This window comes from Triticum urartu, chromosome 6A, assembly GCF_056163025.1.
Source record: "Triticum urartu cultivar PI428250 chromosome 6A, HENAU_Tu73, whole genome shotgun sequence".
NCBI classification, from domain to species: domain Eukaryota; kingdom Viridiplantae; phylum Streptophyta; class Magnoliopsida; order Poales; family Poaceae; genus Triticum; species Triticum urartu.
In genome coordinates this window covers 11,270,847-11,342,935 of record NC_141878.1, presented here as the reverse complement: position 1 = coordinate 11,342,935, position 72,089 = coordinate 11,270,847, and the positions used below count along the sequence as shown (strand labels likewise).

The following is a 72,089-nucleotide window of genomic DNA, read 5'->3' as shown; positions in this document are numbered from 1 at the left end:
CAGGTCTCGTACCTCGTGGTCCCGCACGCCCCGCGTGATAGTCACCGCGCGTCCCGCAGTTGCCATGGTTCAGACCCTCGTCCATGTTCATTTAACTGTAGTTGCCATGTCGCTGAACTTCGGTTGCCATGTCAGAAAAATACAGTTGCCATGGTTGCTCAACTGCAGTTGCCATGTATGGTCTGGTCTACTGCAGTTGCCATGATTTCCAAATTTTAGGAGTTGCCACCCACTAACACTAGGCAGTTGCCATGTAGCATTACAAAAAGGCATGACAAAAAAACATGTTCGGGTAAAAGAGAGAGTTGCCATGTGCTCACAAGCACGCTAGGGCAGTTGTCATGTAAAGAAGAAGAGTTCCCATCTGCTTACGTGCATGCTAGGCCAGTTGCCATGTACCATGCAAAAACACATGGCAACTCGGGTGAAAGAGAGTTGCCATCTGCTTACAAGCAAAGTTAGGGCAGTTGCCATGTACCCTGCAGGAACACATGGCAACTGCCAGCATTGGGTGTGGGCGAGGAGACGGGCATGTGGGCGAAGTGATCAACGCCCACACACTAGCCCCCTCTGCGTGCGTGAAAACTAATGTGTTGGCAAATTGCTAAACGCCCACACATCAACCCCGCGTGTGGTGAAAAAAATGTATGGGCGACTGGATGAATGCCCACACACCAGCTTAGTCCTACGTGACACATATAAACTGCTAGAACGTGTCAAGATTCGTACAGAATTGATTGGACGAACATCCATGCATATGGGCGAGTTGCCAGACGCCCACACATATGGGCGCTAGTGTTTATTACTTTATTTTATTTTGCCGGGGCAAACATCAAGCTAGCTAGCCAAGTTTATACTAGCAAGTCATCGACGATGGCATATACAGTATTCAGTAAAGATACGCATACGCAGAGATAAAGCGATGTACTTTCCCCGCAAAATAAAAAGATAAAGCGATGTTAAGGTCTGACGACCCAGAATTAAGAGAAACGATCTTTTTCAACCGGATGATAACAGCCAAACATAAACCGGGTCCAATGACTGCCACGCGTCCACGCGCTAAAAGCATGGGCCCGGTTCAAGAACAGCCGTACTGGATCCGGATCCGGCTTGCCTGCTTTCTCCCCATACTTCCATCCATACTCCCACTTCATCTTACGACAGTTTTTTTCTTTTTTTTCTTTCTAATCTAATCATCTCCGTCCCTGATTTTAAGAGGGTGGGGCCGGGTCTTATTTTGTTCCAATCAAGTGAAGCTACGTACACGGAAGCACGGATGGGTGCACACGTGGGGAGCAGGCAAGTCTCGTCCGCTGGATCCAGCATGCTATCGGAATCGCTTTCCCGCTCATCTCCCTCGTCTTTCTATGCCTTCAGTTTTCTTTGTCCTCGCTGCTACTGCCGCCCCTGCTTCAAACATCCTTGAGGATGGGGCGTCGGCCCGTTGGCTGGGTAGCTGGGTTGCTGTCAGCCCATCCGAGTTCGAGTCCCGACTCGGACGCGTGATGCTTACGGAGTTTTTCCTATAAGAAAATGCCAATAAGGGTTAGTCCTTAGGTTGATCTCATTTTTTCTCTACAAACATCAGGTTGGTCACTGTTGCTGCAAGGCCACACTGCCTCTCAGGTCTCTCGTCTCTCTCTCTCTTCGCCGTGTCCCTACTGCAAGTATCGATGTCACCATCGGAAAACTAGGATCCCCTACAGCTACGCATGCTACAAACGGCTCGCCGTTGCAAGGCCGCGCGGGGGTGACAACCAGCGTTTCAAGGGGGACGGCGTCGAAGGTGCTGCATGGCGCCATGGCCTCGCTGAAGCACAAACCACTTGCTGCGATGCAGAGCTTCGAGACTCATCGGCACAACAAAGGGGCGTCACCATGGTGTTGCAAAGGCAGCCAACCGATGTCCCACGCTGCTGCAAGGGTGTGAGAGTTGGGGACACCACCGCGAGTCGTCGATGCTGCTATGGAGCTTCACCAGGCCAGGCCGACTTGGTTAATTCCAGCCACACAAGAAACAACAGTCTCTTATTTCTCCCTTGTCCAAGTTCGCGAAAATAACACTACATGTCACTTGTACGAGAAGGCTAACGCCACGCCATCATAGACATCCGACTTTGCATGGTTCAAGTTGGAATAAGTAACCGAACTACTGATCGAGGGCATTAGGCCAACTCCAATGCAGGCACGCAAATGGAATTCTGTTTTATCTATTTTTGGTTTGTTTGAATCGGCCAGGTGGACATGATTGTACGCTTGCGTCCCTATGTCCATAGGTGAACGAACGGGCCAAACACATTTCACACAGTGCACATAAAAACTTAAATTAAAATTTAAAAATACATAAAAATAATTTAAACTTAAACTTAAATTTAAAATATATAACATTAAGTCCAGAAGTCCAAAAGTCCTCGTCGCCCTATATCAAACATAAACTTAAACTTAAGAAAACATAAATCAACCCTAGATCTTCTTCTACTCCCGGTCGTTGCCGCTCTCCTGGCCGACATTCTCATCCACAATGAAATCGACGAAGGGCGGTGGCTGCCACAGGTGAGCGGGCAGCGTGTGCGGCGGCTCTGGCAGTGCCTGATGTGGCGGTGACCACATCTCCGCACCCACCCACACGGCCAGGGCAGACACGTATTCCGCCGTGATGGGCATGCTCAACGTCCACGACCAGGGACTGCCCAACCAATGTCGGGTTTCAAACAGGTTCCGCATCGACCTCCTCCTGCTCGACAACCCCTTCCCCTGGCTCGGGGATGGCGCATCATCGGTGGCCGAAACCGCGAGTTGCACGTCGAGGCCATCCCACTCCTTAAACTCCTAGAGCCGCGAGTCCTCCAGCGCCTTCAGGTATGCCTCGTTCATCTCTTCATCTGCTTCTAGCGATGGTGGCAGGGATGGTGTGGGTTCACACGTGCGCACCCATGCACGCGCACACGAACGGGGAGGGCTGGGAGCACGTGTTTGTGGCAGGGTCGGAGCACGCACGTGGGTAGAGAAGAACGACTGCTGGCACATGTCGTGCTCGTCTTGGAACCAAGTATCCCAAAGGGGTGAATCCATGGCCTACCTTAGGTCTTGGAGGAGGTCTGGAGGCAAAAGGTAACGTCGGCGGTTGATCCCGAGTAGCCGAGCGCGCCCGCTGGCTAGGACTGAAGGCACTAGCATACCCTCCAGGTTGAGGATGCCACCCATCCGGTAGAGCTCGAGGAGACAAGTCTACCATGGGGATGTCGCCGCTGCCATGCCATCACTACTAGGGAAAAGCCTAGCAGCAGCGTGGGTTTTGGGCCTATTAGCAGCGCGGGGGCCGGTGCTACTAATAAGGCGCTACAGCTAATGTATAGCAGCAGCGCGGGTGCCACCCGCGCTACTACTACGTCCGTTAGTAGTAGCGTGGGTAAAAACCCGCGCTACTACTAACCCGCGGAATTTTTTTTTGAATTTTTTGCGCGAATTTTCAAATTTCTGAATTATTTTAACCTCTAATCTCTAATCACCCTCATCGCTGCTCAATTTAATCTCTAATCATCCTCATCATTCCAAATCATCTAATTTCCCAGATGGTCACCCATCCTCTCACTACTCTAGCCTGAGCACGCTTAACTTTCGGGTTCTATTCTCCCTCGATTCCAAGTCTGCACTTGTTGTTTTCCTGACAATAGTAAGATGTCAATCCTATTAACCCTCGGGAGTTTAGCTTGAGCATGAAGTCACACATTTCGCTGTTTGAGTTTAAAACTATTGTTCTAAAAAACAATAATTATTTAGTAACACTAATATTTCTTGAATAAGGAGTTTGACCAAAGTTTGACCACAGTTTGACCAGATTTGACCAAAATTCCAAAAAACTGAAATAATTATTTAGTAACACTAATATTCTTGAATAATTATTTAGTAACACTAATACTTCTTGAATAAGTAGTTTGACCACAGTTTGACCAGATTTGACCAAAATTAAAAAAACTAAAATTTAAGCATAACTTTTTTTCCTTTTAGAATTTGAGGATTCTAAAAATTTGCAAACAGGCCACAGGCGGTCTCCATTGTATGCGGATTTTCGTGCTGAACATTTTGATATATTATACATTTTTTTCTGACATCGTATGCAAAAGTTATAGCCGTTTTACATTTTCCCTATACTTTTTGCAAAACATGTCCAAATTTAAGTTTTTAAATTTTCCTAACTAGTAGATATAGTAACATAACTACATCTCGAAGGATTTTAATTTTTGAAACATTTTGATATATTATACGTTTTTTTCTAACATCGTATGCAAAAGTTATAGCCGTTTTACATTTTCCCTACACTTTTTGCAAAACATGTCCAAATTTAAGTTTTTAAATTTTCCTAACTAGTAGATGTAGTAACATAACTACATCTCGAAGGATTTTAATTTTTGAAATTTTTATCATTTTCTTTTGCTTTTTACAAAACCGAAAATGCGATCTACCGGGGGGGGGGGGGGGGAGGGGGTAGAGTTTCAAAATGGAACCTTTAGTACTAGCGAGGGATTTTACCCCTCGCTACTACTATGGCATGTCCCGGAGGGGCACGTTTGAGACCTCTTAGGGCATCTCCAGCCGCGCCCCCAGGAAGGCCTCCCCAGGCGATGTTTTCGCGCCGGCGCCGAAAAAACGGCCCAGTCGCGCCCCCAGGAGCCCGATTTTCGCCAGCTTGGGCCGAAAACAGCGCCGGCGGACCCAGGCCGAACCCGGCGCGCTGGGTGGCACCCGGGGGCGCCGGGGCTAGCTGTTTTGGCGCGAAAAAGACGCGGGCCAGCCGCGTCAGCGACTCGGCGCCTCGTCTTCCCCCAACGGCCTCGGTTCCCGCGGGGAATCAATGGCAAGGCTGCCGCCGGTCAGCCTTGCCATTGATTCCTCACGGGCGGCGCGTTCACAGGACGGCGCGCCGACGCCTCCACTCCCTCGCACGCGTACACACGGGCGTGGCCCGGCTATAAAAGCCAGCGGCCTCCGCTCACCTGCGCCCACACCAGCCCCGCCCCTCGCCGCCGTCCAGCCCTTCCTCTCCCTACCTCTCCCCGAGCGCCGCCGCCCAGCCCCTCCCTCTACCTCTTCCGAGCCCGCCCAGCCCCACCTTCGCCATGGCAGAGCGCTTCCCCGGAGATACGGCGGCGGCCAACGGCTTCGGCCGTTATTTGCTGCGCAAACAGGAGTCGTGGCTCCTGTTCCAGGCGAACATCCCGGCGCCGCCGGACATGCGCGCCGGGCCGATGGGATGGAGACTCAGCGCCGGGGGAGTGCCCATTCCCCCGTTGCCCGACGCCGCGGCGGACCCGAGGTACTTCGTCGAGGAGGTCGACATCGTGCGCGCGTCCCTCACCGACGCCGAGCTCTCCCTCCCCCAGTACGCCGCCGACAACCACGCGGCCTGGGCGGCGTATTTTGAGCGCCGCCAATAGCAGCGCCTGGCGTCCACCAATGGCGCGCCGGTGGTCGGCGGCCGGCAGAACAGCGAGGGACGCTACCTCTGGTGGGGCGTCCCCGGCCGCACACTCGAGGGCGTGCTCACGTACCTCGAGGGCGGCAACGACCCGCCGTTGGCGTACCCCCCGGCGAGGGTGGCAGCCCCGGCGCAGCACCGCCGCGCCGGGCCATGGGCTCCAAGAAGGTTCGACGCCTCCTCTTTTCCTCCTCATCATCCCGTTCTTCTTCACACTCCTCCGGCTCTCCGGCGCTGCTCGGCGTCAAGGCCGAGCCCGCGGCGGAGACGCCGCTCGGCCAGCGCACTCGCAGCGCCGGCATCGTCATCAACGAGGGCGGCCGGCGCGCCTCCTCGTCGGCTCCTCCGCGCTTCGTCAAGCCAAATACGGAGCCGGGGCTGGCGCCGGTGAAGACGGAGCCGCTGGCACCGGTGAAGGCCGAGTTCGCCGACGACGGCGACGCCGCCCTCGAATGGGCGCGCCAGGACTCCATTGCGATGGAGAAGGCGCGCCGCGAGAAGGAGAAGGAGCGCCAGCGCGCCGCCCTACGCCGCTTCGAGGAGCGCCGACGCGGCCGCGAGGAAGGCGGGGTCGTCGTCCTATGCGACAGCAGCGACGACGACGACGCGCCGTCGCCTGTTCGCCATGGCGACGCCGGGCAGGGGTCCAGCAGGGGCGCCCGCGTCAAGGAGGAGAAGGCCGACGACGACGACGATGGCGGCGACGGCGGCGACGACTTCCCCCTTTCTTTTTTTAGATTAGGTTAATGTAATGTTTGGACGAATTTCGCCGAAATTTGGCATGTTTGGCCGAAATTTAACTAGTTTTTATCATAACTTCGCCGAACGTTCTTTTTTTGTTTTTTAATACGCGCCTGGGGGCGGCCCTGGGGGCCGACGGCTGGGGACCGACTCGCCCCCAGGGCCCTTTTTTGCGCCAGCTCACCCCCAGGCGGCGCTTTTAGACGCCCCCTGGGGGGCCAACGTCTGGAGATGCCCTTAGTAGTAGCGAGGGGTAAAAACTTAGTAGTAGCGCAGGTTTGTAACCCTCGCTACTACTATGGCATGTCCCAGGGGCACGGTAGAGACCGCTTAGTAGTAGCGAGGGGTAAAACCAGCGCTACTGCTATCAACTTAGTAGTAGCGAGGGTAAAAAACCAGCGCTACTGCTATCAACTTAGTAGTAGCGAGGGTTAAAAACCCGCGCTACTGCTACTTAGCAGCAGCGCCTGATTCTAAAGTGCGCTGCTGGTAAGATTCTGTGTATAGGCTTTTCCCTAGTAGTGCATCCTTACTTGAACATACTGATTTTCAAATCCGCCCTCAACCATAGGATGGGTCACCTTGTTGGGGAACGATCCGAAGCTTCCTTATTCAGCACCGCCATCACCGCCGCCGAAGCCAAGACTATGAATTACCGAAAATCCTAAGCTTCTAGGGTCTAAAACTCAAAGTTACACGATCCGCACGCGTGGATCCATCGACCCCCTCACCACCGACGACCGAGATCGCCGATGGAGGGGAGCCGCCAGCTCCGATAGCGGAAGGGCCTCGTGGCGGGCCTTTTCATTTTTCTCCTGCAAGAAAGAAAAGGTGTGACAGCAGAAGGCACCCTTTTCATTCTTCTCCTAGAAGAAAGAAAAGCTAGATGTGTGAACACTCGCACGTTCGAAAAAGAACTTCTTTATGTTAAGGTCTATACTCCCTCTATTCCCTAATGTAAGATCTTTTAGCTATTTCAAAATAGTGACTACATACATACTAAAATGAGTGAACATACATGCTAAAATATGTCTAGATACATATGAATCAAGAAAAAGCTAAAAGTTCAACGAAGGGAGTATATACTAGTGAGCAAGCGCGCTCCGCCGCGCCGGGAAGTTACCCAGATGTTTGGTTGGTTGTTTTTAAAAGGGAATGATTGTTGCCTATATATTATTTCAGTTCCATGGAATATTTAGTTGTCCATCACTAAAATGACATGGTTTACTTAACAAATGCGGCATATTCTTAGATAGAAAAGATGGCACATTGATAGGTGAACAACACCACAATAATTCATTTTTAGAGAGCAAAATATACGTTATCTACTGCCGTTGTCTTAAAGAGAAGTTCTCATATGAAACTGAAATTATAATATTATATGCATAATTTGGCAAGTCATCAGCATGTTAGGCAGCTTTCAAACGGAATGCTTGCTCACAGGTAGTCAAGAAGTACCACAGTTTGTGGAATTCTGCCATTTCTGCATTAGTGTAGCCTTAAAACCAGATAAAAGAATAAATATTTCCAACATGAATGTGTACAAATCTTAACCAAAGAACAAAAAGAATCTTCACAATGTCCAGTGTGGCAAACCATGTCTACAGTTCTCAAATAAGACATCGCGATATCATCGCCGACTTATTTTTCCAGCCATACATTAGAAATTCCATCCATTAGCATTTAAAAACATGACTCAATGATTACCTTACCTCATCAAATCATCATAACACCTTGTAGCCTGCATGGTCAAGTAGTACACCTTTCGATGGCAATAACAAATTCTTGATAAGATTAAGGAAAAATTAATATGCTGATCTTTTCTAGAAATTAAATAAAATATGATTCCTTGGGTTTCAAAGAAAATAGAAATCCTTTTTCATAATTCCAATAAGAAACAACTTTATTTGTATAAAGTAAGCAAGGCAAGTAACTCAGCCAAATGGATGTGGTATATACATGATACATACGTAGCAAAAGGAATTCATATATGCATGGGACATGGGTACAACACAAAAAAATATTTATGCATATTTCACATACATAACTGAAGTTAATGATCATCTTATGCAAAAATAATCACTAAATAATTAAATCAATGCATCCAGCATTATACTGCTTGTCTGGTACAACTTGCTTCCCCGGGGCCACCGCTTCCTCGCCATGCCACCAAATGGAAAGGGTGTCGCCGGATTCAAAGGGGTGCACCGCTGGCCGACCGGCTGGCAACTTCGGCGTCGAGTTTCAACATGCCGGCCGGAGGTACTGGCTCGACACGTACTCGATGGCCGACCTCACCAACTGCGTGTACGCCATTGCCCTGTGGAGGCTCGGCCTCCCACGCTCGAAGCTCAATTTCTCGGAGATTAAGTCTCGGGTGGATGCGGAGCTTGTCGGCCAGTCGGTGACGATCGAGTCGAGACCCGACCAGGCCGACTTCTCGCATTGTTGTCGACGTGCCAAATAACATCCGGTAGAGTGATGAGGTGGCCATGGAGGTGTTTGGTAGGGCACTTCCGCAGTATGTGCTAGCCCAGTTGGAGTTCTACTGGAAGAGGGATGCTGAGAAGCGCAAGAACGATGACGAGGCAGTGCCTTCGTCGTCACTCGGAAAGAAGAAGAAGAATGCGGGATCCTCCGGTGTGATCAAAGTCGTTTCCGGCAGCGAGAGTGATGGGTACGACAATATTGACTGGGACGATTTGTAGTGTTCGTAGTAGTGCTTGTCTTGTTTAAGTGGCATGTAGTATTTAAATTATCTTTGTAGTTTGTGTTGGAAATATACCCTAGAGGCAATAATAAATTAGTTATTATTATATTTCCTTGTTCATGATAATCGTTTATTATCCATGCTATAATTGTATTGATAGGAAACTCAGATACATGTGTGGATACATAGACAACACCATGTCCCTAGTAAGCCTCTAGTTGACTAGCTCGTTGATCAATAGATGGTTACGGTTTCCTGACCATGGACATTGGATGTCGTTGATAACGGGATCACATCATTAGGAGAATGATGTGATGGACAAGACCCAATCCTAAGCCTAGCACAAAGATCGTGTAGTTCGTATGCTAAAGCTTTTCTAATGTCAAGTATCATTTCCTTAGACCATGAGATTGTGCAACTCCCGGATACCGTAGGAATGCTTTGGGTGTACCAAACGTCACAATGTAACTGGGTGACTATAAAGGTGCACTACAGGTATCTCCGAAAGTGTCTGTTGGGTTGGCACGAATCGAGACTGGGATTTGTCACTCCGTGTAAGCGGAGAGGTATCTCTGGGCCCACTCGGTAGGACATCATCATAATGTGCACAATGTGATCAAGGAGTTGATCACGGGATGATGTGTTACGGAACGAGTAAAGAGACTTGCCGGTAACGAGATTGAACAAGGTATCAGGATACCGACGATCGAATCTCGGGCAAGTACAATACCGCTAGACAAAGGGAATTGTATACGGGATTGATTAAGTCCTTGACATCGTGGTTCATCCGATGAGATCATCGTGGAACATGTGGGAGCCAACATGGGTATCCAGATCCCGCTGTTGGTTATTGACCGGAGAACGTCTCAGTCATGTCTGCATGTCTCCCGAACCCGTAGGGTCTACACACTTAAGGTTCGATGACGCTAGGGTTATAAAGGAAGCTTGTATGTGGTTACCCGAATGTTGTTCGGAGTCCCGTATGAGATCCCGGATGTCGCGAGGAGTTCCGGAATGGTCCGGAGGTAAAGAATTATATATAGGAAGTCCTGTTTCGGCCATCGGGACAAGTTTCGGGGTTATCGGTATTGTACCGGGACCACCGGAAGGGTCCCGGGGGTCCACCGGTTGGGGCCACCCATCCCGGAGGGTCCCATGGGCTGAAGTGGGAAGGGATCCAGCCCAAAGTGGGCTGGGGCGCCACTTTCCCCTAGGGCCCATGCGCATGGTGTGAGGGGAAACCCTAAGGGAAGAGTCCCACAAGGGGAAGGCACCTCCTAGGTGCCTTGGGGGGGAGGGACTCCTCCCTTGGCCGCCGCCCCCCTAGGAGATTGGATCTCCTAGGGCCGGCGCCCCCCCTTGGCCCTCCTATATATAGTGGGGGAGATGGAGGACTTCACACCTATGCCTTTGGTGCAGCCCTCTCCCCTCTCCCAAGTACTTCTCCTCTCCCGTGTTGCTTGGCGAAGCCCTGCAGGATTGCCACGCTCCTCCACCACCACCACGCCGTTGTGCTGCTGCTGGATGGAGTCTTCCTCAACCTCTCCTTCTCCCCTTGCTGGATGAAGGCATGGGAGACGTCACCGGGCTGTACGTGTGTTGAACGCGGAGGTGCCGTCCGTTCGGCACTAGGATCATCGGTGATTTGGATCACGACGAGTGCGACTCCATCAACCCCGTTCACTTGAAAGCTTCCGCTTAGCGATCTACAAGGGTATGTAGATGCACTCTCCTTCCCCTCGTTGCTGGTTTCTCCATAGATAGATCTTGGTGACACGTAGGAAAATTTTGAATTTCTGCTACGTTCCCCAAAAGTGGCATCATGAGCTAGGTCTATTGCGTAGATTCTATGCATGAGTAGAACACAAAGTAGTTGTGGGCGTTGATTTTGTTCAATATGCTTGCCGTTACTAGTCTTATCTTGATTCGGCGGCATCGTGGGATGAAGCGGTCCGGACCAACCTTACACGTACGCTTACGTGAGACCGGTTCCACCGACTGACATGCACTAGTTTCATAAGGTGGCTGGCGGGTGTCTGTCTCTCCCACTTTAGTCGGATCGGATTCGATGAAAAGGGTCCTTATGAAGGGTAAATAGCAATTGGCATATCACGTTGTGGTCTTTGCGTAGGTAAGAAATGTTCTTGCTAGAAACCCATAGCAGCCATGTAAAACATGCAAACAACAATTAGAGGACGTCTAACTTGTTTTTGCAGGGTATGCTATGTGATGTGATATGGCCAAAGGTGAAGGAAATATGCCCTAGAGGCAATAATAAAGTTATTATTTATTTCCTTATTTCATGATAAATGTTTATTATTCATGCTAGAATTGTATTAATCGGAAACGTAATACATGTGTGAATACATAGACAAACAGAGTGTCACTAGTATGCCTCTACTTGACTAGCTCGTTAATCAAAGATGGTTATGTTTCCTAACCATGAACAATGAGTTGTTGTTTGATTAACGAGGTCACATCATTAGTTGAATGATCTGATTGACATGACCCAACGTAACTGGGTGATTATAAAGGAGCATTACAGGTGTCTCCAAAGGTAGATGTTGGGTTGGCGTATTTCGAGATTAGGATTTGTCACTCCGATTGTCGGAGAGGTATCTCTGGGCCCTCTCGGTAATACACATCACATAAGCCTTGCAAGCATTACAACTAATATGTTAGTTGTGAGATGATGTATTACGGAACGAGTAAAGAGACTTGCCGGTAACGAGATTGAACTAGGTATTGGATACCGACGATCGAATCTCGGGCAAGTAACATACCGATGACAAAGGGAACAACGTATGTTGTTATGCGGTCTGACCGATAAAGATCTTTGTAGAATATGTAGGAGCCAATATGGGCATCCAGATCCCGCTATTGGTTATTGACCGGAGACATGTCTCGGTCATGTCTACATTGTTCTCGAACCCGTAGGGTCCGCACGCTTAAGGTTACGATGACAGTTACATTATGAGTTTATGCATTTTGATGTACCGAAGGTTGTTCGGAGTCCCGGATGTGATCACGGACATGACGAGGAGTCTCGAAATGGTCGAGACGTAAAGATTGATATATTGGAAGCCTATGTTTGGACATCGGAAGTGTTCCGGGTGAAATCGGGATTTTACCGGGTTACCGGGAGGTTACCGGAACCCCCCGGGAGCCATATGGGCCTTCATGGGCCTTAGTGGAAAGGAGAAAGGGGCAGCCCAAGGGGGCTGCGCACCTTCCCCCTCCCCTAGTCCTATTAGGACTAGGAGAGGTGGCCGGCCACCCTTCTCCCCCTTTCCCCCTTGGGAATCCTAGTTGGAATAGGATTGGGGGGGGAGTCCTACTCCCGGAAGGAGTAGGACTCCTCCTGCGCCCTCTCCCTGGCCGGCTCCCCCCTCCCCCCTTGGCTCCTTTATATACTGAGGTAGAGGCACCCTAGAACACACAAGTTGATCCACGTGATCTATTCCTTAGCCGTGTGCGGTGCCCCCTGCCACCATATACCTCGATAATACTGTAGCGGAGTTTAGGCGAAGCCTTGCTGCTGTAGTACATCAACATCGTCACCACGCCGTCGTGTTGACGGAACTCTTCCCCGACACTTTGCTGGATCGGAGTCCGGGGATCGTCATCGAGCTGAACGTGTGCTAAGAACTCGGAGGTGCCGGAGTAACGGTGCTTGGATCGGTCGGATCGGGAAGACGTACGACTACTTCCTCTACGTTGTGTGATCGCTTCCGCAGTCGGTCTGCGTTGGTACGTAGACAACACTCTCCCCTCTCATTGCTATGCATCACCATGATCTTGCGTGTGCGTAGGAAATTTTTTGAAATTACTACGAAACCCAACAGTGGTATCAGAGCCTAGGTTTTATGGTTTGATGTTATATGCACGAGTAGAACACAAGTGAGTTGTGGGCGATATAAGTCATACTGCCTACCAGCATGTCATACTTTGGTTCGGCGGTATTGTTGGATGAAGCGGCCCGGACCGACATTACGCGTACGCTTACGCGAGACCGGTTTCCCCGACGTGCTTTGCACAAAGGTGACTTGCGGGTGACTGTTTCTCCAACTTTAGTTGAACCAAGTGTGGCTACGCCCGGTCCTTGCGAAGGTTAAAACGGAGTCTATTTGACAAACTATCATTGTGGTTTTGATGCGTAGGTGAGATTGGTTCTTGCTTAAGCCCGTAGCAGCCACGTAAAACTTGCAACAACAAAGTAGAGGACGTCTAACTTGTTTTTGCAGGGCATGTTGTGATGTGATATGGTCAAAACGTGATGAGATATAAGTTGTTGTATGAGATGATCATGTTTTGTTAAAGTTATCGGCAACTGGCAAAAGCCTTATGGTTGTCTCTTTATTGCATAAGATGCAAGCACCAAATAACTGCTTTACTTCATTGCTATGTGATAGCAATAGTTGCAAGAGCAATAGTTGGCGAGACGACCATGTGACGACACATTGATATAGATCAAGATGATGGAGATCATGGTGTCATGCCGGTGACGATAGAAATCATGACGGTACTTCGGAGATGGAGATCACAAGCACAAGATGATGATGGCCATATCATATCACTTATATTGATTGCATGTGATGTTTATCTTTTTATGCATCTTATTTTGCTTAGTTTGACGGTAGCATTTTAAGATGATCTCTCACTAATTATCAAGAAGTGTTCTCCCTGAGTATGCACCGTTGCCAAAGTTCGTCGTGCCCAGACACCACGTGATGATCGGGTGTGATAAGCTCTACGTCCATCTACAACGGGTGCAAGCCAGTTTTGCACACGCGGAATACTCAGGTTAAACTTGACGAGCCTAGCATATGCAGATATGGCCTCGGAACACGGAGACCGAAAGGTCGAGCGTGAATCATATAGTAGATATGATCAACATAGTGATGTTCACCATTGAAAACTACTCCATCTCACGTGATGATCGGTCATGGTTTAGTTGATATGGATCACGTAATCACTTAGAAGATTAGAGGGATGTCTATCTAAGTGGGAGTTCTTAAGTAATATGATTAATTGAACTTAAATTTATCATGAACTTAGTCCTGGTAGTATTTTGCAAATTATGTTGTAGATCAATAGCTTGCGTTGTTGCTTTCATATGTTTATTTTGATATGTTCCTAGAGAAAACTGTATTGAAAGATGTTAGTAGCAATGATGCGGATTGGATCCGTGATCTGAGGTTTATCCTCATTGCTGCACAGAAGAATTATGTCCTTGATGCACCGCTAGGTGACGGACCTATTGCAGGAGCAGATACAGACGTTATGAACGTTTGGCTAGCTCAATATGATGACTACTTGATAGTTTAGTGCACCATGCTTAATGGCTTAGAATCGGGCCTTCAAAGAAGTTTTGAACGTCATGGAGCATATGAGATGTTCCAGGAGTTGAAGTTAATATTTCAAATACCCGAGTTGAGAGATATGAAGTCTCCAACAAGTTCTATAGCTAAAAGATGGAGGAGAATCGCTCAACTAGTGAGCATGTGTCCAGATTGTCTGAGTACTACAATCGCTTGAATCAAGTGGGAGTTAATCTTCCAGATAAGATAGTGATTGACAGAATTCTCTAGTCACCATCACCAAGTTAGTAGAACTTCGTGATGAACTATGACATGCAAGGGATAACGGAAACGATTCCCAAGCTCTTCGTAATGCGGAAATTGACGAAGGTAGAAATCGAGAAAAACATCAAGTGTTGATGGTAGACAAGACCACTAGTTTCAAGAAAAGGGAAGAGGGAAGAAGAGGAACTTCAAGAAGAACAGCAAGCAAGTTGCTGCTCAAGTGAAGAAGCCCAAGTCTGGTCCTAAGCCTGAGACTAAGTATTTCTACTGCAAAGGGACTGGTCACTGGAAGCGGAACTACCCCAAGTGATTGGCAGATAAGAAGGATGGCAAAGTGAACATAAGTATATTTGATATACATTGATGTGTACTTTACTAGTGTTTATAGCAACCCCTCAGTATTTGATACTAGTTCAGTTGCTAAGATTAGTAACTCGAAACGGGAGTTGCAGAATAAACAGAGACTAGTTAAGGGTGAAGTGACGATGTGTGTTGGAAGTGGTTCCAAGATTGATATGATCATCATCGCACACTCCCTATACTTTCGGGATTAGTGTTGAACCTGAATAAGTGTTATTTGGTGTTTGCATTGAGCATGAATATGATTTGATCATGTTTATTGTAATACGGTTATTCATTTAAGTGAGAGAATAAATTGTTGTTCTGTTTACATGAATAAAACCTTATATGGTTACACACCCAATGAAAATAGTTCGTTGGATCTTGATCGTGGTGATACACATAATCATAATTTTGAAACCAAAAGATGGAAAGTTAATAATGATAGTGCAACTTATTTGTAGCACTGCCGTTTAGGTCATATTGGTGTAAAGCGCATGAAGAAACTCCATGCTGATGGGATTTTGGAATCACTTGATTATGAATCACTTGATGCTTGCGAACCATGCCTTTTGGGCAAGATGACTAAAACGCCGTTCTTCAGAACAATGGAGCAAGCAACAGATTTGTTGGAAATCATACATACTAATGTATGTGGTCCGATGAATATTGAGGCTCGCGATAGGTATCATTATTTTTTGATCTTCACAGATGATTTGAGCAGATATGAGTATATCTACTTGATGAAACAAAGGTCTGAAACATTTGAAAAGTCCAAAGAATTTCAGAGTGGAGTGGAGAATCATCGTAACAAGAAAATAAAAGATTCTACGATATGATCGCAGAGGTAAAATATTTGAGTTATGAGTTTGGTCTTCAATTAAAACAATGTGGAATAGTTTCACAAACTCATGCCACCTGGAACACCACAGCATAATGGTGTGCCCGAATATCATAACCGTACTTTATTAGATATGGTGCGATCTATGATGTCTCTTACCGATCTACCACTATCGTTTTGGGGTTATGCATTAGAGACAGCTGCATTCACGTTAAATAGGGCACCATCTAAATCCGTTGAGACGACACCGTGTGAACTATGGTTTGGCAAGAAACCTAAGCTGTCGTTTCTTAAAGTTTGGGACTGCGATGCTTATGTGAAAAAGTTTCAACATGATAAGCTCAAACCCAAATCGGAGAAATATGTCTTCATAGGATACCCAAAGGAGACTGTTGGGTACACCTTCTATCACAAATCCGAAGGCAAGACTTTTGTTGCTAAATTCGGAGTTTTTCGAGAGAAAGAGTTTCTCTCGAAAGAAGTGAGTGGGAGGAAAGTAGAACTTGACGAGGTAACTGTACCTGCTCCCTTACTGGAAAGTAGTACATCGCAGAAAACTGTTTCAGTGACACCTACACCAGTTAGTGAGGAAGCTAATGATAATGATCATGAAACTTCAGATCAAGGTACTACTGAACCTCGTAGATCAACCAGAGTAAGATCCGCACCAGAGTGGTATGGTAATCCTGTTCTGGAAGTCATGCTACTAGATCATGATGAACCTACGAACTATGAAGAAGCGATGGTGAGCCCAGATTCCGCAAAGTGGCTTGAAACCATGAAATCTGAGATGGGATCCATGTATGAGAACAAAGTATGGACTTTGGTTGACTTGCCCGATGATCGGCAAGCAATTGAGAATAAATGGATCTTCAAGAGGAAGACGGACGCTGATAGTAGTGTTACTATCTACAAAGCTAGAATTGTCGCAAAAGGTTTTCGACAAGTTCAAGGTGTTGACTACGATGAGAGTTTCTCACTCGTATCTATGCTTAAATCTGTCCGAATCATGTTAGCAAATTGCCGCATTTTATGAAATCTGGCAAATGGATAAACAAAACTGCATTCCTGAATGGATTTCTGGAAGAAGAGTTGTATATGATGCAACCAGAAGGTTTTGTCGATCCAAAGGGAGCTAACAAAGTGTGCAAGCTCCAATGATCCATTTATGGAATGGTGCAAGCCTCTCGGAGTTGGAATAAACCTTTTGATAGTATGATCAAAGCATGTAGTTTTATACAGACTTGCGGTGAAGCATGTATTTACAGGAAAGTGAGTGGGAGCACTACAGCATTTCTGATAAGTATATGTGAATGACATATTGTTGATCGGAAATAATGTAGAATTATTCTGTAAAGCATAAAGGAGTGTTTGAAAGGAGTTTTTCAAAGAAAGACTTCGGTGAAGCTGCTTACATATTGAGTATCAAGATCTATAGAGATAGATCAAGACGCTTGATAAGTTTTTTCAATGAGTACATACCTTGACAAGATTTTGAAGTAGTTCAAAATGGAACAGTCAAAGAAAGAGTTCTTGCCTGTGTTACAAGGTGTGAAGTTGAGTAAGACTCAAAGCCCGACCACGGCAGAAAATAGAAAGAGAATGAAAGTCATTCCCTATGCCTCAGTCATAGGTTCTATAAAGTATGCCATGCTGTATACCAGATCTATTGTATGCCCTACCACTGAGTTTGGCAAGGGAGTACAATAGTGATCTAGGAGTAGTTCACTGGACAGCGGTCAAAATTGTCCTTAGTGGAATAAGGATATGTTTCTCGATTATGGAAGTGAAAAAAGGTTCGTCGTAAAGGGTTACGCCGATGCAAGTTTGACACTAATCTAGATGACTCTAAGTCTCGGTCTAGATACATATTGAAAGTGGGAGCAATTAGCTAGAGTAGCTCCATGCAGAGCATTGTTGACATAGAAATTTGCAAAATACATACGGATCTGAATGTGGCAGACCCGTTGACTAAGAATCTCTCACAAGCAAAACATGATCACACCTTAGTACTCATTGGGTGTTAATCACATAGCAATGTGAACTAGATTACTGAATCTAGTAAACCCTTTGGGTGTTGGTCACATAGCGATGTGAACTATGGGTGTCAATCACATGATGATGTGAACTATCGATGTTAATCACATGGTGATGTGATCTAGATTATTGACTCTAGTGCAAGTGGGAGACTGAAGGAAATATGCCCTAGAGGTAATAATAAAGTTATTATTTATTTCCTTATTTCATGATAAATGTTTATTATTCATGCTAAAATTGTATTAATCGGAAACGTAATACATGTGTGAATACATAGACAAACAGAGTGTCACTAGTATGCCTCTACTTGACTAGCTCGTTAATCAAAGATGGTTATGTTTCCTAACCATGAACAAAGAGTTGTTGTTTGATTAACGAGGTCACATCATTAGTTGAATGATTTGATTGACATGACCCATTCCATTAGCTTAGCACCCGATCGTTTAGTATGTTGCTATTGCTTTCTTCATGACTTATACATGTTCCTATGACTATGAGATTATGCAACTCCCGTTTGCCGGAGGAACACTTTGGGTGCTACCAAACGTCACAACGTAACTGGGTGATTATAAAGGAGCATTACAGGTGTCTCCAAAGGTAGATGTTGGGTTGGCGTATTTCGAGATTAGGATTTGTCACTCCGATTGTCGGAGAGGTATCTCTGGGCCCTCTCGGTAATACACATCACATAAGCCTTGCAAGCATTACAACTAATATGTTAGTTGTGAGATGATGTATTACGGAACGAGTAAAGAGACTTGCCGGTAACGAGATTGAACTAGGTATTGGATACCGACGATCGAATCTCGGGCAAGTAACATACCGATGACAAAGGGAACAACGTATGTTGTTATGCGGTCTGACCGATAAAGATCTTCGTAGAATATGTAGGAGCCAATATGGGCATCCAGGTCCCGCTATTGGTTATTGACCGGAGACATGTCTCGGTCATGTCTACATTATTCTCGAACCCGTAGGGTCCGCACGCTTAAGGTTACGATGACAGTTACATTATGAGTTTATGCATTTTGATGTACCGAAGGTTGTTCGGAGTCCCGGATGTGATCACGGACATGACGAGGAGTCTCGAAATGGTTGAGACGTAAAGATTGATATATTGGAAGCCTATGTTTGGACATCGGAAGTGTTCCGGGTGAAATCGGGATTTTACCGGGTTACCGGGAGGTTACCGGAACCCCCCGGGAGCCATATGAGCCTTCATGGGCCTTAGTGGAAAGGAGAAAGGGGCAGCCCAAGGGGGCTGCGCACCTTCCCCCTCCTCTAGTCCTATTAGGACTAGGAGAGGTGGCCGGCCACCCTTCTCCCCCTTTCCCCCTTGGGAATCCTAGTTGGAATAGGATTGGGGGGGAGTCCTACTCCCGGAAGGAGTAGGACTCCTCCTGCGCCCTCTCCCTGGCCGGCGCCCCCCCTCCCCCCTTGGCTCCTTTATATACTGAGGTAGAGGCACCCTAGAACACACAAGTTGATCCACGTGATCTATTCCTTAGCCGTGTGCGGTGCCCCCTGCCACCATATACCTCGATAATACTGTAGTGGAGTTTAGGCGAAGCCCTGCTGCTGTAGTACATCGAGATCATCACCACGCCGTCGTGCTGACGGAACTCTTCCCCGACACTTTGCTGGATCGGAGTCCGGGGATCATCATCGAGCTGAACGTGTGCTAAGAACTCGGAGGTGCCGGAGTAACGGTGCTTGGATCGGTCGGATCGGGAAGACGTACGACTACTTCCTCTACGTTGTGTGATCGCTTCCGCAGTCGGTCTGCGTTGGTACGTAGACAACACTCTCCCCTCTCGTTGCTATGCATCACCATGATCTTGCGTGTGCGTAGGAATTTTTTTGAAATTACTACGAAACCCAACAAAAGGATGTGATGAATAATATATGTGATGTATGATATGATCATGTTCTTGTAATAGGAATCACGACTTGCATGTCGATGAGTATGACAACCGGCAGGAGCCATAGGAGTTGTCTTAATTTATTTATGACCTGCGTGTCAACATAAACGTCATGTAATTACTTTACTTTATTGCTAAAGCGTTAGCCATAGTAGTAGAAGTAATAGATGACGAGACAACTTCAAGAAGACACGATGATGGAGATCATGATGATGGAGATCATGGTGTCATGCCGGTGACAAGATGATCATGGAGCCCCAAGATGGAGATCAAAGGAGCTATATGATATTGGCCATATCATGTCACTATTATTTGATTGCATGTGATGTTTATCATGTTTATACATCTTATTTGCTTAGAACGACGGTAGTAAATAAGATGATCCCTCATTAAAATTTCAAGAAGTGTTCTCCCCTAACTGTGCACCGTTGCTAAAGTTCGTCGTTTCGAAGCACCACGTGATGATCAGGTGTGATAGATCCTTACGTTCACATACAACGGGTGTAAGACAGTTTTACACATGCAAAACACTTAGGGTTAACTTGACGAGCCTAGCATGTACAGACATGGCCTCGGAACACAGAGACCGAAAGGTCGAGCATGAGTCGTATGGTAGATACGATCAACATGAAGATGTTCACCGATGATGACTAGTCCGTCTCACGTGATGATCGGACACGGCCTAGTTGACTCGGATCATGCAATCGCTTAGATGACTAGAGGGATGTCTATCTGAGTGGGAGTTCATAAGATGAACTTAATTATCCTGAACATAGTCAAAAGGTCTTCGCAAATTATGTCGTAGCTCGCGCTTTAGTTCTACTGTTTAGATATGTTCCTAGAGAAAATTTAGTTGAAAATTGATAGTAGCAATTGTGCGGACTAGGTCCGTAAAACTGAGGATTGTCCTCATTGCTTCATAGAAGGCTTATGTCCTTAATGCACCGCTTAGTGTGCTGAACCTCGAACGTCGTCTGTGGATGTTGCAAACATCTGACATACACATTTTGATAACTACGTGATAGTTCAGTTAAACGGTTTAGAGTTGAGGGACCAAAGACATTTTTGAAACGTCGCGAAACATATGAAATGTTTTGAGGGCTGAAATTGGGATTTCAGGCTCGTGCCTACGTCAAGAGGTATAAGACCTCCGACGATTTTCTTAGCCTGCAAACTAAGGGAGAAAAGCTCAATTGTTGAGCTTGTGCTCAGATTGTCTGAGTACAACAATCACTTGAATCAAGTGGGAGTTGATCTTCCAGATGAAATAGTGATGTTTCTCCGAAGTCATTACCACCAAGCTGCTAGAGCTTCGTGATGAACTATAACATATCAGGGATAGATATGATGATCCTTGAAATATTCGCGATGTTTGACACCGCGAAAGTAGAAATCAAGAAGGAGCATCAATTGTTGATGGTTGGTGAAACCACTAGTTTCAAGAAGGGCAAGGGCAAGAAGGGATACTTCATGAAACGGCAATTCAGCTGCTGCTCTAGTGAAGAAACCCAAGGTTAAACCCAAACCCGAGACTAAGTGCTTCTGTATTAAGAGGAACAGCCACTGGAGCAGTATTACCCTAGATACTTGGTAGATAAGAAGGCTGGCAAGGTTGATAGAAGTATATTGGATATACATTGTGTTGATGTGTACTTTACTAGTACTCCTAGTAGCACCAGGTTATTAGATACCGGTTCGGTTGCTAAGTGTTAGTAACTCGAAATAAAAGCTACGGAATAAACGGAGACTAGCTAAAGGTGAGCTGACGATATGTGTTGGAAGTATTTCCAAGGTTGATCAAATATCGCACGCTCCCTCTACCATCGAGATTGGTATTAAAACCTAAATAATTGTTATTTGGTGTTTGCGTTGAGCATAGACATGATTGGATTACGTCTATCGCAATACGGTTATTCATTTAAGGAGAATAATGGTTACTCTGTTTATTTGAATAATACCTTCACTGGTCTTACACCTAAAATGAATGGTTTATTGAATCTCGATCGTAATGATACACATGTTCATGCCAAAAGATATAAGATAGTAATTATAGTACCACCTACTTGTGGCACTACCGCATAAGTCATATCGGTATAAAACACATGAAGAAGCTCCATGTTGATGGATCTTTGGACTCACTCATTTTTGAAAGGATTGAGACATGCGAACCATGTTTGTTGGTAGATATGCATGAAGAAACTCTATACAGATGGATCGTTTGGACTCACTTGATTTTGAATCACTTGAGACATGCAAATCATACCACATGGGCAAGATGACTGAAAGCCTCGTTTTCAGTAAAATGGAACTAGAAAGCAACTTGTTGGAAGTAATACATTTTGATGTGTGCAGTCCAATGAGTGCTGAGGCATGTAGTGGATATCGTTATGTTCTTACTTCACAGATGATTTGAGTAGATGTTGAGTATATTTACTTGATGAATCACGAGTCTGAATTATTGAAAGGTTCAAGTAATTTCAGTGTGAAGTTGAAAGATTGTCGTGACAAGAGGATAAAATATCTATGATATGATCATAGAGATGAATATCTGAATTACGAGTTTGGCACAGAATTAAGACATTGTGGAAATTGTTTCACAACCAATACATCCTGGAACACCATAGTGTGATGGTGTGTCCGAACATCATAACTGCACCCTATTGGATATGATGCATACCATGATGTCTCTTATCGAATTACCACGATAGTTCATGGGTTAGGCATTAGAGACAACCACATTCACTTTAAATAGGGCATCACGTAATTCCGATGAGATGACACCGTATGAACTATGGTTTAGAGAAACCTAAGCTGTCATTTCTTAAAAGTTTGGGGCTGCGACGCTTATGTGAAAAAGTTTCAGGCTGATAAGCTCGAACCCAAAGCGGATAAATACATCGTCATAGGACACCCAAAACAGTTGGGTATACCTCCTGTCTCAGATCCGAAAGCAATAAAGGATTGTTTCTAGAATCGGGTCCTTTCTCGAGGAAAAGTTTCTCTCGAAAGAATCGAGTGGGAGGATGGTGGAGACTTGATGAGGTTATTGAACCGTCTCTTCAACTAGTGTATAGCAGGGCACAAAGAGTTGTTCCTGTGGCACCTACACCAATTGAAGTGGAAGCTTATGATAGTGATCATGAAACTTCAGATCAAGTCACTACCAAACCTCGTGGGATGACAAGGATGCGTACTACTTCAGAGTGGTACGTAATCCTGTCTTGGAAGTCATGTTGCTAGACAACAATGAGCCTACAAGCTATGGAGAAGCGATGGCGGGCCCGGATTCCGATAAATGGCTCGAGGCCATAAAATCCGAGAGAGGATCCATGTATGGAAACAAAGTGTAGACTTTGACAGAACAGCTCGATGGTCGTGAGGCTGTTGAGTATAGATGGATTTTAAAAGGAAGACGGACAATGATGGTAAGTATCACCATTAAGAAAGCTCGACTTGTCGTTAAGATGTTTTCCGACAAGTTCAAGGAGTTGACTACGATGAGACGTTCTCACTCGTAGCGATGCTAAGAGTCTGTTGGATTCATATTAGCAATTACTGCATCATTTATGAAATCTTGCAGATAGGATGTCAAAATATTGTTTCCTCGACAATTTTCTTGAGGAAAGTTTGTATGTGATACAACCGGAAAGTTTTGTCAATCCTGAAAAATGCTAATAAGTATGCAAAGCTCCAGCAATCCTTCTAAGGACTGGAGTAAGCGTCTCGGAGTTGGAATGTATGCTTTGATGAGATGATCAAAGATTTTGGGTGTATACAAAGTTTATGAGAAACTTGTATTTCCAAAGAAGTGAGTGGGAGCACTATAGAATTTCTGATGAGTATATGTTGTTGACATATTGTTGATCAGAAATGACGTAGAATTTCTGGAAAGCATATAGGGTTATTTGGAAAATGTTTTTCAATGGAAAGCCTGGATTAAGCTACTTGAGCATTGAGCATCAAGATCTATAAGGATAGATCAAAACGCTTAATGATACTTTCAAATGAGCACATACCTTGACATGATCTTTAAGGTGTTCAAGATGGATCAATCAAAGAAGGAGTTCTTGCCTGAGTTGTAAGGTACGAAGTTAAGACTTAAAGCTCGACCACGGCAGAACAGAGAGAAAGGACGAAGGTCGTCCCCTATGCTTAGACATAGGCTCCATAGTATGCTATGCTGTGTACCGCACCTGAAGTGTGCCTTGCCATGAGTCAGTCAAGGGTGATCCAAGAATGGATCACATGACAGCGGTCAAAGTTATCCTTAGTAACTAGTGGACTAAGGAAGTTTCTCGGTTATGGAGGTGGTAAAAGAGTTCGTCGTAAAGGGTTACGTCGATGCAAGCTTAACACCTATCCGGATAGCTCCGATACAGATACCGGATACGTATAATGGAGCAACAATTTAGAATAGCTCCAAGTAGAACAGTTATTTGGAATAGCTCCAAATAGAACGTGGTAGCTACATCTAGGAGATGACATAGAGATTTGTAAAGCACACACAGATCTGAAAGGTTCAGACCCGTTGACTAAAACCTCTCTCACAAGCAACATGATCAAACCTAGAACTCATTGAGTGTTAATCACATAGTGATGTGAACTAGACTACTGACTCTAGTAAACTCTTGGGTGTTAGTCACATGGCGATGTGACCTGTGAGTGTTAATCACATGGCGATGTGAACTAGATTATTGACTCTAGTGCAAGTGGGAGACTATTGGAAATATGCCCTAGAGGCAATAATAAATTAGTTATTATTATATTTCCTTGTTCATGATAATCGTTTATTATCCATGCTATAATTGTATTGATAGGAAACTCAGATACATGATAGACAACACCATGTCCCTAGTAAGCCTCTAGTTGACTAGCTCGTTGATCAATAGATGGTTACGGTTTCCTGACCATGGACATTGGATGTCGTTGATAATGGGATCACATCATTAGGAGAATGATGTGATGGACAAGACCCAATCCTAAGCCTAGCACAAAGATCGTGTAGTTCGTATGCTAAAGCTTTTCTAATGTCAAGTATCATTTCCTTAGACCATGAGATTGTGCAACTCCCGGATACCGTAGGAATGCTTTGGGTGTACCAAACATCACAACGTAACTGGGTGACTATAAAGGTGCACTACAGGTATCTCCGTAAGTGTCTGTTGGGTTGGCACGAATCGAGACTGGGATTTGTCACTCCGTGTAAGCGGAGAGGTATCTCTGGGCCCACTCGGTAGGACATCATCATAATGTGCACAATGTGATCAAGGGGTTGATCACGGGATGATGTGTTACGGAATGAGTAAAGAGACTTGCCGGTAACGAGATTGAACAAGGTATCGGGATACCGACGATCGAATCTCGGGCAAGTACAATACCGCTAGACAAAGGGAATTGTATACGGGATTGATTAAGTCCTTGACATCGTGGTTCATCCGATGAGATCATCGTGGAACATGTGGGAGCCAACATGGGTATCCAGATCCCGCTGTTGGTTATTGACCGGAGAACGTCTCAGTCATGTCTGCATGTCTCCCGAACCCGTAGGGTCTACACACTTAAGGTTCGATGACGCTAGGGTTATAAAGTAAGCTTGTATGTGGTTACCCGAATGTTGTTCGGAGTCCCGGATGAGATCCCGGACATCACGAGGAGTTCCGGAATGGTCCGGAGGTAAAGAATTATATATAGGAAGTCCTGTTTCGGCCATCGGGACAAGTTTCGGGGTTATCGGTATTGTACCAGGACCACCGGAAGGGTCCCGGGGGTCCACCGGGTGGGGCCACCTATCCCGGAGGGTCTCATGGGCTGAAGTGGGAAGGGATCCAGCCCAAAGTGGGCTGGGGCGCCACTTTCCCCTAGGGCCCATGCGCCTAGTGTGAGGGGAAACCCTAAGGGAAGAGTCCCACAAGGGGAAGGCACCTCCTAGGTGCCTTGGGGGGGAGGGACTCCTCCCTTGGCCGCCGCCCCCCTAGGAGATTGGATCTCCTAGGGCCGGCGCCCCCCCCCCCCCTTGGCCCTCCTATATATAGTGGGGGAGATGGAGGACTTCACACCTATGCCTTTGGTGCAGCCCTCTCCCCTCTCCCAAGTACTTCTCCTCTCCCGTGGTGCTTGGCGAAGCCCTGCAGGATTGCCACGCTTCTCCACCACCACCACGCCGTTGTGCTGCTGCTGGATGGAGTCTTCCTCAACCTCTCCTTCTCTCCTTGCTGGATCAAGGCATGGGAGACGTCACCGGGATGTACGTGTGTTGAACGCGGAGGTGCCGTCCGTTCGGCACTAGGATCATCGGTGATTTGGATCACGACGAGTACGACTCCATCAACCCCGTTCACTTGAACGCTTCCGCTTAGCGATCTACAAGGGTATGTAGATGCACTCTCCTTCCCCTCGTTGTTGGTTTCTCCATAGATAGATCTTGGTGACACGTAGGAAAATTTTGAATTTCTGCTACGTTCCCCAACAGTTTGCATGTTTATACTTCAGTCGATTTTTGTTTGAAATATGAAATATGGTCAAAGTAGTTCAAATGTTACTTAAAAAATACTCCCTCTGTTCACTTTTTTCCCATCCGGGCTCGCACCCCTTTCCATTAATTTTGCAATCAATGGAAATAAAATGTTCCAGTAGTTTTTCCAAGACAACCAACCCAAAATAAGACTGAAAGGGGAGGAGCGAGCTGGAGCATCGACAGGAAACCCATGGCAAGAGGACCCTAAAACGGATCAACTGCCATGGACGAAAACCTGACGACACCGACTAGCCACTACCCTCTGTTCACTTTTATAAGGCCTTGTAGACATTTCAGATAGCATGCAAAACAAGTCAATTCCAGTTGTCTGAAACAACTTATAAAAGTGAACGGAGGGAGTATTGATTTTGTTGATCTGGGTGCCCTGTTTTAGGGCTGTTGTTGGAGACATCGCTTGCTATTGAAGTTGCTCTTAAATCGCATTCTATATTTTTTTTCGTTTGAAGAAGTATTACCCTAAGATGAAGCTAAGGACACGTAGAGGTGACTCGATAACTGCTAGAGTTAATCCCGGGAGTAGGCAGCGTGCAAACCACGAAAACTGATCCCCTACACACGATCCTATAGGCTAATTATACCATGTCGATCGGATCTTGGGGTCTTACCCCGGACGAGCTCCCTCCTAGAGCCACCCATCAACCATGGCAGGCGACGGCGGTGGCGGTGCCAGGCCCCGAATGCAAGCTGCAAGAGGGCGGCGGCAGACGGCAGCGTCGGTGCCGTTGGACATGCTGGTGGAGATCGCGGTGCGCACCGACCCGGCCACTCTAGTGTGCTGCGCCGCGACGTGCGTGGACATGCGCCGCCGCGTCAAAGATTACACTGGCCTCGGTGGCCGCCTCCACCTCCGGCATAGCGACCGCTTCGTGCTCTCCCTTCTGCGAGGCCACCTGATCCACACGTACAAGTATGATGGCATGCGACGCAAGGACCAGTTGTCCCTGGTGGACACCACTGCTGCGGACACCGCCACGCGGCGGAGGGTCACCGGCGTCCGCGGCTTCCCCCTCGCGTCGAGCAATGGCCTCGTTCTCACTCGCGTGGCCCGACGGCTTTGCCTGTGGGATCCGGCCACCAGCCGCAGCCAGAGCCTACCATCTGCACCGACTTTCCCTGTGGATGTGGTGGCTACACAACAAGACGATGATACGGCAAATTATGTCTTGCTCGTGGGTGACGGTGATGATGAGGGTGCGACCGTCGTCGGCCGGCAATTCCATGTGGTCATGGCATACCTAGAGCTGTCACAACACTGCCGCAACATGCACTTTCAAATCTTCTCATCCGAGCATGGCGCATGGGGCCGCTACAACAAGATCCGAGTTCATAAACTCCAAGGCAGCAAGTTGCAACGACCACTGGCCAGGGCCCTAGTCGTTGGTGACGATGCACACTGGTTGTGCTTGACCGACAAAGGGGACTACGTCCTCAAGCTCCAAGTTAGATTGGGTGAACAAGTCACGGTCACGATGCTCCCGGAGAACTTCCCCTGTGGTGGGTGGTGCCACCAACTCCTGGCGACATCGTCGGCAGGTGGGTGCCTGATTGTGCAAGATATCTGTGTGGGCGCAAGCAAAGCAAACGGGCAAGTGGCAGCGACGACCAAGGGTGGTGATCGAGACAGAGACAATCTTGCAGTTCCTAGATGAGGCGGGCGGAAGCAGGCCGCCGCCGAGCCAGTGGGAAGTCAAGCATGAAATAAAACTATTGTGGTTCGCCCAGAGGAGTGGCACCGTGCTCATTAAGGTGCTCATCAACATGTCAACTGTCGGATATTTCTGGCTCAACCTGCAGTCCATGAAGATCGTGCGCTGGTTCTCAGATCGTGGGGAAGAGTACCCGACCGGGAATATGCCCTATGAGATGAATTTGGCGGCTTGGGTTCCAACATTCAGTAGCACTTTGTGATTCATCCGTTTTAGTTTCTATTTTCAACTTCATGCACTGCATACTTCGATGTTCTACAACTATGAAAGCATTCGTGCACAGCTTTGTTGACAAAAATAATTTAATTTTAATTGTTTTATTTGCCCCCTTCATTGTCGAGTTGTTATCTTAGCATTATGTCCAAATACTCCGATTGGGATCTCACTATTTCTTAAGGTCCAAATAGCTAATAAAATGAGGCACTCAGAGTGTTACGAGTAGCATATCGTTCATGATATATTCCGCCACTAATCCAAGCATTATTCTACAGGGCCAGGAATCTCAAACATGTCAGGTACCGATTGCCAAGCGAGTCTAGCCACAGGCCCACAATACGTTAAGAGTAAGTGTGCTAAACATTTTCTAGTTCATTACAGTGAGGCATTTGTTTTGTGCAACAAGCCACAGGAAAACATGGATCTTAGGGAGGACTGGAATAGACCAAAAGCTTTGCCCTGGTGGGGTTTAACAATCCTGAAATTGACACTCTCGTAGAAAGATTTTGCCGGTACAGTCACCAGGATACTCATAGATTCAAATAGATTGTCAACCTCTAAAGAGAAATGTTGCTAAAGAGGAAATAATTTGGGAACACCAACAGTAATTCCAAATGCACAGCCATTATATGACGGGCGGGACCTTAGATGGTCAAGTACTTAACTTCAGGTTTCAAAAAGATTACATTTGGTCTATATGCCCTAGTGTTACACATGGTTCATGTCCGAAAATTCTATCAAATTATTGCAGCAGCTATCGGGTTCATGGATTAGCAGCAGCAGTATCCTCCAGGCCAGGTGCCATTCTCAAGTTTCCATGTCTATATATCCAGCAACAGAAACATCCGTCAGGTACATCTTAACCCAATCAGTAGATTTCAACCTTCATTTGTAGTTGCCTTTACAGCAAATTGCTCACCAAAACCTGAATTACTGACAAGTCAATGGAAATAGTCAGGGCATTAAATGATGGAATTACTGCAATTGTTGCAACCGCTTGTCAGGTTCATGGTCTAGCGGAACAATCCAGTCTAGGTTCCTACATTACATAGGAGCCAACGAACATATAATTGATACATGTACTGAAGTTTCAATGGTACCCCAAGAGATATTTGTGCTTCCAAAACTCAATCTCTATCCCGTAACAGAAAATTCTGGCAAGTACTTCTTATAAAATCAGTAAATTTTGGCTTCCTTCTCTAATGTGGCCTTTACATTAAATTGCTCACTACAAGCTGCATCGATGACATAAATGGCGAGGTCACTCAAGTAGAAGTCAAAATGATCATGAGAGGGAACTCGGAAACTTGCAGCGGAAACTGAGAATGGCTTGAAAGAACAACCCGACAGAAACATGAAACACAGAATTATTGAGATTGGAAAAGCAACTCACAATATGTAGTCTATTAAACTCGGGATCAACTAAAAACTTGGAATCCAGTACTGAATAATCAATAAACAATAGTGAGGTCACTCAGATACCAAAAACATGATGAACAAGACAGGGTAGCCAGAAATTTTGATGATGACTCAAAGAGAGATATCAACAGGCAAGCACATGGGCCGGCCAATGTAATGATGTTTCTTCTAGGTTTCTTAGTAGTTTTTCTCTGAATTTTTGGACATTTTTATTTTTCTGTTTAATTTTTTCTTCAGTCTGTCATCAGATTTTTTTACCATCTAATTGTAGTTTGTTCTTTCCTTTCCTATGTTTTTCTTACTTTTTTCTCTTTCTAGTCTTCTTTTCTGCTATCTCTTCTTTCTAATAGATAAACAGAAATCACGAACATTTACAAAATCACAAATAATTTTTAAAATTTCTGAACACCTTAATAGTACATGAAATAGTAAATTCGTTAGTTTTTAGAAATTTGGTCATACTTATTTTAAGAAAATTAACATTTTAAAAATTTATGAACACTTTTAACTTGTGTGAACATTTTAAATTTACATATAGTTTTATAAAATCCAAGAATATAAAAAAATTGAATATTCTTGAATTTTTTCTTATAAAAAAATTTGTGGGTATTTTTAAAACATTCCATTCATTAAAAAGTGAAAACAACTATATTGTGGAAAATAAAAAATTAATATGTATTTAGAAAAAGGTGCATAGCGTATAAAAGTTGGTCATCATGTATTCTATAAATCCTTCCATGGCACCGGGACTCCCGTCTCCGCCACCAGCCACCAGAGGGTAACGATCCCGATTGATGGCAAGGGCCAATCAATGACATATGTAGCTACTCCTGAATTATCTCACAAGAACTAGCGACAGATACATGGATTTAGAGGAGTTTGGAAGAGGAGGAGTAGCAAGTAAGATTGGGAAAGTGTTCAGGTTACAACCAGATACACGAATTACTGAAACTATGTCCGGTCTACAGTCTCTTGTCTCCCTGTATATTGCCCAGTTTTTTTCTCCATATGGGCCGCACCCGACCTCCAAGCCCAACCCAAGTAACAGCTCCATCAGCATGTCAGGCTGTGACACAGAGCGACATATAGAGGGGTGGCGAGTCCATAGGATCGCCGACGTAGGCTGGAGGGAACGAAGTTCACCCTAGCCGCTGCCACTTTAGGTGAAGGAAGGAATATATCGGTTCTACACCTTGCCAAGTTTACGGGTCTGCTTTTACAGTTTCACTAGTTGAATGCCCGTGCATTGCCACTCAATATACAAAAAACATAGTGATTTAAATTATGCGAATCTTTTAGTGGATAAACATGGACTCATTAGTTAAGAAATGCTAATAGTTTTCTAGAGAAAATGTTTTATGTCTTGATGCACATGGAAAGATCATGCACACGGATCTGTTTCAGGCACCTAAAGAGAAAACGTCCGTGAACAAGGCTAGCTCGCAGTTGGATTTGGCATCTTGCGAGCCAAGAGCAGCCAGAAGAATAATTCATGCTTCATGGTGCACTTGTCTGTGAAATCCAACCGAAGGCCAGTTCTCTGAAGAACATCTCTACAACCGAGAACAAGAATATTTGGAGGACCCCCACATACAAATCCGCTCATCCGAGCCGCTGCCCTGTCAGTTAACACTTTCAGAGACAACCTGAACTTGCCGTATTTCCTCTCTTGCTTGTATCGTCAGTGGTAGACTGAAAATTAGCTGAAGGTTGCTGGACAACAGAAAATTATGAACTGAGACTGAGATATCCTCCTCGATATCAAAGGAGAAAGTAGGTAGGTATTTAGCAGCGAGGATTTCCTCTGAAAACATTGAAGACCCAAATGGAACCACAAAACATATGGCACTCCTACCTGCTGCAACTAGATCTTTAAGTTAAGATACATTAGAATCACATGGAATAGAAGCTCGGATGGCTATAAGACTGTGTGACACTCAATTTCGTCGGAAGGATATATTCCATTGCTGCATCATGCTAGCAGCAGCTACAATGTCGAAGTTAAAAATTGAAGGCAATGTGAAATATTTCCGATGGATGACAAATATGCACTGCATCACTTGCCAAACATGACATTCAGGTATGGTTAGACTCAAAGTTGATGCTACATTCGACGAAGATCGAGTCATGTGTCAAATGTTGTCATTATCAAAGAGCAGGGACAAGGGTGTCTCCATGGATGCTCGCAACAATCGATTTGACCGTGTTGTTGATGCCGGATTAGACGAGACATGGGTTCCTTGCTGCTAACACTGGATCTTTCAGTTGAGATGCATTAGAATCATTTAGAAATTTGGAATAGAATCTCATATGTCTGAGAAGACTGTACTGTATGAATGATACTCATTTCGTCGGAAGCATACATTGCACTGCCGGGGCTTGCTAGCAAGAGTGTGGAAGTTACTGAGAGCTGATTTTCTGGACCATGGTGCACCCGAACCTACGCTCAGCACGGTCGGATTCATTTCTGTTTTCCTGAGGATCTGTTCAAGTTAATGTGTGCAAACCCTATTTGCTTAACCATCAGCTAAAATGATTCTTCTACTAGGCCTGCTCGGATCCATTTTTTCACAGTATTGTATTAAACTGACACACAACCCTAAGCTACAGTGCCAGTCCAGTCCACGAGAAGAACTCAAAGAAATATTTTTATCCTTTGGTGTCGTTCCTATACTACAGCACTGTACATTCTCATATCTAGATATATACTGTAGAAAATATTGTACTATATTTTCAGTCTCAAAAGTGATGATAAAAAGTTGTGTGAAGACCATGATTTATCTATAAATCGTTGCAGATTTTTTAAAAAAATGATCACTTGTGCATGGGTATTTTTTGTAAATATCCATGAAATATTTACGTTTTTCAATAGTTTTAGTAAATGAACCTGCTACTACAAATGCCGCAAATGTAAATGAACCTGCTGTACACAGAATGAGGAACCAGAAATAAAATGATAAAATAAAGCATTGGAGAATGTACCAGAACTCCAGGATGTTGAATTTTTTAACACCTACGAATTCAAATTTAGTAGACTGATTAGCATCTTATAGGTCTCTTGATCACTTGTGCATGGTTCCTGAAACAATTTAATTAGCTCGTATCTCGAAAAGGTTGTCAGACGACGTATGGCAGTGAGTGTAGGTTCGGGTGCACCATGGTGCTAAGCAACATTTTCGGGAAGTTACTTTAGCTGCACAATTAATCTAATTTCATTGAGGACCAGAAGCCTTTGGTCAAATGAAGAAGGTAGCAACTTCCAGCTATATTGCTAGATAGATATATAGTTAGTTCTTTTCTAGAGTACAGGAACACAGTAGAAAAGCATTAATTGCTGGTTATTGGTTTGTAAAGGGTGTGGTTGCGTAATACTACATTACATACTAATACTTGTGATCGCCTCTAGTCCTCAGTCGATCTACATATATACAAACAAACAAAAGCCATTGGTAACTCCAAGTCTCCAAACATCCATGTTTTAATTTCCCAAACACACACACACACACACACACACACACACACACACACACACACACAAAAGGATGCCGCAAAAAGCAAGAATATCATACATGGGAGCACCTGAGATGCGGCTATATATTCTCACCTGATCAATTAATTCCATCCAAAGTGAAAAAAAAGACTCGATAATGGTACATGCCACAGCAGATCACTTGCCAAGCAAAAGGATGTGTCCGGCGATTACAGTAGAATCTCCAGGTCGTCTCATTCTTCATTTATCTCTCTCTCTCAAAAAAAAATCTCATTCTTAATTGTCCTTATGCAATACCGGTTGAAATTGCTAGTAGTTGATTTAGCTGCACACAATTCCATTGAGAGGACCAAAAAGCTCTTATTAATTGAACAGTGTACCACATACAATGTATGGCCTGAAGTTTTTGGAGGCTGCTTCTGGTTCCTTTTTGTTCAGAAAATATATATATGAACATTTGAAAAATGATTAATCGCTAGTCGCTACTAAGAAAAAATCATCCATCTACTCGCACACCATTCTAACTAATTCACTACGAGATAAACCTCAGGGTGCCTGACATTTTCATACAGTTTATATAACAAAACTTATCTAAAGGAATAGCTCAGCTACGTTTCCCATCTTTGGGCTATTTCTTCCCTGCCGTGGCACTTCGGGACTCTCTCCTTGTAGCCTGGATCTGACGGACACATTCGGCAACCAAGACACTGAAATCTGGGGAGATTTGACCGGTGGGAGGTGGATTAAAGCCAACTATCTTGTAAGCTTGTGATATATTCTTCTGAGATCTTTGCAAGTGAACATTGCAGAGGGAGGGAACTGATGCTTTCAGGATGGGCGTGTTGTGAGTACTTTTCCCAATCTGGGCACCACTCTTGATCATGATGTGGCCGCAGCCCTTGTAGAGTACCTGATTGGGATCGGAGAGGATGTGGTAGTGGCAGTACTTGGCCATGGCCATCGCCCGCACCTTGCACCCCGTCACCCCGCACTTCTTCCTCCTCGGCACCGCCGCCGGCCCAGGCTTCGCCTCCGGGCCAGCGGCCGGCTGCTCGGCCTCGAGCGGGCTGCAGCCGAGCTCCCAGACGTACTGCCGGTGCCGGGCGCGCACCTCCTCTGCCATGGCCCAGTACAGCCGGCGGTACGCGGCAAGGAGCCGAGCGGCGCGGCGCCGCCTCCGGCGCAGCACCTCCTCCCGCGTGAGCGCCTCCGCCGTGGCCTCCATCTCTGGCGACGGCGGGCCGCTGGGGGAGCGAGGGTTTCGCGTCACCACCGCTGCTGCCTTCACCTTGGGTACCGGCGCCGGCGCCTCCAGGTTCGTCGTGGCGGGCGGCTGGTAGGAGGAGGTCATGGCGTACCCCGAGATTGTCGCCGAATCTGGGGAAACCGGAGGATGGATGGCTCGGGCCGAGAGGGGATAAACCTCCGCTTCGTTCGTCACCCGTCGTCCGTAAAACCAGCCCACGCACGAGTGTAAACACAAAACCAAACCGGCCCAATTGATATATACCTTTCTCTTTTCCTAATTATTCTCTATCTCTACTACTTAAAAAGAATGTAAGGTTCACATTTCATCCCATCTCAAAAAAAAAGGTTCACATTTCATCTTTTTTTCCATGACCCCTTTGTCCAACCTTCCGTGTATATGATAATCAGTCACCTTAATTTACTTAACTTCTCAACCAATTTTACTTTAATTTACTTACCAAATTTCTAATCAAAATATAAGGTAATTCACGGACATAATTTGATGAACATTTATTGACACAATTATATTATTATTCGTAGGTAAATCATAAGTTAACGTACTAGAATATTTATATCTCATTACAACGCACGGGCATTGTTCTAGTTTCTTTATAAACAGTGAAGGTGAGAACCAAGCTGGGACAATAAGAATAAAACATACCAGTTGATCCCAGACCTTCATGCCCACTCTAACTTACCGTGGGTTGTTATTGGTGTCTTCAATGAAATAATATTGTCGTCAGAAAAAGGAGGAGCCCAGCGGCAACAGTCTAGGCTTAAAGCGTTCCAAGATGCCCTGACAGACTGCTCCTTGGAGGATATTGGATACCATGGCGACAAATTTACCTTTTTCAGAGGAGGACTACGAGAAAGGTTGGATCGAGCAGTATCAAATCCGGGATGGATGGATATGCATCCTTTATGTGGTCTTGTAACCTGGATATGGGCAATTCTGACCACAGACCTATATGTTTGGATACTGAATACCTGGCTGGTGTCGCAGCTCAACGGCGTCGGTCAGGAAGAAAATTTGAGGCAAGATGGCTAGAAGAGGAATTGGTGGAGGAAGTAGTCAGGACGGCATGGCAGAAGGCAGTCGTAAGGGGGCTTTGCCCCTCGGCTAGTGAGAAACTAGCAGCAGTGCATAAAGAACTTCACCAATGGGACAGGAAAGTTTTGAAGGGACCTCGAGCCAGACTGAAAACAACGCATCAGGAACTAGAGGCACTGATGCAAGAGCCATATGATGCTGATGGACGGACAAAACAGCAGGACTTGACGCTCAAAATTGAAAACCTCTTAGAGAGGAGGAGATCTACTGGGCCCAACGGGGACATGCAAATTGGCTTCGTCGCGGTGACCGTAATACCAATTTTTTCCATCAGTTTGCTTCGGCCCATAGGCGTCGTAACTTGATCAAGAGATTGAAAGATAATAATAATGCATGGGTTGAGGGAAATGAGAACCTCAAGCCTCTGATTTTTGATTACTTCCAGAACCTGTTTTTATCGGTGGCAGGGCTGATTGATGAAGCTCTACTGAACACAGTAAAACCCGTGGTGACGGGGCAAATGAATGACCTTCTAATTGCCCTATACATGAGGGAAGAAGTAAGAAAAGCTTTGTTTCAAATAGGAGATATGAAAGCCCCAAGCCCTGATGGGCTTCATGCCATCTTCTTCAAACGTTTTTGGCATATCGTTGGAGAGGAACTAACAGATGAAGTGTTACAAGCAATAAACAACAGGAAAATTCCTAATGGGCGGAATGACACTAATGTGGTGCTAACACCTAAAGTTGACAACCCAAAGTTAATTACTCAGTTTAGGCCCATCAGCTTATGTAATGTGGAGTATAAAATCATTTCAAAAATGTTGGCGAACAGGTTGAAAAAAATCCTGCCTGAGTTGATTTCTCCTACACACAGTGCTTTTGTACCAGGTAGGTTAATCACTGATAATGTGTTGATTGCTTATGAGTGCTTTCATTCCATAAAGAAGAGAACACATGGGTCGAATGGTATTTGTGTTGTTAAACTAGACATGCTAAAAGCATATGACAGAGTAGAATGGGATTTTTTGAGGCAGATGATGATGAGGTTGCGGTTCCATACACAATGGATTGAGCTAATTATGGAGTGCGTCTCCTCTGTTAAATATCATATCAGATTTAATGACACAGAGACAGATGAATTTATACCAACAGGGGCCTAAGACAGGGAGACCCCCTGTCTCCTTACCTTTTTTTGATCTGTTCTGAGGGACTATCTAGTATGTTAATGCATGAAGAAGAAATAGGTGGAATTGAAGGAATAAAAGTGGCAAGGAATGCCCCTTTAATATCTCACCTTTTGTTTGCAGATGATTCTCTAATTCTTATGAGAGACGCGGTACAAAATGCAAGTGCTTTGAAGAGGGTTCTAGATACATATTGTGAGAGCTCGGGACAGAGACTAAGTACACCTAAATCTAGTGTATTTTTCAGTCCTAATACCAGAGTTAGTGAAAGAGAGGCTGTTTGTGGGATGATGAACATATTAACTGAAGCTTTGTCTGACAATTACTTGGGACTACCGACAATTGTGGGTGTTGATAGAAGTGATAGCTTTCAACATCTTGTTGATACAATGTGTCAGAGGTGAAGGGTTGGAAGGAAAAATTCCTATCAATTCAAGGTAAAGAAATCCTTCTCAAAGTGGTAGCTCAGGCAATTCCATTGTATGATATGTTTGTGTTTAAATTACAGAAAGGAATTTGCAAAGCAATAACTGATGAAATATCAAGCTTTTGGTGGGTGATGGAGAGGAAAAAAGGAAAATGCACTGGTTTGCATGGTGGAAGATGTGTGTACCAAAGAAGAAGGGAGGAATGGGATTCAGAGACCTTCATAGCTTTAACCTTGCTATGTTAGCAAAGCAGTGTTGGCGACTGATCCACAATCCTGACTCTTTGTGTGCACAGGTCCTAGGTGCAAAATACTACCCGGATGGTAATATCATGCGAGCTGGACCGAAGAAAGGTTCCTCGTTCACATGGCAAAGTATCTTTGCGGGAATATAAACGTTCAAGAGGGGATGTATTTGGAGGGTGGGTACGGGTTCACAGATTAATATCTGGGAGGATCCATGGATTCCATCAAGCCCGTCAAGGAAAGTAATCACCCCTAGAGGGGGAGTTATGTTATCAAAAGTGCAAGATACAATTGACCCACACACGGGTCAGTGGGATGAGGCACTTATTCAGAGTGTGTTCACACCTGTTGATGTAAGCAGAATACTACAAATCCCACTCCAAGTTAAAGTATTAGAGGATTTTGTGGCATGGCAATTCACAACGTCAGGAACATTTTCAGTTCGCTCGGCTTATCACGTAGAGTTTGACCACCAGTTCGGTCGGCATTATAGAGAGACTAACAGTCCATGAACTGCTCAGCTAAACGGGGTCTGGAGGGAGATTTGGCACCTCGGCTTACCGGGAAAGATCAAACATTTTGGTTGGAAAGTGCTTAATGGAGTTCTACCGTGCTATGGTGTGCTGGCGGACAGACATGTTCCCTTAATCCCGCAATGCCAATATGTAAGGTTGGCTTGGAAGATATTCGGCACTGTTTATTCACATGTGATAGAGCTCGACTTGTGTGGGCATCACTAGGATTAATAGAGGAGATAGATAAAGCTGTTATACAGGACCGGTCTGGATATGTTAATTTGGATACATTGATCCGATTGCAGAAGCTAGCAGGGGACATTCAAATGGCCGAGCTTATTCTGGTTGCTATGTGGTTTATATGGTGGCAGCGGAGGCAAGTATCGAAAGGGGAGACAATTTCAACCCCGGAACAATCAGCTATCTCAATACGAGTTCTCGCTACCAACTTTGTTCGAGCAAATACACCAAAATTGGCCACCTACAAGAAAGATCAAGTGTGGAAAAAGCCAGGTAGGGGAGTTATAAAGCTTAATGTCGATGCATCATTTCATGAGGAGAATCTTCATGGAGCATGTGGCGTTGTTGCACGTGATGACCATGACAAATTGTTGGGAGCAGCAACACAAGTTCTACCTCATGTATCAAGTGCGGGATCAGCTGAAATCTTGGCTATCCGCTCTGGACTATACCTAGCAGCTAACCTTTGATGCACCAAGATCATTATAGAATCGGACTGTATGCATGCTTTGGAGGCAATATCTGATCCGGCTACGTATATGGGAGTCGACGTCCCGGTTGTGATGGAGTGCTCCCTCCTGGCGATGGAGTTTACAAGTGTTAGTTTTGATTTTTGTAATAGAGAGGCTAATATGCTTGCGGACGGTCCTGCAAAGCATTGTCTTAGTAGTAGAATTTCTGAAAGTTGGGAATCTTCCGTCCCTGACTTTGTTCTTCACCACTTTGTAAATGATCTTTCCATTATTTGAGGAATAAAGTCATGACATTCAAAAAAAAACACTGAAGGTGAGCAGAGGTCTTTTTTTGCAAGGGAAAAAGGGACTTTATTACTTAAGGTGGAGAGTCTGCCATACAAATGCTAACAACTTCACTAGTCCCCGACCCAAACCACATGGCGGTACGACATGTGCATCTACCATACACAACAAGGCAATGAGTGACCTTGTTCTGCGATCGGCTAATATGAGCAAAAACTATCCCCCTCGTACTATCAACAATCAACACTTGAATCTCTTGCACTAGTGCAATTGATACATCTCCGTCGTATCTATTTTTCCAAACACTTTTGCCCTTATTTTGGACTCTAACTTGTATGATTTGAATGGAACTAACCCGGACTGACGCTGTTTTCAGCAGAATTGCCATGGTGTTGTTTTATGTGCAGAAAATAAATATTCTCGGAATGACTTGAAACTCCACGGAACATCTTAGAAAAAATAATAAAAATCCTCGCCAAAGATGAAGACCAGGGGGCCCACACCCTGTCCACGAGGGTGGGGGCGCGCCCCCCCTCTAGGGCGCGCCCCCTACCTCGTGGGCCCCCTGGATGCCCTCCGACGCCAATTCCAACTCTATATATCTGCTTTCGGAGAGAAAAAAATCAGAGAGAAAAAATCATCGCGTTTTACGATACGGAGCCGCCGCCAAGCCCTAAAACCTCTCGGGAGGGCTGATTTGGAGTCCGTTCGGGGCTCCGGAGAGGGGGATTCGTCGCCGTTGTCATCATCAACCATCCTCCATCACCAATTTCATGATGCTCACCGCCATGCGTGAGTAATTCCATCGTATCTTGCTGGACGATGATGGGTTGGATGAGATTTATCATGTAATCGAGTTAGTTCTGTTAGGTTTTGATCCCTAGTATCCACTATGTTCTGAGATTGATGTTGCTATGACTTTGCTATGCTTAATGCTTGTCACTAGGGCCCAAGTGCCATGATTTCAGAACTGAACCTATTATGTTTTCATGAATATATGTGTGTTCTTGATCCTATCTTGCAAGTCTATAGTCACCTACTATGTGTTATGATCCGGCAACCCCAAAGTGACAATAATCGGGACCACTCCTGGTGATGATCATAGTTTGAGGAGTTCATGTATTCACTATGTGCTAATGCTTTGTTCCGGTTCTTTATTAAAAGGAGGCCTTAATATCCCTTAGTTTCCAATAGGACCCTGCTGCCATGGGAGGGTAGGACAAAAGATGTCATGCAAGTTCTTTTCCATAAGCACATATGACTATATACGGAATACATGCCTACATTACATTGATGAATTGGAGCTAGTTCGGTGCCACCCTATGTTATGACTGTTACATGATGAACTGCATCCGGCATAATCATCCATCACTGATCCGGTGCCTACAAGTTTTCCATATTCTGGTTTACGCTTATTTACTTTCCCGCTGTTACTGTTACAATCACTACAAAATACCAAAAATATTTACTATTGCTCGCACTACTCTTTTGTTACCGTTACCACCACTATCATATTACTTTGCTACTAAACACTCTAATGCAGATACTAAGTTTCCAGGTGTGGTTGAATTGACAACTCAGCTGCTAATACTTGAAAATATTCTTTGGCTCCCCTTGTGTCGAATCAATAAATTTGGGTTGAATACTCTACCCTCGAAAGCTGTTGTGATCCCCTATACTTGTGGGTTATCAAGACCTTTTTCTAGCGCCGTTGCCGGGGAGCATAGCTCTATTCTTTGAGTCACTTGGGATTTATATCTGCTGGACACTATGAAGAACTTGAAAGACGCTAAGACAACAATTTATCCCTCAACTACGAGAGGAGGTAAGGAACTGCCATCTAGCCTTGCACTTGATTCACCTTCTGTTATGAGTAAGCTAGCGATGGAGAGCTCAAATATTAGTTATACTTTGATAAACATTATCCTGAAACTATTACGTTGCCTTCTCCTTCTTTGTTTAATTTTGTAGGACCCTATCTCGTTACGTGGGCTGCCGTCCAAGCTTACAAGAATCCTGCACTAGCCCCAGAACCGGAACCACAAGATGAGCCTCCACGACAATCTGTTTATTCTTGGGATCCAGAGATGACTGTCAGCCAGTGGCAGTCAGAGTCCTCTTCTTCATCACAGTATGATCCCAGTTATTCTTCGTCGCAGTATGACCCCAGCTACACCTACGGGTATCCGCCATGCTATCCCTGGCAATAGACCCACTTAGGCCAAAAGCCTAAGCTTGGGGGAGTACGTATTTCTCACCGACATTACATTTATGCTCACACACACTCATTGCTAGATGTCGGTGCTCATACTCTTTCACTGTAATATCCATGTTAGTTTATTTTCTTTTTCCTGCTTTCTTCTTGTGTGTTTATTAAACCTTAAGAAAAACCAAAAAAAATTAGTAGTAGTTTACTTTTCTGCTGTAGTAGTAGTAATTAAAAAGAAACCCAAAAATATTTCCTGTTCTTCTTTTGCTTGTTGATAGCTTTCCCGTGTAAATAGTTTTTATCTCTTTTCTTTTCTTTGGGGGTCAGTAGGAGAAGACCATAATTAAATTGTTGAAGTGGCTCTTATATGCATTATTGTTGATTTAACCCAGAGCCCATATTACCTTGTCTTCTTCTGTTTATTGAAAGGCAATTATGATGACATATATAATGGACTGACTGAGATGGAAAAGCTGGTATGAACTCGACCTCTTTTGTTTTTGTAAATATGATGAGCCCGTCGTTCTTGATTCAGCGTATTATGAATAAACATGTTTGCAATGACAATTAGAGATCATAGTTGCTTGTGCCATGCTTGATTAGCTATGAGTTATAATGGTTTACCTTGTGTGCCAACATGCTATTGAGATGATTATGATGTGGTATGATGGGGTGGTATCCTCCTTTGAATGATTTAAGTGACTTGACTTGGCACATGTTCACGCATGTAGTTGAAACAAAATCAACATAGCCTTCACGATATTTATGTTCATGGTGGATTATATCCTACTCATGCTTGCATGCAATGTTTATTAATTTTAATGCATGTACATGGCTGTTGTCGATCTCTAGTTGGTCGCTTCCCAGTCTTTTGCTAGCCTTCACCTGTACTAAGTGGGAATACTGCTTGTGCATCCAATCCCTTTAAACCCCAAAGTTATTCCAGATGAGTCCACTATACCTTCCTATATGCGGTACCTACCTGCCGTTCCAAGTAAATTTGTATGTGTCAAACTCTAAACCTTCAAATAAACATTCTGTTTTGTATGCTCGAATAGCTCATGTATCAACCAAGGCTGTCCTTATCTTCCGTGTTAGGCGGGTTATTCTCAAGAGGAGTGGACTCCGCTCCTCACTCACGAGAAAATGGCTAGTCACCGGGATGCCCAGTCCCATGCTTTATGCAAACTACATCAAAATTAATTGCAAACAAAACTCCCCCTAGGACCTGATGTATGTTGGAGACACTCGTTGTTTCGAGCAAGTCATGGATTGATGCTTGTTGGTGGAGGGGGAGTATAAACTTTACCATTCTGTTTAGGAACCACCTATAATGTGTTTAACATGGAATATATCGCCATCTCTTAGTTGTTACATTGACAATGAAAGTATACCGCTCAAAATGCAATTTATCTCTATTTCAAAACCGAGCTCTGGCACCTCTACAAATCCCTGCTTCCCTCTGCGAAGGGCCTATCCATTTACTTTTATGTTGAGTCATCACCCTCTTATTAAAAAGCACTAGCTGGAGAGCACAGCTGTCATTTGCATTCATCATTGTTAATTTATATTGGGTATGACTATGATTAGATCTCTTTTACCAGGAATTACAATGTCTAGTCAGTCCTTGATATTTAAAGGTGCTCTGCATTTATATTTTGCGGTCTCAGAAAGGGCTAGCGAGATACCATCTTGTTATATCATATTATGATTGTTTTGACAACGTGTTGTCATACGAGATTTATTATTATGGCTTGGTAGTTGATTATGCTGTTGATATGAGTTATTATGAGACCTGAGAATTATTGCAAATGTGGTTAGTTATGATATACGCTGAAAATTGAATGCTGGCTTGACATAGTTACAACAACAAGAGCAAACAGAGTTTGTAAAAGTTTTTCTTTCTTTCTTTTAGTTTGTCAACTGAATTGCTTGAGACAAGCAAGGGTTTAAGCTTGGGGGAGTTGATACGTCTCTATCGTATCTACTTTTCCAAACACTTTTGCCCTTGTTTTGGACTCTAACTTGTATGATTTGAATGGAACTAACCCGGACTGACGCTGTTTTCAGCAGAATTGCCATGGTGTTGTTTTATGTGCAGAAAACAAATATTCTCGGAATGACCTGAAACTCCACGGAACATCTTAGAAAAAATAATAAAAAATCCTCGCCAAAGATGAAGACCAGGGGGCCCACACCCTGTCCACAAGGGTGGGGGGCGCCCCACCCCCTCTAGGGCGCGCCCCCTACCTCGTGGCCCCCCTAGATGCCCTCCGATGCCAATTCCAACTCTATATATCTGCTTTCGGAGAGAAAAAAATCAGAGAGAAGAAATCATCGCGTTTTACGATACGGAGCCGCCACCAAGCCCTAAAACCTCTCGGGAGGGCTGATCTGGAGTCCGTTCGGGGCTCCGGAGAGGGGGATTCGTCATCGTCGTCATCATCAACCATCCTCCATCACCAATTTCATGATGCTCACCGCCATGCGTGTGTAATTCCATCGTAGGCTTGCTGGACGGTGATGGGTTGGATGAGATTTATCATGTAATCAAGTTAGTTCTGTTAGGGTTTGATCCCTAGTATCCACTATTTTCTGATATTGATGTTGCTATGACTGTGCTATGCTTAATGCTTGTCACTAGGGCCCGAGTGTCATGATTTCAGATCTGAACCTATTATGTTTTCATGAATATATGTGTGTTCTTGATCCTATCTTGCAAGTCTATAGTCACCTACTATGTGTTATGATCCGGCAACCCCGAAGTGACAATAATCGGGACCACTCTCGGTGATGACCATAGTTTGAGGAGTTCAGGTATTCACTATGTGCTAATGCTTTGTTCCGGTTCTCTATTCAGGGCCGGCCCTGAGGGGGGGCAAGGGGGGCGGCCGCCCTAGGCCCCCAAAATCCAGGGGGCCCCACCCAGGTATGTAGGCAGGCTATGTCCTATGTCAGAAAAATAATCAAAAGAGCCGAGGCGCTGGGCTTCTCGCGGGCAGGCGCGCGCACGCACAAGCAGCAGCAGGCCCATAGCCCGATCCCACCCAGCGAACGATTCGGACATGATCACTTCACGTAAAAAAATGAGAAATCACGATCCCTTCTTATTCCATGATTTCCATCTCGCACCGATTACCAGTCCCAGCCCTAGGCCGCCGACGCCATACTGTTGCGCCCAGGCTCCTGCTAGTAATGCCTCCTAATCCAGTTCGCCGGCGCCGCTGATTACAATTCCCGCGGACTCCAACTGAATTGCTCTCCGGTATAGCCTCTAGGTCCTGTATAGGCAGGCATACGCACTGACACTCATCAGGTAATCAGGTATATCACGATTGTATTGTCATTCCTTGATGCATAGCCGGCACCGTTCAACAATTGATGTTTTTCTTTTCAGCACTGCGTGTTAACCATGTCGTCCAGAAACAGGACGCATCCATCGGGTAGCAATAAAAGGAAAATAAAGGAAGGTGCGGATAAATTGGTACAATCACAGCACTGAGACATTCACAAATTTCTCAAGAGTAATATTGGTGCTTCCATTGCTTCGATAAACCAAGATGATGAGTTGGTGATGGTTGCCAAAGAAGAAGAGCAAGAGCAACCAACTAATGAGAATTCAGGAATCGGATCAGCAAGAAAAATATGTCAACACCAACATCGGCGACAACAATGTAAGTGGCTCCGAGAGTGTAGGTAATTCATCAGATACTTAAACACAACATGCTAGTGTTGATGAACAACTAGTTTATACTCTCGATATTTATCATCTAAGAATTTGGGATAGTCCTGATAATAAAGCAAGAGATATCTGAGTTGAGAAAGGGCCTATGAGAGAGGGGGAAATGGAATACCACGTAGATAATGCAGGAAGACATTTTTCATGTGCTCATTATTCATAGGAAATTAAGCAATGGAGAGGAGCATTATACAAAATGGTTAGTATATTCAGAAGATGAAATGCATGGGCTGAAAGAAGCTTTTCAAAGTTGTATTTATTGAAGAATTATTTGAGGTCAACAAAGACTCGCGAGAGGTTAAATGGTCTGGCTACACTACTATGCGTCGAGAGGAAATTATTGGATGACATTGACATTGACCTCATCATAAGTGACTTTGCATCTAGGAATGCTAGAAGAATTTTTGACGGTAATATATATAAACCATTGTATGTGCATGCTGATTTTAGATGCATTTAACTGTTATTGATATATTCCGTGTATACGTATATTCGTGTTGTTATTATGATGTCTACATTAAGAGCCTCGAGTTTTAGTTTCGCCCCGAGTCCCCAAAATCACAGGACCAGCCCTGTCTCTATTAAAAGGAGGCCTTAATATCCCTTAGTTTCCAATAGGACCCTGCTGCCACGGGAGGATAGGACAAAAGATGTCATGCAAGTTCTTTTCCATAAGTACGTATGGCTATATACGGAATACATGCCTACATTACATTGATGAATTGGAGCTAGTTCTGTGTCACCCTATGTTATGACTGTTACATGATGAACCGCATCCGGCATAATCATCCATCATTGATCGAGTGCCTACAAGTTTTCCATATACTGGTTTACGCTTATTTACTTTCCCGCTGTTATTGTTACAATCACTACAAAAATACCAAAAACATTTACTATTGCTCGCACTACTCTTTTGTTACCGTTACCACCACTATCATATTACTTTGCTACTAAACACTCTGCTGTAGATACTAAGTTTTCAGGTGTGGTTGAATTGACAAATCAGCTGCTAATACTTCAGAATATTTTTTGGCTCCCCTTGTGTCGTATCAATAAATTTGGGTTGAATACTATACCCTCGAAAACTGTTGCAATCCCCTATACTTGTGGGTTATCAGCAATGAACATTGATCGATCCCGCGTGGGACTCTTAATCATCATTACCGCCTCTGTACAGTCCATCTCGACAACAAAGGAAAGCAGGGTCCTGTCCAGGGCGTTATCACACGTACGTATTTCCTTGCAAGCTGTGTAGATGATGGTGCTGGTATCACCCCGCAGGACCATGCCGCCCCCGGCTGCACCCGTCTCCTGTACGAAACTTCCGTCCGTATTCAGCTTGGCCCAGCCTTCACGCGGCCGAGACCAACGCAGCTCCTCACGGTCCTGCTTGTCTCTAGCTGTAGCGGCCCCCAATTTGGTGGCCGGTAAGTGCAACACCATTTTCCCTTTGTCCATGTTCCCCAACGGGTGCTGCTGAATACACAACAAGGAGCTTATGTAGCCATGGAGGAAATGACGTGAGGCTTATATTGGTGGTGCTTGTTTCCCATGCGTGAGCTCATTCCGGATGTACCAAGTCCGCCACATGGTCATTAAGACGATCACGTGGACTGTATCTGAGAATGGCTCCAGCAGACTAAAAAGCCATTCTGGACAAGTGTTACAGATATTGTCGACGTCCGGGAGCGGCCAGTCCATAGCCATCACACGCCATAATTTTTTCGCCAATGAACACCTGCACATTGCGTCGAAACTGTCCTTCCAATCCACACCACGCAAAAGAGCACAAATCATTAAGTCCCAGAGTGCGAGAAAATTTGTTCGCCCAGGTGGCAAGGGAATTAGTAACCAGCCTCCATGCAAACACGCGTAGCTTAGGGGGAGTAGGGCACCCCCATATGGTCTTCCAGATGGCGCGACGACCATCCAGTGCTCTGCTCGATGCGCTCGCCAATGGACGCTTGCGCTCATCCATGGCGAAGCGGTATGCAGAGCGAATTGTGAAAACACCGGATTTCTCCGGGGGCCAGGCGAGAACATCCTCAATGACCCGTGGGGAGGTCCGGATACGAGTGATGGCGCCGACGTCAACATGAAGGAAGTGTTGGTGCAGAAGGTCCAACCGCCATGCTCCATTTGCATCCAACAGGTCCGCAACGCGATGGAGCCTGCACGTCCCCTAGGGCGTGATGAGTTGGCCCGGCGGCTCCCGAGGCAGCCACTGGTCCCTCCAGATGCGGATGTGGGTGCCGCTACCCACCGGCCATAGTAACCCCTTCTCCAGGAGCTCCAAGCCATATTGGATAGCTTGCCATGTAGTCGAAGCATTTCCTGAGAAAACCGTGTCCTCCAAACGCCCCTCGGGGTAATATCGAGCTTTCAATACCCGCGAACAAAGACTCTCAGGTTTGGTCAGAAGCCTCCAAGCTTGCCACGCCAGCAAAGCCTGGTTAAACACCCTGAAATCACGAAACCCCAGTCCACCACTGAGTTTGTGCCTCTGAATTTTGGGCCATGCCTGCCAATGAGTTTTGCGCTTTCCCTTGGACGCTCCCCACCAAAAGTTTCTTACCATCCTATTAAGATCATCACACACGGACATGGGAAGTTTAAACAGCCCCATCATATAAGTGGGGATGGCCTGCGCGTCTGACTTGATCATCGCCTCTTTCCCGGCCAAAGAAAGTGTATCACCCCATGCAATAATTCTTTTAGTGAGCCTTGCTTGCAGATTTTGATACTTCCCTTTTAACATTCTATCTTTGGGCGTAGGCAGGCCTAAATAGTTTTCTTCAAAGGTGAGCAGAGGTCATCCTCTAATATGTTCCCTCCAAGATTAATATTTTCTCATCGAGGTTGGCCCAACAATCTATCTCAGTAACCAGTAATGCTACACTTACGGCAATTTTTCTATGGAAAGCACTTACGGGGCTGAGGTGGAGGCGCATGGATTAATCACGGGCCCGTACTCACACTTAAATGCAGGGGTAGCAATCGATTGTATTGGCACACGTCGTCCCGTAAGTTCCTTCCTTAACTCTAGCCTCGTAAGTGTAGCCTTTTTGCTCAGTAACTGCTCTTCTCCACCATCGGAATATGTCTTCGGTGGCATCATGTGGATCATGTGATAATGAGGACTCTTGGCAACATTCTCTCTTGCGTTGTAATGCAGCTTGGTGTGTATGGGCTCTTCAAGACACTGCTCTTGTGGATGCCGTGAATAGGGTTATGTAAGGGAATGCAAGGCGATGGGTGTTTGAGTTGATGGAGGCCCTCCCCTCTTTTGAATCGTAGAAATACTAACCGCGGGGGAAACGGAGGCACCTTAGAACTCAACGAATTTTGGCCGTTGGATCGATTTCCTGATGTGATATGGCCGTCGGATCTCGCTCCCGATTGATCTGGGCCGCTGGATCGAACCGGAGACGCTATAGCAATGAACAGTTTCACTCTCCACCGGAAATATCTCGTGCCACCGCCGTTATTCCCATGCCTCGCCGAGGGTATTTTCGTCATTTCATGTGTTGGCCCATGACGTGTTGCTCCCGGTTGGCCCGTGGTTGCACAAGACGAGGAAGGGTGTCTGCCTCGCCTCTTCATCCTCCCATTCGCCCCCTTGAAACCCCACCCCATATTCCCCAGACTCTCCGCCACCACCCTTCGTCCCCCCTGCTCCACCTCCTCCCCTCCCCTCCCGTCGCCCGAATCACCTGCCCACTAGTCGGCACCAGAGGAACGACGGGGCAAGAATACAGATGGCGGCAGCGGCTGGATCTGAAGACGGCGGGGAGGAGATACCACTCTCGTGAGGCCCAACAGCGAGCAGCACTCCTCTTGCTGAGTGCCGAGGGGGTGGGGAGAAGCACCCCTCCTCCCCCGACGACCCGCCCCCAAGCCGCTCCACTACGGCCTCACGCTCTTCATCCCTGACCCACACCTCGACGACCTGCTCGGCGCCTACACCAGGTTCTCTACTTCATTTCGTCCTTCGTCGTTTAGTTTGTCTGTCTATCTCTACAACTTTCTGCAACACCCAGTGATAATATACCACGGAGTTGGCGTCACGCCATACACCTATATTTTTCGTAATTATTACTCCCCAGTCATCGGTTTATAGGGTTCAATTTGAAAATTTCTTCAACCTAGGACTATCTCACTTACAGTGGACCCAACCACGTAGTGTCACCTGAATTGTACGAATCCCACGATCTTCTCTGGAGTATAATTATGCGATCTCTGTTGGCCGGATTGGAAGATGATGAAGTACGTTGCATATACTAACTGCTCGCAATATTTAAGGGCCTCATCTCCTGATCTAAGTTTCCGTTGAAACCATAATTTGCAATCTTTTTTCCTTGCATAAAGAAGAAGAAGATAGGCTTGCATTGCGTTAGTTGCGATCGTGAAAGAGTCTATTCGAATTTTTTTTGAGGAAGAGTCTATTCGATTTAAAAATATACGTGTTTCCGTCTAAACAAACGCACTAATTAATCCACAATCTTTTCATTCCCTCAACTGAATAACTAGCGTCATAGTAGTATATAGGGGGCAGGTAGATCGCTCGGCTGCACGCATGCTGCACATCCACCGCCCCAATGGCACCACGAAAACGCCAACAAAAAAATAACCCTCGCACGCCGCGGGCGTCGCGGATGCTACCGGCGGACCTCCTGCTGGCGATCGCTGCACGCTCCGACGCCAGAACCATCGTCCGCTACACCGCCATCAACAAGTCCCTCCGCCGTGAAATCGCGGACGCTTCCTTCATCCGACAAGCTGCCACGGCCGGCGTCGTGCCGACGCGGATCCTCCTCGCCTACACCAGTCGCCACAGGCGCCGGAACCACCGCCGCAAGCCCTTTGTCTCTCTGGTCCACCCGGCTACGCCGGCCGCCATGTGCTTCACCGACAAGCACCTCGCGCCCTTCGTGGCACGAAGCGCCGCCGACGATCTCCTCGGCCGGTACAACCCTGTGACGTCGCGCGGCAGCATCATCGTTCTCGTCCGCCGCCACTATGTTCGCGAGCACAGAAACTCTGATCTGTGCGTGTACGACCCCATGACCGGCCACCGAGCGTTCCTCTCCACACCGCCGGACCTCTCTTTTGACAGGTCTAAGATCGGAAGCTGTTGTCGCCCGTTCGTCCTACTCACTACCGCGGATGGCATAAGCTGCTCCTCTGTGTTATTCTTTGCCCACCTGGCCTGGTGCCGGTTCAAGGGCACAAACTCCATGAGAATCCACACGGCGGCACTGTCCGACAATGGCAATGTCAGCTGGAGTCCTGTCACTGAACACTTTGGCGCCCCCTTAGGGGATCACCACAACGAGCACCATGACGCTGTTGTACTCCCTGGCGGCGTCATCCACTGGCTCCAACATGGCAGCCAGATCCTCACGTATGACGTCCCCACGGGGAAGCTAGGCACGGTGGAGCTCCCAGCCATGCCCATGAACAACAAACCACTCCAGCGTCACCTGAGGATGTCACCAGACAGGAGGCTACGGTTCCTCATGGCTGATGTGTTGATGATTACCATGTGGATACAATTACCTGGTGGCCATGGTTGGGAGTGGGAGGCCGTGATCGATATGGAGGAGAAGCTGCGGTTGTTTGAACCCAACGTCCCTCTTGGCAGTATGGGGATTCAGTTCAAGCGTTCAGGGGAGAGGAACGGCGCGGTCATGTTGCGGATACATGGCCAAAGATGTTTGCTCATTGTCCTTGACTTGTAGACCAAGGAAATTTGTAGGCAACACCTGAACCCCTCCTTGCTATTTGAGGTTGACTTGTCTGAGAGGTTACAGGGCTTGAAGATCTTTTCCTAGTCAGAACTATTAGCGCAGGAGAAGATGCAAATGCATTGAAAAGGATGGATCGAACATTTTGGGTGGCATATGGCTAGCTACCGAATATTATTTAAAATGTTATTTTTGCAAGTCATGTATTTGTTATTATGTGGTCTCTCACCAATTAAATTTGTACCGGCTACTGAACCATCATATTGTTTGTGTTTCATAAAATTTGCAAAGTGATTTAATAGCATTTGTTTTTCTTCTATATCTAGCTGAATGAACTGGAGAAAATAATCCATTGATCTTATCAAGTACTTCTAGTCAAAGTAATTCCAGACTTGAATCACCAAGAAATTGGCTTATGGACCCAGGAAGTGACCATTATTGGTAGGTTGCTTCTTAATAATGCAATCCTGATTTGTTAATATGGGGATTATTCTGCGCCCATGCTGTATAATTTTCAACACATTTATGCTCTAAATATACTACATATCTGTGAATTGTTTCCCCTGAGTACTTAAGTCTGAAGCAAGTTGCATGTTAGTGCATGCATGTGTGACATTCCGTTTACTAACGACCTGCCGAAACTGAAACTTCTTTCGATTATGTTTTTACTTGTTTTGCTAAGGCTATATGGAGTAGTATTTTATATTCCTTTCCATGCATACTTTGCTAATGCAGAGTATAAAATAACTCTGTACATTTTAGAAGTGTCTAGTGAAAGCCAATTTGAACTTCGTTAATGCAAAGGATTAAAAAAAGTCAATTTTTTGTTGCTATTAGGAATATCTAGTGTGCTAGCTCTTTGCTTGTGGTGATGATGATGAGACGAGCAAAGTAGCAATGAATGCTTTGTTACAACAGCTAGCAAGGAAAATGGCAGTGTTTCTTGTTGCTTGCAAAGAGAAAGTGGAGTGTGTTAGCATCATGGTTTTAAATAGCCCGCTATAGCTCCGCTATAGCACGCTATAACGTTTACAAAAGATTTTGCGCTAAGAGACTTTGGTCCAAACAAATGAACAAACATTTTAAATAGCGCGCTATAGCTCCGCTATAGCACGCTATAGCGTTTAGAAGAGGTCCGCCGCTAAGAGACTTAGCGCGTTATTTAAAACTTTGGTTAGCATCCCTAACCTGAAGGCTCCAGCTGCCAGCGGCTCGCCCAGCTCGCAAGCCGCACAGCGTCCCCAGCATCTGAAGAAACCCAACCCACGAGTCGTTGGGCCGGCGTGAACCAAGTGATGAGAAGCCCAACTATGCACGCCTACTTCTACCAAGGCGCACGAGGTTAGACACATCCAGAGGATCAGACGGCACGGTGTGGCTGCTACCTACCACTCTCTCCTGTTCCATTTCCCCCTTCCCAAAATTCGCGTAATCCCTGTTCAGCTGTAATCAAGAGATTTGTACTCAAAATCGTGTTGAAGATTATCTAGTGCCACTCAGGATGGTTTGGAGTGGGAGGCCGTGATCGACATGGAGGAGCAGCTACGGCTGTTTGATTCCAACATCCCTCTTGGCAGCATGGTGATTCAGTTCGAGTACTCAGGTGAGAGGAACGATGCGGTGATGTTGCGGACAAATCGCCAGCGCCGTGTGCTTATCGTCCTTGACTTGGAAACGAAGGAAATACGTAGACAACACCTGAATCCCTCCTTGCTATTTGAGGTTAACTTGTCTGAGAGGTTACAAGGCATGAAAATCCTTTCATGCGCAGAATTATTAGGGCAGGAGAACAGGCAAATGCATTGAGAAGGATGGATTGACTCTATCCCCAAATAATTAATCATCAAGTTTGAGTGGTATATGTCTACCCAATATTCAAAATGTTTTTTTTCGCAGTCATGTATTTGGTTAGGTGATCTCACCTATTAAATTTGTGTGAGTACAGAACCATCATATTATTTTTGTTTAATTTCTTGAAAGTTGCCAAGCTATGGTGTCACTTTTCTTGTAAACATTTTTTCTTCTATATCAAGCTGAATGAACCGGAGATACAATCCAATGAGCTTATTAATTACTTCCATTGTTCAATATGTACTAAATTGGTTTATGGAACACGAAAGTGACCAGACATTGATGAACTACCATTGGTAGGTTACGTACTTCTCAATACTGCAATAGTTATTTGTTAAACCTAATATGTATGTCAATTATTTGGGATATAATTCTCAAAAGGAGTTATACGCTAAATATATATCTCCACAATGCAACCTTTTCCAGTTTTATTAGATTAAATACTTAAATCTGAAGCATGTTGCATGTTTGTGTATGCCTGTGGCAGTCTGGTGGAGATTATATATTCATGACAAGCATAGTTACTCGAGTAACGGTGCACATCTGCTGCTATTTGTGTTCATTTGGTAGAAACATTTGGTCATGTTGCGCAGAGCAACTAGCTTCGACGCCTTGCACCTCATGCCTTGCCCTCGTGGACCAGAGACGTCCATGCGGACTCCCCCCCTCCCCCCCAATAATCCGAAGGTAAGCCGACGGAGCCCTCCCCTCCCCCCCCCCCCCCCCCCTTCCTGCAATCACAACGGTAGGGACGCAGACGGTGAGACTGGAGAATAATCCGAAGGTAAGCCGACGGACCATCCCACCCCCCCCACACACACACACAGCCGTAACGGTCGATGCATCATAGAAATCGTGGCTGGAGAAACCGACGAGCTGGCTCAAGCAAAGCGGTAGCCCTTTTTGCCGTTTGTCGAGGTAGCTGAGAGCGTAGGATGGTGTAGCCGTGCGAGGAACGCCGTTCGACGTCGAGTCGGGGTGGCGGTGTCGAGGTAGTCGCCGTCGACAGCGAAGAAGAGCCGCGGCGGCTAGGTCAGAAGCGCGGCGACGGTGCCCGAAGTAGGTGAGGAAGAACCTAACAGCATGATAAAGATCGGCAAAGACGGTGGCGATCCCGCACCTAGGGAGGCGGCACGACGCATACCACATAGAAGTCAACACGCGGGGACGGCAGAGTAGACCGCGTGCCGCGATGCTACGACCCGAAGAGGCGATGCAGCGGCAGCGCGTGGGTCAGGGCGATGGCGGGGAAGACCTCATGACGATTGCAGGGACCGCGTGCCACACTCGCTACGGCCGACCGGATAACGCAGCGGCAGCGCGAGGGTTGGTGCAGCCTTGGGGACGGCCTGTAGCGAATGTCCTCAGGGCGGCGGTTGACCGCGGGCCGCGGCACTATGGCCCGAACAGGCAATCCCGTTGCTCGATCGGTGGATAGGCGTGTAAAATTGACGTTGATCTTCACTGAATCTCTCAAAGACGCGCGCAAGTGACTGGCCGCGCGGCATGGAGGAAGAGAACTAGCTGCTCGATCGGTGATGGAGGTGTCCGCGGTGTGGGTCGGCCGATCGGACCAGACATGCGCGTGCAACCGGGCGTGGAACGGGCTGTGCAAAGGCGGATTGAACGGGCCCGTACATGCATGCGAGCAGCCAGAGCCCAACATGCAGCCATACACCTGATGAGGCAGGTGCATGAGATGCCCACGCCACATGCAGACCACATCGGTGCGTGAGGCCGCGACCACTTGGCATGTACAATGGTGATATCTTACGAGTGTCACGTAGGATAAATGATAAGGTGGAGGAGAGAGAACTCATAAGAGAAGACTTGTTTTCTTTTATTTATGATAAGACAAGAGATGATCTCTTAGCACAATATGTCTCATCACATTTTTAGGAATTGCTAGTTATTGAAGATAAGGCTAAGAAATGACCCATTATAGATATTTTTCTTTGTCATCTCTAAATTACATGCAAAACTTAAGATAAGACTATCTTATCAATCATTTTACATGCCCTCAACGAGGATACGAGGTCCGCTCGGGTCAGTGCGCTGGCAGACATGCGTGAAGCTTGAGGCACCATCCAGCAGGAGTCGATGAAGATGTCGACAAAGGAGACACGCGTTGTAGATGACGAACGGCGGCAAGTGACTCAACATGGTCTATAGATCAGAAAACCAAAAAAGAACACTGATCAAACGACCGACGAGAGAGAAAACTGCAGATCAATTAATCGGGAAATAGACTCTCTAGGGCAGTCGATCAACGCGATCGGCGGACAAACCCTAGGTACGGGTTGCGTGGCCCCCGACGGCGGTTATGGAGGCCGACCGCCCCAGGGGCGGGGCATAGGGCTGAAGAGATAGGCGGCGGCTAGGGTTGGATCGGTTAGGCTGATACCACGTTATAAGGGAATAAAAAGGATTGGTGGAATCGTCTGTTGTATTGCTTGAGGCTCATGGACATATATATAGAAGTACATCATCATCTTAAAGTACAAGGTAATATAAAATAATATCCTACACTATCGTAGTTTTCCTAATAATCACAATACTCAACACGGACGACCCCAGTCACCGAGAGCAGCAAAACCGTGTCATCCGAACTGGTCAGCGTGCAAATACCCGAATATGTACTCATAAACATATGTGAGTATTTAGCCATCTACAAACAATGTTTTGGTTACCGAATGAAACATTTTTACTGAGGGGAACTAGTAAACGTGGTTAGCATGGTTACCGAGAAATATAGATATTTCGAACGAATTTTATAGTTGAAATTTGAATTCAAATAAGTACATGAACGAACATTTGAACCAGAGACATCTCAAAACAGGAAGTAGGTTGCTACCAACACACCAGAACCAACTCCCGTGGCATTAATTACATCCTACATACTTTACTATAAATCGAGAGTTTAAATTTAAAAAATTTAAAAAAATGGTATTTTTTGCTCAGTATATGGATTTACCGAGGGGCACGGAAATACACAGTAACCATGGGAAATCTCAAAATTTGGACAGGTAACCAAAACCTTGCTACAGAGACATATTGGCTTCCTTATATATGTGAACTTTTCATTAAAATATAATAATGGGCCCCAACTTTGGAGTCAAAAGATATAGACTTTGCCTCGTATACTACTCCAGGTCCAATACGTCTCCAATCGCTGTCCGATTTGTGCACGATAATCAGGCGCTGATTATACATCGTACCAAAATCATACGCAAAATATCGGACGTATAGCAGGGCTCGGCCGGTCATACAGCCGCGCGTGCGGATCGCGGACGACTGGAAACTAGAAAAGGAGCGGCGAACGAGAGCGATCGGCAATGGCCTCGAATCCGGTCGTGCTACCCAGCGACGTCCTCGCGGAGGTCCTCCGGCGCCTCGTGCCGCACACCCTAGCCGCGGTCCGGCTGGTCTGCAGTGCATGGCGCGACACCGTCGATGCCTGCCTGCGTGGCCACCTGCTCTCGCGCTCGGTGCGCCGGATCTTCATCAACTTCACCCGCCTTAGATTCTCAGAGTTCTTCTTCCGTCCCTCGACGGGCCCGGCGATCTCCGGAGGGCTCGACTTCTTGCCCTGCATGGGCGTCACAGTGACAGACCACTGCAACGGGCTCTTGCTCTGCCGCGGTCTGGGACACGAGTGCGACGATGCACTGTCGCGTGATTATGTCGTGAACCCGGTCACGCGTCGGTGGGCACGTCTGCCCCAACGTCCTCGGTCAAACGTGTTGGGATTCGATGAAAGTGCCTACCTCGCGTTCGAACCAACCTTGTCGACACACTATCAGGTATTTTTGGTTCCATGTGTGCTAGCTGCCAGTGAATCGCACAGCGATCATGATGATGCGTTGCTTGAATCGGAGTGGCCTCCGGAGTTATACGTCATCCATGTGTTCTCATCGGCGACACAACAGTGGGACAAGAGGATCTTCATTCGAGAAGGGGAGGCTGCAAGGCTCGTCCGCAACATGCATTCGGATTTGTGGTATAATCTATATCATTATCATGCCGTCTACTCGCGAAGCACGCTCTACATCCATTGCGAGCATGGCTATCTCATGAGGTACTACTACTTACTTGCTCCTATGTCATTATTCTCGTTTAGCAAGGGCTTATCTGGTTTGTAGGATTTTCAAATCAAAGTAAAAGATTGTGATGTCCACTGAACATCAATCCTTCTAATTTTTTTATATGCTCACAATTAATGCTATGATTTTTTTAGGAATTAGGTCAATATGAATACAATCCGAAGAGTCTAGTACGTGCATTCCCATGAAATGAATGAATGTCATACATAGCAAACAAATGTAGGAAAAATCCTATGGGAATTTTCTAGAAAATCCTACAAATCCTCCCACAATCTATACTGCTATGATTCACTCATGTTGTTATTAATCTGTTTTACCTGATTGTTTTGTGTCTGCAGAATGTGTTTGTTTTACCTGATTGTTTTGTGTCTGCAGAATGTGTTTGTCAGATGACACGTACAGAGTAATTAAACTACCAGGTGTCAGTGAATTTCCACTAAAAGGATATCCTGAGCACCATTTGGGTAGATCACTGAGAGGGGTGTATTGTGCAGTACCTCATAAGAGGAGTCCGCTTCTTCAGGTTTGGCATCTCAATGAATCGTGCAGTCAAATAGAGTGGGTGCTAAACCATGATACCACTCTTAAGACCTTTGAACATGAGGACTATGCTCAACAAATGGGTAGACAATGGATCTTACAGGATGTTAACTACCGTAAGTCGTTGCCTGAGCATAATGGTAATACACATGAAATTAACAGAGCGACAGTGGAAGAGAAATATTAATGGAACTCCGACGAGGATAACATTCTTGACATTGAATATGATGTTGAAGAGGATAACGTTCTTGAAGAGGGATATGAAGGAAATTATTATTCCCTTGGGTTTCATCCTTATAAAGAGATTGTCTTCTTAATTTCATCAAGGAGAAAAACAAGAGTACTGGCATATGATTGCAACAGCTCGAAATTTCAAGACATGGGCAATGTGTGTTCAGCATATTACAACCCGGTCTGCGGACTACCATTTGGGGAGATGGACTCAGCTTTCCCGTATACGCCTTGCTGGATAGGCGAGTTTCCTGGAAACGAATTAGAATCGCTATTTGAAGATAAGGAGCTTCGTAGGAAAAAGTCGGAATTGGAAGAGGAATCCAACCTTTCATGCATGGACGTGTACGGGATGCGCAAGTTCCATGGGCGCGCCAAGAGGACCAAGGACTCTGCCACCAAGATTCATCACAGATGGCACTAGTAGGAACCCACCTTGACCGACATGAAGGCCAAGGCGACCAAGTTGGACCTTGGCAAGGCCACCAAGAAGCTAGAGTGTGGAAGTTAAAAGTTGCAGGCAGGGCATAAGAAATTCCTACCGCTGACTGCTCCTGCAAAGAAAATTTTGTGCTGCAGATCGCATGCTAAAACTAGGATGGCCTCACGTTGATAAATGCAGCTTCTGCAAACAAGTGCTAGCTGCTACAAAAAACATCGAGAGTTTGCTTAATATATAGATAGTATTGGAATCAAATGCGACGTAAGAGACCTGTCTGCTAGGGACTAGTGGTAGGCTAGCTAGCTGCAATATAATTCTTTGTATCCCCTTGTAAACAAACCGTAAGATCAGAGAAATAAATGGGTGTGACATGAGCCTTTTCCAATCAATCCGCATCTCGTGTATTGCGTACGTGTGCATGAGTGCTTTGTGCATTTCCAGCAAGCCATAGTAGCTAGGCTGCTGAGCTCCTATACTAGGGTCTCGCCGAGAAAGAAATTGGGCGTTGCTAGTCTGTCGTATGTTCCTCTCACCAGAAGTACACGTCAGATCGCAGCGTCGATGTTCGGCCTGTGCCAAAAGATAGTACTATGGACATAGTTAGCTTTTTTTATGAAACACAGCAGATGCTGTTTTTTATTCATTAAGGGTAAACTGCATATGGAAAATATAGGGTATGGGCATTCCAAAAAGAAATGTACACCCAGGGTAATAGCTGTACAAACAGTGTTTGGGGAGGGCCAAATTGCACTATAATTGTGCCAACCATTTAACACCTTTGATTCTAAGCCACATGTGCAGTTCATCAGAGATCAGGTTGCATGTTCCAATGAAATCATTGACTTTGGCTTTTTTCTTTGAGAAAACTTTCGATCTATTCATCTTCAATCATGGCAGTACAACGAACACCAGAAATAATAAAAATTACATCCAGGTCCGTAGACCATCTAGCAACGACTACAAGCACTGAAGCGAGCCGAAGGCGCGCCGCTGTCATCGCCCCTCCCTCGCCGGAGTCGGGCACAACTTGTTGTAGTAGACAGTCGGGAAGTCGTCGTGCTAAGGCCCCATAGGATCAGCGCACCAGAACAGCAACCGCCGCCGATGAAGGATAACGTAGATCGAAAGGACCAATGGCAGCGCAATTACATGGCAGCGCAATTACTGAGAAGTGAATTCTCGAGCATCTTACATGGGTACTACAGAAACATTTATAAATGAACTGAGAGCTACTGAAGCAATAATTCCTAGTGGTCTGACATGGCCGCATTTCAGAAACTTGGTTGTGCTAATATATAGCTAAAATGTATCTGCAGTTTTCTGAATAGTTTGATGAGTGAGTTTAAATATGGGTGCAGCAGGTAAGCAATAGCAGATATCAATTGAGCTGGTGTTTTTCTAGTTCTCCAACCAATCAATGAACATAACTTTCGATTGTAGAAACAGAGAAGAAACTGGTCAGATAAGATTATCATCAGAGGAAACAACACAACCTTATAATTTGTAAAATTGTAACAACCAGGGAAATATTCATCAGTGTGGTTTTCTCTAGGCCGAGCTCCACAGCACCCTGTGTCCAGACTGTTCCATCGAGGCTCCCATGCATAGGGATATGGGGTACTAAGGGGCTCGACCTTGGAACTTGGATACAACTTTGCATTAGCCCAATATAGAGGGGAAACTAAGCATATGAAACTGTACAACAAGGCATGAAAACTCCAACCACAACTTTGCTATCGAAAACAGGACAACACTCTTTATAACAGGATAAAACTAACAAAACCTTAGAGCTACGATTAATGGCGCTACAATTTTCATGCAAAGGGGAAAATAAAAGTTGTAAAATTTAATTATTTTGTCGTACACACGTGCTTCTATTGTTGATTATGAAGTTGAGAATGGAATCAGAACTGGAAAGAATTAATCACAAAGTGCTACTGAATGTTGGAACCCAAGCCGTCAAATTCATCTCATAGGGGATATTCTGGGTCGTGTATGGGACCCTATTATCTGAGAACCACCTCACGATTTCCATGGACTGCAGGTCGAGCCAAAACGAACCGCTACATGCATTGATGAGCACGGTGCCACTCCTCTCAACGAACCACACTAGGTTGAATTTGACTGGCTTCATCGGCGGAATGCAGCTCCCGCCTGCCTTGTCAAGGAACCGCAAAATTGTCTCCGTCATGTTGATCACCACATGTGGTCGTTGCTGCCACTTTGCTGTATGTTGCGATTGTGCCCAGGCTGATATCTTATCATCGTGGGCGACAAGCACGAGCACATCCCCACCCACCGACGATGTTGCCAGAAGTTTTTGATGCTCTTCCTTGTGTGGGAACCCTTTCGGGAGCTTCGTCACCAACACCTTTGCTGCTTTGACGCGGAGCCTGAGTACGTAGGATCCGGTGTCAGTCTGGCACAGCCAGTGCACACCGCCGCCGGTGACCAGGGCCTTGCTGAGGCTTCGTTGAAACCTGCTTTGTAGGTTAGGAAGCCAGGTCTCGGTGTGGAGGCCCCACGCGCCATGCTCTGTCGAGAAGGTCTGGAACTGCAGGTTGCCGCCATATTGTGACATATCTAGACATGCCTTGACCACTTGAAAATGCCGGCCAACGGAGGTGGCCGCCTTATCACAGTCACCAACCAGCAAGACATAACTATTCTCAGACCACCCACGAAACTTTGGTTCAGATGGCAGGGTCAGGCTCCTACCGGTGGCCGGGTCGCACACACGGAGCTCTTTGGCCACGCCCACACGGGCGAGCACGAGACCATCACGCGACGAGAGGGGAAATCCTCCGCGGGTTGATGTGCGCAGCTTGGTGGCATCCGGTGCGCTGGTGTCCAGCAGAAACAACTTCTCCTTGGGCTTGGACCAGTCGTGGGACCCGTAGATCAGGTGGCCGCGCAGGAGGGGGAGCACGAAGCGGTCGCCGTGCTGGAGGCGGAGGGGCCACAGAGGCTGATGTATTCCTTGACGCGGCAACGCATGTCCACACAAGTGGCAGCACAGCGCACGAAGGTGGCCGGGTCGGTGCGCGCCGCAATGTCCACCAGAACGTCCAACGGCAGCGACGCTGCCTTCTGCCGCCGCCCTCTTGTAGCTTGCGTCTGGGACCTGGCGTCGCTGCCGCCGACCATGGTCGACGCCTCGATAGATGGCCGCAGCTCCGTCCAGGGCAAGGTCCGATCGATGCGGTACAATTAGCCCAGATTATAGACATGCATCGTAGTTGATATAAGTAGGATTATGGGTTTCCGTAATTGCTTGGTAACTAGAGATGCGTCTGGAGATCCTCTATCTGTATGTACGTAGCAATAGATTGTTGGTTTCCAGTAGCACGCCGAACACGCAGCCAAGCAGGCAGCTTAATGTATAATTGGCTGGCTATAGCAGTACGTGATCGATTCGTAGAACGAAAACCTTTTTTTGATTATCTCGTACGTACGTATAAAGGGTACAGACGTTGCCACGTACAACGCGCTGCCCGACTCGGCATCCAACATGACGCGACCCGGACTCGTACAGCCACCAGTCCAGTTTACAACTCTATCTAGGACTCTACGTCACGTCTAGACTACAACTAGATTAATTACTACATAGATCGGCCTGCAGATGGCCAACCGCGACGGCTCCATGGGCAGCAAACAAGAACGGTGCTCGCCTTCGGCGGTGGACTGGTCAAACCTCCCCGACGACCTCCTCGGCATGGTCACTGTAAGAGTCGCCTCCCCGCTCCGCCGTGTACGCTTCACCGCCGTTTGCAGGTCGTGGCGCGCTGCCGCGTTGCAGCACCCAACGCCGCAGGCGCTCCCTCTGCTGGTCCTCTCACCTGTGGACCGGGGCACTGTCACCGAGAAGCGCCTAATTTACTGCCCCGAGGAAGGCGTGGTCCTTCAGGTTCCAATCCCAAGCAAGCTGCGCAACATGCAGTTCATCGGATCGTACGACGGTGGATGGATCGCGGCTATTGAAAGATCAAGTTCCGACTATGACGGAGGATGGATGGGCGCCATAGATGGATCGGCCATGTTCCTGATTGTGAATCTCTTCTCTGGCGTCGAGGTGCCGCTGTCCGAGAAGCAGCGGAATTTTCGATTGAGTGACCACAATGAACAAGACTTCATCTGGAAAATAATCTTTTCTGAGGTTCCCACTTCAGGTAGCTGCATTCTTGTCGCCATGACTGCTGGGCGCAAGATTGCACTGTGTAAGATTGGCTGTCTGGATGGATGGACCATACAAGGATGTGACATGGAGCCTGTTCGGGAAGTCGCATTTTACCGCGGGGAGCTTTACGGCCTAGCACATAGCAAGACATTGTACACGTTTGACATTGATGTTAATGAAGATGGTGCACCGATAGTTACTGCCGCCTACCCGATGGACATCCAAAGGGGCGGTGATCCTATTTGTACGAGTTGGTTCTTGGACAAAGCCTCATACATATGCGAGTTCAATGGTAAGCTGGCGGTGGCAGTTATGAGTCGATGGTTGCGAAACTGCAAGCCTTTCTTTAAAGTGTTCCAAGTCACAAATGTTGATGATGACGCGCGCAAATATAAGTGGGAGGAGGTGGGTAGCTTGGGTGATTGCGCGTTGTTCTTTGGGCAACTATGCTCCTCCAAGGTGGTGCAAATGCCGGCTGGTGGCCGGGGACATGTAGAAAGAAACCACATATACTACTCGAACCATCACTCGAGTTAGCAAAGAGCACCAAGAGTTCGAGGAAGAATACCACGCAAAATCAGAATATGGTGACCTACTATTCCATAGGAAAGACCAAAGCGTTGATGAAGGTGGTGATAATCGTGGAGCGCATCCTGTCAGTACGATACTAGGCTAGGGTTCTAAAAAACTACCGGTTTTTAATTTTTCTCAGATAACTACCAAATCAGAGGTCGGCTGTTTCAAAAAGCCCAAATTGCCGAGTGCTTATCTATTGACCGTGATTATGACAGGTCGGACCCGCACCTAAACGAAGCTTTAGTTTGACCGTTAACTGACATGTGGGGCCCACATGTCAGCTTCTCTTTTCTTTTTCTCTTTCCTTCTCTCATCTTCCTCCTGTACTCTCTCTCTGTCTTATCTTCAACCTCACCGGCGACCATCTCCTCTTCCCTCGCATGCCCACTCCGCCAGCGACCTCCCTTGTCGCGCCCACCCCGCCGGCGACCCGCTCCTTCCCCTCGCGCGCCCACCCCGCCGGCGACCGACTCCCTCCCCTCGCGCGCCCACCTCGTGCGACCTGCTCCCTCCCCTCAGGTCGCCACACCGCCGCTCGCCATGCGGAGCCGCCTGGGGCGCCGCCAGCCATGGGTCTCCGCTCGGGTCCCGCGCTCCCGCCCGCCATGGGGAGCCACCTGGGGTTCGCCGCAGGCGAGGCAGAGCGAGCCGGCGACCACAGGCGAGGGCGCGCATGGCAGCGGCCACAGGCAAGGGGCAGCGTGGCGGCGGCCACGGGCAAGGGGCAGCGTGGCGGCGGCCACGGGCGAGGGGCGGCGTGGATCCGGCCACTGCGGGCACGGCTCGCCGGCTACAGGCGGTGCACGGCGTCGGCCCGGCGGAGGTGGCATCGTGGCCATGGCGGGTGCGCCGGAGGACCTAATTGCTTTTTTTGAAAACTTCCAGGGACCTGATTGCTTTTTTAGAAAATTTCCAGGGACCTGATTGCTTTTTCAGACACTGGCATGTGGCCCCCACATGTCAGTTAACGGTCAAACAAACGGTCAACCATACGGTGCGTTTATGTTGGGGAACGTTGCAGAAAACAAAAATTTTCCTACGGTTTCACCAAGATCCATCTATGAGTTCATCTAGCAACGAGTGATCGGATGCATCTACATACCTTTGTAGATCGCGAGCGGAAGCGTTCAAAGAACGGGGATGAGGTAGTCGAACACGACGTGATCCAAATCACCGGAGATCCTAGCGCCGAACGGACGGCACCTCCGCGTTCAACACACGTACGGTCAGCGTAACGTCTCCTTCTTGATCCAGCAAGAGGGAAGGAGAGGTTGAGGAAGATGGCTCCAGCAGCAGCACGACGGCGTGGTGGTGATGGAGCTGCAGTACTCCGTCAGGGCTTCGCCAAGCGCTATGAAGGAGGAGGAGGTGTTGGAGAGGGAGAAGGAGGCAACCAAAGGCATGGATGAAAAAGCCCTCCTTCCCCCACTATATATAGGAGGGCCTAGGGGGGCGCCGGCCCTAGGAGATCCAATCTCCTAGGGGGGGCGGCGGCCAAGGGAGGTTTCCCTCCCCCCCAAGGCACCTAGGGGTGCCTTCCACTTGTGGGACTCTTCCCCTTTGGAAACCCTAGGCGCATGGGCCCCTTGGGGCTGGTGCCCTTGGCCCATGTAGGCCAAGGCGCACCCCCTTACAGCCCATGTGGCCCCCGGGGCAGGTGGACCCACTCGGTGGACCCCCGGGACCCTTCCGGTGGTCCCGGTACAATATGGTGACCCCGAAACTTGTCCCGATGGCCGAAACAGCACTTCCTATATATAATTCTTTACCTCCGGACCATTTCGGAACTCCTCGTGACGTCCGGGATCTCATCCGGGACTCCGAACAACATTCGAGTTACTGCATATGCATATCCCTACAACCCTAGCGTCACCGAACCTTAAGTGTGTAGACCCTACGGGTTCGGGAGACATGTAGACATGACCGAGATCGCTCTCCGGTCAATAACCAACAGCGGGATCTGGATACCCATGTTGGCTCCCACATGCTCCTCGATGATCTCATCGGATGAACCACGATGTTGAGGATTCAAGCAACCCCGTATACAATTCCCTTTGTCAATCGATATGTTACCTGCCCGAGATTCGATCGTCGGTATCCCAATACCTCGTTCAATCTCGTTACCGGCAAGTCACTTTACTCGTACCGTAATGCATGATCCCGTGACCAGACACTTGGTCACTTTGAGCTCATTATGATGATGCATTACTGAGTGGGCCCAGTGATACCTCTCCGTCATACAGAGTGACAAATCCCAGTCTTCATCCGTGTCAACCCAACAGACACTTTCGGAGATACCCGTAGTATACCTTTATAGTCACCCAATTACGTTGTGACGTTTGGCACACCCAAAGCACTCCTACGGTATCCGGGAGTTACACGATCTCATGGTCTAATGAAAAGATACTTGACATTGCAAAACTCTAGCAAACGAACTATACGATCTTATGCTATGTTTAGGATTGGGTCTTGTCCATCACATCATTCTCCTAATGATGTGATCTCGTTATCAATGACATCCAATGTCCATAGTCAGGAAACCATGACTATCTGTTGATCAACGAGCTAGTCAACTAGAGGCTTACTAGGGACATGTTGGTGTCTGTTATTCACACATGTATTACGATTTCCGGATAACACAATTATAGCATGAATAAAGACAATTATCATGAACAAGGAAATATAATAATAATGCTTTTATTATTGCCTCTAGGGCATATTTCCAACAGTCTCCCACTTGCACTAGAGTCAATAATCTAGTTACATTGTGATGAATCGAACACCCATGGAATTCTGGTGTTGATCATGTTTTGCCCTAGGGAGAGGTTTAGTCAGCGGATCTGCTACATTCAGGTCCGTATGCACTTTACAAATATCTATGTCTCCATCTTGAACATTTTCACGAATGGAGTTGAAGCGACGCTTGATGTGCCTTGTCTTCTTGTGAAACCTGGGCTCCTTGGCAAGTGCAATAGCTCCAGTGTTGTCACAGAAGAGTTTGATTGGCCCCGACGCATTGGGTATGACTCCTAGGTCGGTGATGAACTCCTTCACCCATATTGCTTCATGTGCTGCCTCCGAGGCTGCCATGTACTCCGCTTCACATGTAGATCCCGCCACGACGCTCTGCTTGCAACTGCACCAGCTTACTGCCCCACCATTCAAATTATACACGTATCCGGTCTGTGACTTAGAGTCATCCAGATCTGTGTCGAAGCTAGCGTCGACGTAACCCTTTACGACGAACTCTTCATCACCTCCATAAATGAGAAACATTTCCTTAGTCCTTTTCAGGTACTTCAGGATATTCTTGACCGCTGTCCAGTGTTCCTTGCCGGGATTACTTTGGTACCTTCCTACCAAACTTACGGTAAGGTTTACATCAGGTCTGGTACACAGCATGGCATACATAATAGAACCTATGGCTGAGGCATAGGGGATGACACTCATCTCTTCTATATCTTCTGCCGTGGTCGGACATTGAGCTGAGCTCAATTTCATACCTTGTAACACAGGCAAGAACCCCTTCTTAGATTGATCCATATTGAACTTCTTCAATATCTTATCAAGGTATGTGCTTTGTAAAAGACCTATGAGGCGTCTTGATCTATCTCTATAGATCTTGATGCCTAATATATAAGCAGCTTCACCAAGGTCCTTCATTGAAAAACTCTTATTCAAGTAGGCCTTGATGCTGTCCAAGAGTTCTATATCATTTCCCATCAAAAGTATGTCATCTACATACAATATGAGAAATGCTACAGAGCTCCCACTCACTTTCTTGTAAACGCAGGCTTCTCCATAAGTCTGCGTAAACCCAAACGCTTTGATCATCTCATCAAAGCGAATGTTCCAACTCCGAGATGCCTGCACCAGCCCATAAATCGAGCGTTGGAGCTTGCACACCTTGTCAGCATTCTTATGATCGACAAAACCTTCCGGCTGCATCATATATAGTTCTTCCTTAAGGAAACCATTAAGGAATGCCGTTTTGATGTCCATTTGTCATATCTCATAATCGTAGAATGCGGCAATTGCTAACATGATTCGGACGGACTTTAGCTTCGCTACCGGTGAGAAAGTCTCATCGTAGTCAACCCCTTGAACTTGTCGATAACCCTTAGCGACAAGCCGAGCTTTATAGATGGTCACATTACCATCCGCGTCTGTCTTCTTCTTAAAGATCCATTTATTTTCTATGGCTCGCCGTTCAACGGGCAAGTCAGTCAAAGTCCATACTTCGTTTTCATACATGGATCCTATCTCGGATTTCATGGCTTCTAGCCATTTGTCGGAATCCAGGCCCGCCATCGCTTCTTCATAGTTCGAAGGTTCACCGTTGTCTAACAACATGATTTCCAAGACAGGGCTGCCGTACCAATCTGGTGCGGAACGTGTCCTTGTGGACCTTCGAATTTCAGTAGGAGCTTGATCAGAAGTATCTTGATCATTATCATTAACTTCCTCTCTAATCGGTGCAGGCACCTCAGGAACATTTTCTTGAGTTGCGCCATTTTCCGGTTCAAGAGGTAATACTTCATCAAGTTCTACTTTCCTCCCACTTACTTCTTTCAAGAGAAACTCCTTCTCTAGAAAGGATCCATTCTTGGCAACAAAGATCTTGCCTTCGGATCTGAGGTAGAATGTATACCCAATAGTTTCTTTAGGGTATCCTATGAAGACGCATTTTTCCGACTTGGGTTCGAGCTTTTCAGCTTGAAGTTTCTTGACATAAACATCGCATCCCCAAACTTTTAGAAACGACAGCTTAGGTTTCTTCCCAAACCATAATTCATACGGTGTCGTCTCAACGGATTTCGACGGAGCCCTATTTAAAGTGAATGCGGCAGTCTCTAAAGCATAGCCCCAAAAAGATAGCGGTAAATCAGTAAGAGACATCATAGATCGCACCATATCTAATAGAGTGCGATTACGACGTTCGGACACACCATTACGCTGAGGTGTTCCAGGTGGCGTGAGTTGTGAAACTATTCCACATTTTCTTAAGTGTGTGCCAAATTCCTGACTCAAGTATTCCCCTCCATGATCTGATCGTAGAAACTTGATTTTCCTGTCACGTTGATTCTCAACCTCACTCTGAAATTCCTTGAACTTTTCAAAGGTTTCAGACTTGTGTTTCATTAAGTAGATATACCCATATCTACTCAAGTCATCAGTGAGCGTGAGAACATAACGATAGCCGCCGCGAGCCTCAACACTCATTGGACTGCACACATCAGTATGTATGATTTCCAATAAGTTGGTTGCTCGCTCTATTGTTCCTGAGAACGGAGTCTTGGTCATTTTACCCATGAGGCATGGTTCGCACGTGTCAAATGATTCATAATCAAGAGACTCTAAAAGTCCATCTGCATGGAGCTTCTTCATGCGTTTGACACCTATGTGACCAAGGCGGCAGTGCCACAAGTATGTGGGACTATCGTTATCAACCTTACATCTTTTGGTTTTCACACTATGAACATGTGTAGCATTACGTTCGAGGAAGAAGAAACCATTCACCATCGGAGCATGACCATAAAACATATCTCTCATATAAATAGAACAACCATTATTCTTGGATTTAAATGAGTAGCCATCTCGAATTAAACGAGATCCCGATACAATGTTCATGCTCAAAGCTGGCACTAAATAACAATTATTGAGGTTTAAAACTAATCCCGTAGGTAAATGTAGAGGTAGCGTGCCGACGGCGATCACATTGACCTTGGAACCATTCCCGACGCGCATCATCACCTCGTCCTTTGCCAGTCTCCGCTTATTCCGCAGCTCCTGCTTTGAGTTACAAATGTGAGCAACTACACCGGTATCAAATACCCAGGAGCTACTACGAGTACTGGTAAGGTACACATCAATTACATGTATATCACATATACCTTTCGTTTTGCCGGCCTTCTTGTCCGCTAAGTATTTGGGGCAGTTCCGCTTCCAGTGACCACTTTCCTTGCAATAAAAATACTCAGTCTCGGGCTTGGGTCCATTCTTTGGCTTCTTCCCGGCAGCTTGCTTGCCGGGCGCGGCAACTCCCTTGCCGTCCTTCTTGAAGTTCTTTTTACCCTTGCCCTTCTTGAACTTAGTGGTTTTATTCACCATCAACACTTGATGTTCCTTCCTGACTTCTACCTCTGCTGATTTCAGCATAGCAAATAGTTCAGGAATGGTCTTTTCCATCCCCTGCATATTGAAGTTCATCACAAAGCTCTTGTAGCTTGGTGAAAGCGACTGGAGGATTCTGTCAATGACCGCGTCATCCGGGAGATTAACTCCCAGCTGAGTCAAGCGGTTATGCAACCCAGACATAGTGAGTATGTGTTCACTAACAGAACTATTTTCCTCCATCTTACAGCTGAAGAATTTGTCGGAGACTTCATATCTCTCGACCCGGGCATGAGCTTGAAAAACCATTTTCAGCTCTTCGAACATCTCATATGCTCCATGTCTCTCAAAACGCTTTTGGAGCCCCGGCTCTAAGCTGTAAAGCATGCCGCACTGAACGAGGGAGTAGTCATCGGTACGTGCCTGCCAAGCGTTCATAACGTCTTGTTCTGCAGGGAGAACAGGTGCGTCACCCAGCGGTGCTTGTAGGACATAATCTTTCTTGGCAGCTATGAGGATGATCCTCAGGTTCCGGACCCAGTCCGTGTAGTTGTTGCCATCGTCTTTCAGCTTGGTTTTCTCTAGGAACGCGTTGAAGTTGAGGACTACGTTGGCCATTTAATCTACAAGACATATTGTAAATATTTTAGACTAAGTTCATGATAATTAAGTTCATCAAATCAAATTATTCAATGAACTCCCACTTAGATAGACATCCCTCTTCTAGTCATCTAAGTATAACATGATCCGAGTCAACTAGGCCGTGTCCGATCATCACGTGAGACGGACTAGTCAACATCGGTGAACATCTTCATGTTGATCGTATCTTCTATACGACTCATGCTCGACCTTTCAGTCTTCTGTGTTCCGAGGCCATGTCTGTACATGCTAGGCTCGTCAAGTCAACCTAAGTGTTTGCATGTGTAAATCTGTCTTACACCCGTTGTATGTGAACGTTGGAATCTATCACCATCACGTGATGCTTAGAAACGAACGAACTGTCGCAACGGTGCACAGTTAGGGGGAACACTTTCTTGAAATTATTATGAGGGATCATCTTATTTACTACCGTCGTTCTAAGCAAACAAGATGAAAAACATGATAAACATCACATGCAATCAAATAATAATAGTGACATAATATGGCCAATATCACATAGCTCCTTTGATCTCCATCTTGGGGCTCCATGATCATCTTGTCACCGGCATGACACCATGATCTCCATCATGATCTCCATCATCGTGTCTCCATGAAGTTGCTCGCCAACTATTACTTCTACTACTATGGCTAACAGGTTTAGCAATAAAGTAAAGTAATTTACATGGCGTTTCTCAATGACACGCAGGTCATACAAAAAATAAAGACAACTCCTATGGCTCCTGCCGGTTGTCATACTCATCGACATGCAAGTCGTGATTCCTATTACAATAGCATGAACATCTCATACATCACATATAGATCATTCATCATTCATCACAACTTTGGCCATATCATATCACAAAGCACTTGCTGCAAAAAACAAGTTAGACGTCCTCTAATTGTTGTTGCAAGTTTTACGTGGCTGAAGTAGGGTTCTAGCAAGAACGTTTTCTTACCTACGTGAAAGCCACAACGTGATTTGTCAACTTCTATTTACCCTTCATAAGGACCCTTTTCATCGAATCCGCTCCAACTAAAGTAGGAGAGACAGACACCCGCCAGCCACCTTTATGCAACTTGTGCATGTTAGTCGGTGGAACCGGTCTCACGTAAGCGTACGTGTAAGGTTGGTCCGGGCCGCTTCATCCCACAATACCGTTGAAGCAAGATAAGACTAGTAGCGGCAAGAAAGTTGACAACATCAACGCCCACAACAAATTGTGTTCTACTCGTGCAAGAGAACTACACATAGACCTAGCTCATGATGCCACTGTTGGGGAACGTTGCAGAAAACAAAAATTTTCCTACGGTTTCACCAAGATCCATCTATGAGTTCATCTAGCAACGAGTGATCGGATGCATCTACATACCTTTGTAGGCCGCGAGCGGAAGCGTTCAAAGAATGGGGATGAGGTAGTCGAACACGACGTGATCCAAATCACCGGAGATCCTAGCGCCGAACGGACGGCACCTCCGCATTCAACACACGTACGGTCAGCGTAACGTCTCCTTCTTCTTGATCCAGCAAGAGGGAAGGAGAGGTTGAGGAAGATGGCTCCAGCAGCAGCACGACGGCGTGGTGGTGATGGAGCTGCAGTACTCCGTCAGGGCTTCGCCAAGCGCTATGGAGGAGGAGGAGGTGTTGGAGAGGGAGAAGGAGGCAACCAAAGGCATGGATGAAAAAGCCCTCCTTCCCCCACTATATATAGGAGGGCCTAGGGGGGGCGCCGGCCCTAGGAGATCCAATCTCCTAGGGGGGGCGGCGGCCAAGGGAGGTTTCCCTCCCCCCCAAGGCACCTAGGGGTGCCTTCCACTTGTGGGACTCTTCCCCTTTGGAAACCCTAGGCGCATGGGCCCCTTGGGGCTGGTGCCCTTGGCCCATGTAGGCCAAGGCGCACCCCCTTACAGCCCATGTGGCCCCCGGGGCAGGTGGACCCACCCGGTGGACCCCCGGGACCCTTCCGGTGGTCCCGGTACAATACCGGTGACCCCGAAACTTGTCCCGATGGCCGAAACAGCACTTCCTATATATAATTCTTTACCTCCGGACCATTCCGGAACTCCTCGTGACGTCCGGGATCTCATCCGGGACTCCGAACAACATTCGGGTTACTGCATATGCATATCCCTACAACCCTAGCGTCACCGAACCTTAAGTGTGTAGACCCTACGCGTTCGGGAGACATATAGACATGACCGAGATCGCTCTCCGGTCAATAACCAACAGCGGGATCTGGATACCCATGTTGGCTCCCACATACTCCTCGATGATCTCATCGGATGAACCACGATGTCGAGGATTCAAGCAACCCCGTATACAATTCCCTTTGTCAATCGATATGTTACCTGCCCGAGATTCGATCGTCGGTATCCCAATACCTCGTTCAATCTCGTTACCGGCAAGTCACTTTACTCGTACCGTAATGCATGATCCCGTGACCAGACACTTGGTCACTTTGAGCTCATTATGATGATGCATTACTGAATGGGCCCAGTGATACCTCTCCGTCATACGGAGTGACAAATCCCAGTCTTGATCCGTGTCAACCCAACAGACACTTTCGGAGATACCCGTAGTATACCTTTATAGTCACCCAGTTACGTTGTGACGTTTGGCACACCCAAAGCACTCCTACGGTATCCGGGAGTTACACGATCTCATGGTCTAAGGAAAAGATACTTGACATTGCAAAACTCTAGCAAACGAACTATACGATCTTATGCTATGTTTAGGATTGGGTCTTGTCCATCACATCATTCTCCTAATGATGTGATCTCGTTATCAATGACATCCAATGTCCATAGTCAGGAAACCATGACTATCTGTTGATCAACGAGCTAGTCAACTAGAGGCTTATTAGGGACATGTTGGTGTCTGTTATTCACACATGTATTACGATTTCCGGATAACACAATTATAGCATGAATAAATACAATTATCATGAACAAGGAAATATAATAATAATGCTTTTATTATTGCCTCTAGGGCATATTTCCAACAGTTTAGTGGCGGGTCCAACCTGTCATAAACAT

General features: G+C 46.3%; 4 protein-coding genes and 2 pseudogenes across 4 annotated transcripts; 4 read left to right on the top strand and 2 right to left on the bottom strand.

Annotated features, from left to right (window-relative positions):
* Positions 1-8,390: 8,390 nt before the first annotated feature.
* LOC147963147 (uncharacterized) lies at positions 8,391-8,925 on the top strand. The gene is made up of 2 exons (XM_087529487.1): positions 8,391-8,621; positions 8,695-8,925. The coding sequence occupies exons 1-2, from the start codon at positions 8,391-8,393 to the stop codon at positions 8,923-8,925; spliced, it is 462 nt and encodes a 153-aa protein (XP_087385613.1).
* A 17,879-nt stretch (positions 8,926-26,804) lies between these two features.
* Positions 26,805-27,835, top strand: LOC147963146 (uncharacterized). Its single transcript, XM_087529486.1, has one exon. The coding sequence runs from the start codon at positions 26,828-26,830 to the stop codon at positions 27,833-27,835; it is 1,008 nt and encodes a 335-aa protein (XP_087385612.1). The 5' UTR covers positions 26,805-26,827.
* Positions 27,836-33,367: 5,532 nt separating this feature from the next.
* On the bottom strand, positions 33,368-34,423 carry LOC125516119 (uncharacterized). Its single transcript, XM_048681591.2, has one exon. The coding sequence runs from the start codon at positions 34,366-34,368 to the stop codon at positions 33,646-33,648; it is 723 nt and encodes a 240-aa protein (XP_048537548.2). The 5' UTR covers positions 34,369-34,423; the 3' UTR covers positions 33,368-33,645.
* Positions 34,424-55,560: 21,137 nt separating this feature from the next.
* LOC125516340 (uncharacterized) lies at positions 55,561-57,532 on the top strand (annotated as a pseudogene).
* Positions 57,533-59,474: 1,942 nt separating this feature from the next.
* Positions 59,475-60,697, bottom strand: LOC125516339 (uncharacterized; annotated as a pseudogene).
* A 475-nt stretch (positions 60,698-61,172) lies between these two features.
* Positions 61,173-62,264, top strand: LOC147963145 (uncharacterized). The gene has a single exon (XM_087529485.1). It carries the CDS (start codon positions 61,173-61,175, stop codon positions 62,262-62,264), a length of 1,092 nt encoding a protein of 363 aa, XP_087385611.1.
* Positions 62,265-72,089: the final 9,825 nt, after the last annotated feature.

Bases quoted from the DNA above. Each gene is read 5' to 3' on its own strand.
- LOC147963147 (XM_087529487.1), top strand. From the start codon at position 8,391: ATGGAAAGGGTGTCGCCGGATTCAAAGGGGTGCACCGCTGGCCGACCG. The intron at 8,622-8,694 runs GTGACGATCGAG...AACATCCGGTAG, and splicing joins CGGAGCTTGTCGGCCAGTCG to AGTGATGAGGTGGCCATGGA.
- LOC147963146 (XM_087529486.1), top strand. From the start codon at position 26,828: ATGGCAGGCGACGGCGGTGGCGGTGCCAGGCCCCGAATGCAAGCTGCA.
- LOC125516119 (XM_048681591.2), bottom strand. From the start codon at position 34,368: ATGACCTCCTCCTACCAGCCGCCCGCCACGACGAACCTGGAGGCGCCG.
- LOC147963145 (XM_087529485.1), top strand. From the start codon at position 61,173: ATGGCCAACCGCGACGGCTCCATGGGCAGCAAACAAGAACGGTGCTCG.